The 66561-nt window shown below is 33.6% G+C and overlaps 4 protein-coding genes and 1 pseudogene across 5 annotated transcripts; 3 read left to right on the top strand and 2 right to left on the bottom strand.

The window, feature by feature from the left end:
- The first annotated feature begins 11527 nt into the window (after positions 1-11527).
- Positions 11528-13469, top strand: LOC141696543 (exonuclease 1-like; annotated as a pseudogene).
- Positions 13470-15896: 2427 nt separating this feature from the next.
- Positions 15897-18072, top strand: LOC141696544 (uncharacterized). The gene is made up of 4 exons (XM_074500670.1): positions 15897-15953; positions 16746-16851; positions 17306-17380; positions 17462-18072. Exons 1-4 carry the CDS (start codon positions 15897-15899, stop codon positions 18070-18072), a joined length of 849 nt encoding a protein of 282 aa, XP_074356771.1.
- A 2522-nt stretch (positions 18073-20594) lies between these two features.
- LOC141696545 (secreted RxLR effector protein 161-like) lies at positions 20595-21335 on the top strand. The gene has a single exon (XM_074500672.1). The coding sequence runs from the start codon at positions 20595-20597 to the stop codon at positions 21333-21335; it is 741 nt and encodes a 246-aa protein (XP_074356773.1).
- A 9320-nt stretch (positions 21336-30655) lies between these two features.
- LOC141697043 (uncharacterized) lies at positions 30656-40592 on the bottom strand. 2 transcript variants are annotated; one of them, XM_074501228.1, is made up of 10 exons: positions 40464-40592; positions 38574-39110; positions 37858-38457; positions 36582-37709; positions 36141-36503; positions 35024-35577; positions 33620-34397; positions 32821-33195; positions 31893-32503; positions 30656-31482 (listed from the first exon to the last, which is right to left on the bottom strand). In XM_074501228.1, exons 2-10 carry the CDS (start codon positions 39094-39096, stop codon positions 30817-30819), a joined length of 5598 nt encoding a protein of 1865 aa, XP_074357329.1. In that variant the 5' UTR covers positions 39097-39110; positions 40464-40592; the 3' UTR covers positions 30656-30816. The 2 variants fall into 2 exon arrangements, with proteins under 2 accessions (XP_074357329.1, XP_074357328.1); XM_074501227.1 differs by lacking the exon at positions 40464-40592 and having other exon boundaries at positions 38574-40006.
- Positions 40593-49295: 8703 nt separating this feature from the next.
- On the bottom strand, positions 49296-50459 carry LOC141698573 (uncharacterized). Its single transcript, XM_074503294.1, has one exon. It carries the CDS (start codon positions 50256-50258, stop codon positions 49680-49682), a length of 579 nt encoding a protein of 192 aa, XP_074359395.1. The 5' UTR covers positions 50259-50459; the 3' UTR covers positions 49296-49679.
- Between the last annotated feature and the right edge of the window lie 16102 nt (positions 50460-66561).

A 66561-nucleotide genomic window follows, 5' to 3' on the forward strand; every position in this document is an offset into this window, starting at 1 on the left:
GGGAGAATCAGGAATTGATCTGAATATCATATCCACATCCAGAGAGGGTAATGGAGAGTTTGATGATTGATGTATTTCTATTATGAGAGATTGGGGTTGTGACTCCACATTTGTTGGAGACACATCAAGCTGAATTTGAGAAGGCAAAGATACAGGTGGATGTATCTGTGTTGTGTGTGCCCCCTGTGTGGAAACTAGGATCTTGGCCTTCTTCTTCCTTGAAAAGGCTTTGATTGGTGAATGTGTGGCTCCAGTGTCCCTCCCTCTTTTGTTCTGTGTCCCTGGTTGGGGACTATTTTCAATAGCTGCATCCTTTTGGGAGGATGCAACTAGGGATGTGTTTGACTCCTTTTGAACCACCACAGTCTTTTGAGAGACTATGGCTTGGCTGGCTGGGGTAACACTCACCTCTTCCACCTTATCCTGGGGGGTTTCTTGATGTTCACCCCTCCCCTCACCACTCACACCCTGTTCACTCCCTTCAGGGTTTATGGTAGTTGTTACAACTGTTGTCTTTTGAGAAACAACAGAGGTGGTTTTCTTTGACTTGTGTTTTGAAATTTTAGTTTTGGTGGCTTTGGTAGGAACCTGTTTGGACAGAGACACAGATTCCATTACCACACTAGAAGGCAAAGAAATAGTGGGGTTGGAAACAGTAGGAGTTATTGAAGTGTTTACCTGACTTACCTGTGGTGCATTCATGATTGGCAAATATACCAATGGCACTTGGCTGTTGAGGTTGATTCTCAAAAGGTCTGCAAGGACCCTTTTCTCTTGTGCCCAACATTTTAGTTTATTGCTCTCATTAGATATAACCAGTCCTTCAGCAACATGGTTAGCCAATAACATAAAGAATCTAGCATAGTAAATGTTATGTGGTCTATTAGTTTTGTTACCTAACCTGGAACCTAATTCTAGCATGACATAGTTGCTAAAATTAAAGTACCTATCAAAAACTAGCATATAGAGCATATTAACAAGAGATGAAGTTATGGCATCAAAATTGCTAATCTTCCCAGAGAAAACCTTGATAAAGGCATCTCCAAGAAAACTCCATTATTTCCTAAGGCCCTTCCTTCTAATACTACCTAAGCTAGCAGAATCAAAAGCATAGCCTATGGAATCTAACATAGCAGATACATCTTTATCAGTGTGTGGTGTCATGGCATTATTCTCAGGCAACTTAAAGCAAGACTGTATATCATCACAGTTAATGCAATAATCCTTACCTTTGAGAGAGAAGGCAATAGTCATATATGTGGAGTTGAACTCTGCAGTTGTCCAAATCTCCTCAATTACCTCACAGTAAATGGTTGGGGCTTCCAGCATTACATAGCTTAGTTTGCAATTTTTGATGAAGTCCATCATCTTGTGATAGTCAGTATGGGCTTCATTCTTTTCAATCAAGGATACGAAATTGTTCTTTTCATAAACAAATCCAGACTGAGACATAATTTTGACTACTGGTGCCATTGTTGTGAGTAGAGGTTGCAGAGAAAAACTTGAGAGTTTTGGGAGAGAAGGAGAATAAAAATTGCAAAAAAGTGTAAAGTGAAAATAAGAATTCAATGGGCTTTTATACTTTCTTGAATTAAAACGTAAATAAAATGATTAATTGATACTTTTAAATAAATTACAGTCGTTTAAGAGTAAAGAAAACGGTAGAAATTCTGAAAACTGTCTTTAATACAAATACATACAACAGTGTATATCTGTATCAACGGTTAAGTAAAAGAATCAACGGCTGTGACTCACTTAAAGTAACTGATGTGACACTTCAACGGATAAGGTAAATAGTTATCCGTTGATGATCAACACTATTTTATCCGTTGAGGGATAAAATTACCAGAAATGTATTTGTCTTTCAACGGATAATAAACATCCGTTGATAGAACAATTTTGGCTTTCAGCGGATAGGAAATATCTATTGATAGAATAATTTTTACTTAAAGCCAACTTTGTTCTTGCAGCAAATTCATTTCAGGCTTCAAGGCAGATTATAAAGAGGACATAAATTTATGAATAATTAAGCATACCTAGCTCACTTACTAATCTTGTGAATGTTGATTCATAAATTGGCTTGGTAAATATGTCTGCAATCTGCTTTTCACTTGGAACAAAATGAAGTTCCACTGTACCTTTCGTCACATGTTCCCTAATGAAGTGGTTTTGATGTCAATGTGCTTGGTTCTTGAGTGCTGCACTGGATTTTCAGTAATGGCAATGGCACTTGTGTTGTCACAGAATATAGGAATTTTGTCAACAGTTAGTCCATAGTCAAATAGTTGATTCCTCATCCATAGTATATGTGCACAGCAACTACCTGCAGCAATGTACTCAGTTTCAATTGTTGATGTAGAAACAGAATTTTGCTTCTTGCTGAACCATGACACAAGCTTGTTCCCTAGAAATTGACAGGTGCCAGTTGTGCTTTTCCTGTCTATTTTGCAGCCTGCATAATCTGCATCTGAGTAGCCAATTAGATCAAAACCAGACTCTCTAGGGTACCAAATTCCTAGATTTGGAGTCCCTTTCAGATATCTGAAGATTCTTTTAATAGCCACTAAGTGAGATTCTTTAGGGTTAGCTTGAAATCTAGCACAGAGACATGTAGAAAACATTATATCAGGTCTACTAGCAGTTAAATATAAAAGTGAGCCAACCATGCCTCTATAACTTGAAATGTCCACCGACTTTTCAGCCTTATTTAATTCAAGCTTGGTGGCAGTGGCCATGGGAGTTTTTGCAGATGAACAGTCCATTAAGTCAAACTTCTTTAAAAGATCATAAATATATTTAGTTTGACTAATGAAAATTCCACCACTAACTTGTTTAACTTGTAAACCAAGAAAATAAGTTAGCTCTCCCATCATGCTCATTTCATATTTACTTTGCATTAACTTAGCAAACTTTTTACAAAGCTTATCATCTATAGATCCAAATATAATATAATCTACATAAATTTGAACAAGTATTGTAGAGCCATTAACATTTCTAAAGAAAAGAGTTTTGTCAACAGTACCTCTTGTGAAGTGACTATCTAGAAGAAATTTTGACAAAGACTCATACCAGGCTCTAGGTGCTTACTTTAGTCCATAGAGTGCTTTCAACAGATAATACACATAGTCTGGAAAGTTTGGATCTTCAAATCCTGGAGGTTGGCTTACATAAACTTCTTCCTCCAATTCCCCATTGAGAAATGCACTCTTGACATCCATTTGATAGACTTTGAAATTGGCATGGGCTGCATAGGCTAGAAAAATTCTGATGGCTTCAAGTCTGGCAACTGGAGCAAATGTTTTATCAAAATCTATTCCCTCTTGTTGAGAATAGCCTTTAGCAACCAATCTGGCTTTATTCCTTATGACAATGCCATTTTCATCCATCTTGTTTCTGAATACCCATTTTGTATCAATAGAACTCTTGTTCTTTGGCTTGGGTACCAGCTTCCATACTTTGTTCCTCTCAAATTGGTTTAGCTCCTCTTGCATTGCTAAAATCCAATCTGGATCCAATAGAGGTTCTTCTACTCTCTTAGGTTCCTCTTGTGATAGAAAGCTACTATACAGACATTCATCTTGAGTAGCCCTTCTAGTTTGCACTTTAGATGTAGCATCACCAATGATCAGTTCAAAAGGGTGATTCGTGGTCCATTTCCTTTGAGGTGGTAGATTAGCTCTAGATGAGGTTACCTCAGAATTGTCATGATGTGTGATAGAATGTTGATTGGTTGAAACTCCCCCTGAGTTGCTGATCCTTTGAAAGGAATTGGGAGCTCTATCAACTGATGAAGTGAATTGATTATCTGTTGACAGACTGTGATCAACGGATGCTTCATTATGAACTTCAACGGATGATGCACTTTGTCTTTCAACGGATGCTGCATTGCTTCTTTCAACAGAAGCTGAATTATGATTTTCAACGGATGCAGCATTCTGTGCATTATCCAAAGGCAGATTTTGACTTCTTCTTGAGATGCCTTCTTCATCATTCTCATCTTCACTATCATCACAATATATCTCAATATTGTCAAATTTGAGTCCTTCATGATGTCCCTCATCTGTTAGTCCATCAATCTTTTCATCATCAAACACAACATGCACAGATTCCATGACAATATTGGTTCTTAGATTGTAGACCCTATATGATTTTCCAGCAGAATAACCAACAAATATTCCTTCATCAGCCTTTGCATCAAACTTCCCTTTGTGATCAGATTGATTCCTTAAGATGTAACATTTGCAACCAAAGACATGCAGAAAGTTTAAAGTTGGTTTTCTTCTCTTGAATAATTGATAGGGAGTCATGCCTTTTGCCTGATTGATTAGAGAAATATTCTGAGTGTAACATGCACAGTTAACAGCCTCAGCCCAAAAGTAAGTTGGGAGTTTTGACTCTTCAAGCATTGTCCTTGCAGCTTCAATTAGTGATATGTTCTTCCTTTCCACCACACCATTTTGTTGTGGGGTCCTTGGAGCTGAGAACTCATGCATGATCTCATTTTCTTCACAGAACAACTTCATGGTTGAATTCTTGAACTCAGTTCCATTGTCACTCCTAATATTCCTTACTTTGAAATCAGGATGATTGTTGACTTGCTTGATATGATTGATAATGATTTCACTAGCTTCATCCTTTGATCCAAGAAAATAAACCCATGAAAACTTTGAGAAATCATCTACAATCACTAGGCAATATCTTTTCCTTGAAATTGACAATACATTGACTGGTCCAAAAAGATCCATGTGTAGCAGTTGTAATTGTTCATCAATTGCAGATTCAAGCTTCTTACTGAATGATACTTTCTTTTGCTTTCCTTTCTGACAAGCATCACACAGTCCATCCCTTGTGAATTCTACTAGAGGCAAGTCCTTTTTGACTAGATCATTCATTATCTTGAAATTCAAGTGGGACAGCTTCTTGTGCCATAGCCAACTTTCAACTGGACTTGCTTTGCTGAAAAGACAAGTGATAGATTCTGCATCTGTAGAGTTGAAGTCAGCTAAATACACATTCCCTTTTCTAACTCCAGTTAGAACCACTTTATTATCCTTCTTACTTGTGACAATACAGGCTTCAGAATTGAAGGAAACAGTATTCCCTATGTCACATAGTTGACTGATGCTCAATAAGTTGTGTTTGAGACCATCAACCAATGCGACTTCATCAATGATGACATTTTCTTTTGAAATCAAGCCATATCCCATAGTGAATCCTTTGTTGTCATCTCCAAAGGTTATGTTAGGGCCAGCTCTCTCCTTAAACTCTGTGAGCAGGGTGAAATCTCCTGTCATGTATCTTGAACAGCCACTGTCCAAGTACCATAGATTCCTTCTCTTTCCCTGCACACAACAAAAATCAATCAAGTTGATTTTGGTACCCAAGTTTCCTTGGGTCCAGCCTTGTTAGTCTTTTTCCTAGACTTCATTCCTCCTGCATCTTTTGACTTAGGTAACTTTGGGTCAACCTTGGTCTCAGATGTAGTTGGTTGAAGTGTAGGGTTAGTCACAGAATCATTTAGCACATTTGATTGAATTTAATAAAGCATAGATTGTGCAAACATGTTATTCCATATAGGCATATTGTATGGCATTTGAGGCATACTGAATGCAGTAAAATAAGGATTATTAATATATGGCATGTTTGTAAAATGTGCATGGGGATTCTGATGAGACATAACAGGCATGGCATGTAGAGGTGACATAGACATGTTAGGCATGGAGGGATTTGAAGGCATAGGAGCATTCTTAACAGATTTGCAGTTATCAGATAGATGATTAACACTTTTACAATGCACACAGCTTTTTCTAGGAGCATACCTATCAGGTGTGTAATTGTTATATTTATTAATCCTTACCTTCCCATTTCTTTTAGATTTTCCTTTAGTTTCCTTTTTATCCTCAACCAACTTAAGCCTATTTTTCAGCTGATCTAAAGTCATGTGTCCTATATTCACCTTACTGGCATCTTTGGATGTGCTAGCTCCTTCTTTGATAAAGTTCTTGAAAGTTGAATCATCCTTCTTATTGAGATTTTTATTTTTAAAATTACTTGCCTGTTTTAATTGATGAGCCTTTAACGGATGCTCTTTTTCTTCCTTCAACGGATAACTTTCATCATCCGTTGATTCCACATCCGTTGACAATCCATCAATTAATTCTAACTCATTTTTGTTTTTCTTCCAGGCATCCTCACAGAATGATTCAATTCCCTAAACCTTGGCAATCTGAACACTAACATCCCTAGATGTTTTCCAGGCCTTGATTACCTCTTACTCACTCTCTAACTGTTTAGAAAGAATTTCTACTTTCTTAACAGCTTCTTCTAGTTCACTCTCAACAGTCAAGCATTTAAGTTTAATCTTTTCAAGCTCAATTACCTGATCCTCTAAAATAGCATTCCTATCACTTAAAAACACATTATTCTCTTTGATCCTAGTGTTTTATTTGGCTAGTGATTTAAGGGAAACTCGCAAATGATATAATTCATTGGACATATCATTTATGGCTTCATTGCATTCATTTTTAGAAAGCTGAGAGAGATCAGTAGTAATTACCTGGTTGCTTGATGAACTAGTTTCATTTTCATCAGAATTAGCCATCAGGGCTAGGTTGACATATTCCATATCATCATCTTCATTGACTCCATCTGCTGCCCAATCATCTTGAGTGAGAAAAGCTCTTTACTTTTGTTTGAGCAAATCAAAATACTTCTTTTTGTAATCAACTCACTTGCAAAGTGTCCACTAATGCCACAGTTATAACATTTGAACTTGGATTTGTCCACCATGTTTTTGTTTGGCTTAGTGAATTTTGTATTTTTCCTGAACTTCATCTTTGCAAACCTCCTGGACAGAAAAGCCAGATGTTCATCAACATCATCAGAGTCATCCTGACTGGAATTGTCTTCATTCTCAGCTACTTGCTCTTTACCCTTGCTTGATTCTGATTTGCTTGTGCCAATTTTGAGACTTGGCATTGTCTTCTCCTCATTCCTGGCTTCAATTTTCTCACTGTCAGCTACAAGTGCAACTGTTCCTCCTTTTCTCTTTCCCTTTTCCAGCAGCTCATCCTGCTCCATTTCAAGTTCATAAGTCTTCAAAATTCCATATAATCTTTCAAGTGTGAAGTTCTTATAATCTTGAGAATTTCTTAGAGAGACAGTCATAGGTTTCCATTCCTTTGGTAGAGACCTCAGAAATTTTAAGTTAGAATCTTTGACTTGGTACACTCTACCATACAGCTTCAATCTATTTAACAGTTTCTGAAATCTGATGAAGGTATCATTTAATGATTATCCTTCTTCAAAGTGAAAATATTCATACTGTTGAATAAGAAGTTGCATCTTGTTCACTCTAACCTGCTCAGTACCTTCACAGATGATTTGTACAGTGTCCCAAACTTCCTTTGCAGTTTGACTAAAGTATATACCGTTTAAGTTATGAGAAATATACCGTTTGACCCTTAAGGTATGAGAAATGTACCTTTTAACCCTTATAACGGTACAACTCGGAGGTTGAATGTCTTTTTTGCCCCTCCGACTTTTTACTGTCACGGTAAAAAGGGCTAAAGGGTATGAAAATACATACCTCGGGGGTCAAAGGGTACGCTCGCAGATTTCAGGAGTTTATGGGTATAAACACATATACTTTAGGGGCCAAAAGGTTAATAAGCCTAAAAAAAAGAAAAAAAAAGAAGTAAGAAATTAAAGGCTCAAGAAAAAAAAGAAGTAAGAAATTAAAGGCTCAAGATATCAACTGTTTCCATAGCTTATAGGTTCTAGCAAGTAAAATATTTGTGTTTAGTAATAAAAAATTTTATTTACCAAAAAAATAAGAAGTTGGCCACAATTTACCATCAGTAATATTATCGTACAAGTAATAAATTAAACGTCTGATGAGGAAAGTAGTCATATGGTGTCCCCCCTCAGCTTGAGCAAACATATCGGTGTATGTTTATTTTTGAGAAGCTAGGAAGCACCGACACTAATACGGTGATACGGGACACGAGACACGAGGATCATTAATTATCAAAGTGTCCTGGATAAAGGACACGGCAAAAAAAGTATTAAAAATATAAAAAAAAATATAAGATTTATACATGTCAAATATTGAACAACTTCATTCATAATAATAATAGGGTTTCTTTCATAATAAGTGATAAACTACTGTAAGATCTATTCTACATTTTCATTCAATTGATCATCTTGTATTTTATCGGATGGAAAGATGAAGAGTGATGTTATAAAAAATAGAGAGACGTGAAATTAGGGTTAATATAAGATGGTTTTAGCTTTTTTAAGATAACTAGCATAATAACCGCACTGCTCATTTTCTAGATTTTTTTGTACACCATACAATTATATTAGAAAAAATTTTGAACATTTTCTTATTGATAAATATTGTATAACCTCTTAAACATATCAAATATAAGTTGAGTATCTATGTATGATTTTCATGTAAAACAATAATAACATTCATAACAATTTTAATATATCCCATTAATCATAATACATATTTTCTTATTAGTGTCGTGTAATTTGTATTTACTAAACGAATACAAGCACGTATAAAAGGAAAAAAATGAAGTTAATCCATCAAATATTGTCAATATATTAATATAAAAACTAAAAATTAACATATATGTATAATGCAGAGTCGAGTAAATTTTTAAGTTTTGGTCAAATAAACCCAGAGTAATGAGATATTTTATTACTAAAGTCATTACTGATTTACAACTATCTTACTTAATTTAAAAGGATTAGTAATGCGTAATTAAAGTGGTCAAGACCTGCAATCATAATATTGAACAAAGTAGAATTTATACTATAATTAATATAAGTTTATTTTTTAAGAAAAATGTTATTTTTTTAATTCAACGTTTATGTTGATTTAATATCATTGCTAATGTCTTAATTCATTAACTAAAGTTGATGTCGCCCGTGTACTTAGCTTTTTATCCTCTCTATTATACAAAGTTAATTATATAAATTGTGAGATAATTGTCAATTCATAAATTAAAATTGACATAATCTATTTAGTATTTAACAGATTAAAAAAACTTAAATTTAATTGATCATTCTTATTTTCAGAACATAAAAAACTTTTGTTATTTTCTTCTAGTATATATATCAATAACTCCGAAAATACACCACTAAAATTGAATCTTTTAATATTGGTAAAAATAAAGTCACATGTGTGTATGTATGTAAATTATTATTTATTATATTTTCGAGTGAATTATGTTGGCCTCGTTTATTTATCTGCTAGATATCTTGGTCGTGTATATATCTAATTTTATTCAGGTAAATTACTCAAAAAACATGCATTTATGATTATTCAAAAATTATAATTATCTAATAAATAAATTATAATTATTTATATATCGTAATCGTAATAGCATCAGTCATGTATGTGACATAAAAATAATTCATATATCGTAAAGACTAACTACTGATATTGAGAAGTTTTTTTTTCAAGAATATGAATATAAATTTGTACTAATATCAAATATTTAAATCATTTTGAAGTTTTTTTCACATATGATTCTAATATTTCTTTTTATAATAACTTGATAACATTGTATATTATTTTTTTAAATTTAAGTATTTTCAGTTTGATGAATTTTTTTAACTATTAGTTGAACTTTTTAATCCTTTCAAATATTGACTAATATTAATTTTTTTAAGTTAGATAGCATAACATGGATTAAATGAAATAGTACAATACATTAGGGTTTTAACCTTTTTCAAATAATTCAAAATAGTTGTACAATATTTTCCAATACTAAATATTTTTTTTATAAATTTATTATTGCTAATTTAAATATAATTTTTTTCAAAATATTGAATTCTATAATTTTTCAAGTTTCTTAAATATATATATATATATGAGTTAAGTTCTATTGAGTCCTTGTTTTTAGTTGGGTACGGGAGTTAATATATGTTCTGCAAGTAAAATAGTATACAAAATTTGTAAAACTTATTATAATGTGAATCATGTTCTACAAAAATCACTATTTTAATAAATATCTTGCAAATGTTATACATTTGACAAGTGAACATTGCAGAACATATGATTTTATAGAATATGATCAGTTTGAAGAACATATGTATTCACGTTGTATAATACCTAAATATTCAACTTGCTGAACATTAATGATATAACAACATAATACAAGTTTATATCTTATAGTTTATTATTTTAGTTTTTAAATTATTAGAAACATAAAACCTGAACCATTAGATTGGATTGTAATCTAAAGTTAAAATTTTGGACTTCACAACTCCACAAAAAATAGGGAATTTATGTATATGATTACTTATAATAACGATATCAAACTGAATAATATAAAATTTAGGATTTGTCTCACAAATATTTGAATATAAATATATCTTTAAATAAATAATACAATAAATAAAAAAATTGTGAAGAAGCATCAAATGTCTTACCATTTTTCAAATAACATGTTAATGAAAATTATTAATTTTACTTTATAGTTGTAGTTTAATATTTTCTAAAGAGAATGAAAAAAGTAGAACTTTAGGAGCACATTCACCGTCATTGAATAATATATTATAAACCTAATTTTTTTGAAGTGAAACAATAATAAATAAAACGATTTAGTATATCTTCGTAGTTTTAACGGAACTTGTGACATCTCATGTCAAATTTTGAATATATTTAAATATTGGGTCAAGTTCTAGATGTAATAATGTAAAACCAGTCGCATAGTAATATTGATACATAATATCAGTTAACTTGATCGTATAAAGAACTCAAAAATATTAATTTTTATTAATATAAGATATTATAAGATATTCTAGTCGAGTTCATAATTTAAATTTATTAAACCTAGATAGTGATGATATATTTTCGGCTGGGTCATGTAGTCAAATTTCGAGTATTTTTTCAAAATGGGTTAAATTCTGATTTTGAAGCTAGTAATTTTGATACAAATCATCAATTGACTTGATTCTATAAAGACCTCAAAGATATTAATTTTTACCAACATAAGATTTCCCCAAAACTTTTCTTTGTTGGTAAGATTTTCTATAAGTGGTTCTGTTTACAAGACGTGACAATAAAATATAATATGCACAAATTAGAAGGTCTACTAGCAAGAAATAGGCGAGTATTAGTACATGTATTCCATAATTCTTTGATCTAGAGCATATCAGATAACATGTCTTCTAAAGAAACGCATTGCATATCTTCCTACAATATTTGTAATAGGAAGTGGACCCCTTTATAGAGAACAAAACAATGTCAGAAAAAATTGTGGCTTACATAATTATTATTTAAGAATTTACACTCGAGGTAACTATTCATAAATTTTATGTACTCTGTGGCAAGCTTACTCTGAACTCTGAAGATAACATACATTAATGGGGAATCATGACAAGCTAAGCTGTCAATAGCATCATTGAAATCTACAAACCATAACTGACTTTTCTGGTGTAAGAGTGATTAGGTTGGAGATTAGTAGTTTCGTATTCCTGATAAAATTGATTGAATGTTACGTGATTTATGGTTGTGGTTTGTGTTGTAACTCGCAGGCATATTGGCTATTGTATGCATAGAGTGAATATGTCGCGGCATCATGGTGTTAAACCAATTCTTGTCTTCGACGGAGGTCATCTACCAATGAAGAGTGAGCAAGAGAACAAGTGAGCAAGGTATCCGAATTTGATTTTATCTGTTAGGAATTGGACAGATGTATATTTTTTTGTGTATTTTGTTTCATGAAGACAAGTGCTAGTTTGGGTCATACACATCTAATTTCATTTTGAACTGATAAGGTGGTTGTTTACTACATTTTACACATATGAATCATGGTAAGAGTGTTGGCATTGTTTGCAGATGGTACAAAGAATTTAAATTGTCAAGGAAGGATGCCCAAATGGTCAAAAGTTCACAGCCACACTTATTCTTTTGTTTTCTCAAATGATATGATTAGTTGTGTCGGTCCAAACATTCCCTAATAAAAATAGTTTAAAACTCTGAGATGCTCTGTGTACCTTTAGAAATACAGAAGATCTATCTCCATCACGTACTCCACCTGATCTGTCACTAATAATTATATTTGTCTTCGTACTCAGTATGCAATAATTTCTTGTATCTAGACATGTATGTTTGAGAATTTTTTGTCACGTTTTCACAGGCACTAGTTGAGTTAAGTATAAATCTTTTGTGATATATTTCAAATTAATATCTTTGATCAATTTCATTTGTGGTAGTTGTGAAAAGTTTTCTGGTCAATGATGTCAGGTATTTATTCATCACAGTTAATATTTTATTTAAAGAAAATCTAACTAGTTTTGCTTATCACAGGTCAAGAAAAGAAAATCTTGCACGCGCACTGGAGCATGAATCAGGTGGAAATCGGTCCGCTGCTTATGAGTGCTATTCAAAAGCTGTTGATATAAAACCCTCTATTGCATATGATCTGATTCAGGTATTGTTTGAGTTTTGCAATAAAAAATGTGTTCCACTGTTTTGCGCATAATGTTGCGTTAAGTTTATATCATGTGTTAAACTCACTGTCGTCTCAGTGATTTTTGTGTCATCCTTCTGACATGTGGAGATTCTTATATGCATCTTCGTTTGGAAGGTCTTAAAGCAGGAGAATGTTGCTTATGTTGTGGCTCCTTACGAGGCAGATGCGCAAATGACCTTCTTGGCTGTCAGCAAACTGGTTGACGCAGTTATAACTGAGGACTCAGACTTGATACCATTTGGTTGTCCAAGAGTATGTTGTTTTGTGGGCTATGTAATTTTTATTTTACTAAAACCCTTGAGCATCTCCTGTGATATTTTAATTTATGGATGATATGATATATACTTAGCAAAAAGGTTACTTTCTTTTTTATTACATTTGAGAAACTTTAATCATCTCATAAATCCAGATCATCTACAAGATGGACAAGTTTGGACAAGGTGTTGAATTTCAGTCATCTCGTCTACAACAGAACAAGGAGCTAAATCTTACTGATTTCACCAAGCAGATGTTTCTGGAGATGTGCATTTTAAGTGGTTGTGACTATTTGCAGTCTTTGCCTGGAATGGGCCTAAAAAAGGCCCACGCTCTTATTAAGAAATTCAAAAGCTATGACAAGGTAAGTGTTACCGATATTGTTATTTTTTTAAAAAAAAAATCATTCCCCAGCACCATCTTAAACTCCCGAATTTAGTCGTGACTTCGTCCTGTCTGTTGATTTTTAAAATGTACTAATTTATCCTAAATGATTCTATTTATGTTATAAAATTCAGGTAATAAAGCACTTGAAGTATAGTAATGTTGCAGTTCCACCTATGTATGAAGAATTTTTCAGGAAAGCACTACTAACATTCCAATATCAAAGAGTTTATGACCCAATCAAAGAAGATATTGTATATTTATCTGACATTTCTGACAGTGATGGGGATGATAAGGATTTCCTAGGCCCATATCCTTGAAAGACGTTATGTTACAAGCCTAAATCTTTAATTAAAAATGTATTTATATACCATCTAATTATACATATAATTTTGGGTTATGATGATATTATTTTTTAAGTCTTGACATTATTTCAGTCCTAGCTGAACTGATTAATAAACTATCATTGATTTTTCGCTGACATAAGCATTGCTCTGTTACGCTTTTTGTTTAACGCAGAAACTGGTGTTTCCATCAGACACTCGTAAAAAGAATTTAACCCACTGTGGTGTTGCGTTTTAAGATTAAAAGCAAGTTGGTATTGCATTATATGATGACGACGGTACTGTAGTAATTGGAGACATTTTTAATGGTGACAAGGAGCACACACTTTCATTGCTCTGGAATGTATTTGTTCATTAGCAGGTGAGCCTTAAATTTTCTGTTTACTCAACAACATATGTTTGATGTGGCAGGAGGCTATGCTAGTTGCATGATATTATATGCATTTGGAAATTGTTCTTTCACTTATGATTATCATTCTCTTATCTCCTTGTTTGGGGCTTGCAGGCACACTTTATCGACAAATTTCTTCTATCGAAGGTCCTAAAATACGTGGAGTTGGTGTTGTGTGAACTTAACTCTTGAGATACAAGATGAGAGAAGTCATTAAGCTTTGATTGTCTTTTCTGCTCTTTCGCTTTTAATGAATATATTGTAAATGAAGGTCTCTTGCTGAGACATTTATTTTGATGTAATAAATTATTGTGTAATATTTTTTTATTATTAAGATCGAATTGATGGTTCAATTTTTTTTAATGCAATTTAAGTATATTCTTGTCAAATTCTTACAATAAAATTGTCAAATGCTTAAAAGAAAACAAAAATGTTTTTTTTCAAAAAAATCACTTTAGGCATTGGTTATTTAGATACCCGTCGCTATTGGGCAGGACAGTAGCGTCGGCATTTCAGACAGCCGACGCTATTGAGTAAGGCTATAGCGTCGGCGTTTCAGGCAACCGATGTTGTTGGGCAGGCTTATAGCGTTGGCGTTTTAGACAACCGATGCTATATTTGGCAGGCCTATAGTTTTGCACTAGTACAAACTGAACTTTTAGCGTCGGTCAAATAACCCCTAAAGCGTCGGTTAAGTGGCGTAGCAAATGTGGGAGACGCTATAGGTATAGGCCTTTAGCGTCGGTTAAGTAGGCGACACTAAAGTCTTGACATTAGTGTCGGTTATTCAAACAGCCGACGCTAAAGGCAGGAGAATAGTCCTTCTTGTCTTTATCGACCATCTTTTATGTTTCTCCTGTAACAGAAACAACTACCTTCATTGGTTTATGAGAACCATCATAAATCCTGCTCAGATATTCAGGATCTGTGGCTTTCAAGCACATGGTCATCCTAACTTTCCAGATTGGATATTAATATATTTTTAGGATTGGCACCTTGATGGCTTCATACTTACTCATATTACTGTTAATCGGTGATGAGGCTGGAGGTGGTGGTGGTGGATTCTGTGGTGCTTCGTTATCTGCCATTAAAGATTGATTCCTAGATCTTAAACTGTTTGTATGTCAACAGCAAGCTCTGATACCAATTTTTAGGTCCGTAATCAGCTGTAGAGGGGGTGAATACAGTTTATGCAAATAATTCGATGAAGTTTTAACAGAATTAACAGTTTTTATATTATAGATAAAAACTGATTATAAAAGTACTCTCTCAAAGGATGAACAAGTATCCTTGAGAGCTATTAGGTTATGCGAATGATATATCAATGTACGCAATGCTTATAGCATAAACCTAATATGTGCTTTATATAGAGCACAGTTACACAATCAATAAGGAATCTTATTCTATTACAATAAGGAAACCTATTACATATCCATGTATGATTGTTTCTGAGATAAAGTCCTTCACCACCTTGAATTTTTGCTTTCCTTTTCCTCCTCGAATATCTACTGAAGTAACAAATCCTAATAACGTCAACTGCTGATCATCAAGTACTGATGACATCACTCTTCAGTAAATATTGATATTAAGTCCTGATAAGAACTTCTGATAGTTTCTGTCCTGTATCATCAGTTATATCTAACATTAACTTCTCTCTCAAAAATCGAAACCCTAGATCTAAGAGAGTTCAATCTGATTTTAACCTAACCCCAAATTTTTTTTATGTTGGAAATTGATTGAGATGGGTTAATTAATCGAAGCTGAAGCTTGAATCATTGTATTATCATTCATTATAGGCTTGTAATTTGTGCATGGTTGAGTGGTATTCAAGTGTATTTTTAAATTTGAGCTTTTAATTTTTAATTAACTTATCCCTACATATTGGGCTTGATTCTTGAGTTCATTTCATTAACAATTAAGTAAGTTACTGAGCTGTACATATGTTCTTGTATATCTTTTAATTTTCTACAAAGAACTGAACAATTTATTTTTGTAATTGTTTGTTTGTGTTTCTCGATAAGAAAGATGTGGGGCCAGTATTCGAAAGTTTCAGAGATGGAGGAAGACAAAGCCTCTTACTCGGTAGTGATTTTATCTATAGCAGTCCTCACACATTTTATTAGTAATCCTTTGTTTATCAACTGCATTTATTACTTATGTGTGTTTTTTATGGTTAATTACTTGATTTTCTAATTATGTAAATTTATTAATTACATTTTTAGAATCTAATAAATTTTTTGAATGTTTCTTTATACATGGTGAAATACATGCTTATCAAATTTATGTGTAACTCTTCACTTTCGCTCATATACATTTAAAATTATTGTAGAAGATGGACTGAAAGCTCATCACAAATTACAAGGAGAAATCATTTGAGGGTCTTTCTTCCATGTTCATAACCAATTGGATACGTGGGTAACGTCATTATCGTTTAAATTATATATTTTATAATTATACGTGAAATAGTTGTAAATTGACCCACATTCAGGGTATCTTATTTTGTACTCACCATTTGAGTGTATATACATGTTCCATTTTTCATTTTAATCATTACCTATTTTTTAGCTTCTAAACTTGGTATTTCTCCATACCTCTTCTGTATGGATTTACTTAATCTGATTGGCTGCAACTAGAACAAGCAGTAGTTAGTTGTTCCTGTCTTGCTGTGCTAAGAGAATATGTATCAAGTTATTTGACTTGTACAAGTTTTGATTGTTTGACTAAATTGAGTTAGGAAGAGAACAAGCAATATGTTTTTACTTAAATAGATGTTTAATGTTATGATAGTCAATCTCTCTCTCCCTCTCTCTCTCTCTCTCACATACACACATCCCATGAGAAATTAACTTATGATTATATATGATTGGTATGCAGATCATGGACACATTTTCAGATAGTGTAATGTTCCTTTACTTGACAAAAACTGAAATTATTGTTGGTAGTGTTGATGGAACAGTTCAGACATTTGACATTCGTATTGGTAGGTATGTAATGTTGGATTTATTTTAATATGAAACTTGTTTTTATTTATTTGTTTTCATTATTCAGTAACTTGCATGCTAGTTTGATTTAGTCGTGACTATGTGGAGAGTTTCCAGGAGAAGCAGGATAGACTTAGAGATCATGTAGGAGTAGTTTGTTTTAGTAGTCCTTGTTTATAGCCACTTTTCTTTATCTGCATATTCTATATAGTGTACTTCATGAAATAAGAAATAACAACACAGCTTCACGCAAGTCTCTTTTATTTTTCTCAGTTTACGTTCGAACAATTATATCTGCATAGTTTCAGCTTATTTATTTCCAATAATTGGTATCATTTCTTAGGTCTCATTGTATGCCCAAGTATATGCCAAAGATGACAACAGAGACAAATAAGCTCAAAGAGGGTGTGATTGGTTTAAACTATCCAATCCTGGCATGAAGTAACTACACAGCCTGGGCACTTAAGATGAAGGTGTTCATGAAGGCACAGGGGGTGTGGAATGCAGTGGAGAAGAAAGAGAAAGGAGGTGTGCTTGATAATAGATAAGACAAGATCGCCCTGGCCACAATATACGAGGGAATTCCTGAAGATGTCTTGTTATCTCTAGCTGATAAGGAAACAGCAAAGGAAGCCTGGGAGGCCATTCAGACTATGTGTCAAGGTGCGGAGCGTGTGAAAAAAGCCAAGGTTCAGACGTTAAAGAGTGAATTTGAGTCGATGTGTATGAAAGACAATGAAATGCTAGATGACTTCTATTTGAAACTGAACAGAATGGTGACAAACATACGTGCACTAGGGGAAGAAATCGAGGAGAGTTATGTGGTAAAAAAGCTGCTCCGTGCGGTACCATCAAAGTTTCTGCAAATTGTTTCCACCATAGAACAATTTGCTGATCTGGAAACGATGTCTGTGGAGGAGGCCATAGGATCGTTAAAGGCTCATGAGGAGCGAGTGAAAGGGCAAGCAAGTGAGAGTGAAGGACAACTCCTACTCACAGAAGAAGAGTGGTCTAAGAGGGAAAATGCCGAAGGAAAACTATTACTAACTAGAGAGGAATGGATTAAAAGAAATGGCAATAAACGGGCAGCTGAGGGATCTTCAAACCAGAGGTTTCGAGGAAAGGAAAGCACTCGTTGGGGGCGTGATAAGAGCAGAATACGGTGTTACAATTGTAGTGCATATGGGCACTATACCGCTGAATGCAAAAAACCACGATGAGAACGGGATCAAAAATAGGAAGTGGGCATGGCCCAGATCAATGAAGATGAACCTGTACTATTACTGACAGAACACAGCGGGAAGAGGGACGATATGATGCTGTTGAATGAAGAAAAGGTGGTCCCAAAATTGGGACAAGGTGATGATCGTGTGGAATTAAATCTGTGGTACTTGGATAATGGGGTGAGCAATCATATGACCGGACTTCGTTCAAAATTCAGGGAGTTGGATGAAAATATAACTGGACAGGTGAAGTTTGGTGACGGGTCAACAGTAGATATCAAAGGGAAAGGCTCTATTAGCTTCGTGTGTAAAAATGGAGAAAGACTTACATTGCATGAGGTATATTATATTCCTTTACTTCGTAGTAATATAATTAGTCTCGGGCAACTGTCTGAGGATGGAAATAGGGTTGTTTTCAGTGGAGAGTTTTTGTGGGTACATGATGTTCAAGGCAAACTCCTCATGAAAGTAAAGAGGTCACCAAACAGGTTGTATAAAATGAATATTGAAACAGAGAAGGCAGTGTGCTTGAAGCTGTAAGCTGAGGAATTGCCGTGGTTGTGGTACTCTCGGCTGGGTCATGTAAACTTTCCATCCTTGTCTCTAATGCACTCGAACCAAATGGTATATGGCATGCCAAAATTTTCTCCACCGAAGGGCGTGTGCACAGGGTGCTTAATGTCAAAACAAGCAAGAAAGTCTTTCCCACCAAAAGCCAACTATCGTGCAAAAACGGGATTGGAAATGGTGCATGGTGATTTATGCGGTCCTATATCCCCAACCACGTTCGGAGGTAACAAATATTTCTTACTTCTTGTCGATGATTTCAGTCGTTGGATGTGGGTTTATATGCTTAAGAGTAAAGATGAGGCATTGGTTATGTTTAAGAAATTCAAGGTGCATGTGGAAAATGGAACAATAAAAAGAATAAAAGTGTTAAGAATAGACTGTGGGGGAGAGTTTTGTTCTCAAGTTTTTAAAGTGTTCTGCGAGGAAAGTGGTATAACACGGCATTATACGGCTTTGTACTACCCCCAACAGAATGGAGTAGTGGAGCGCAGGAACCGCATTGTTGTCGCCATGGCACGAAGTCTGTTGAAACAAATGGGGTTACCATTAATTTTGTGGGGAGAGGCTATAAGGCACTCGGTTTATCTACTCAACAGTTTACCTACTCGCTCAATGATTGAACGAACCCCATATGAGGCATGGAAGGGAACAAAACCAGGCATTGGGCATGTGAGGTTGTTTGGTTGTTTAGCTCACATGAAAGTTCCTGGGAATCACTTAAAAAAATTTGATGACAGAAGTAAAGTGGTTGTGCATTTAGGTAATGAACCTGGAACCAAAGCATATCGCTTATACGATCCCAAGAATAACAACATACTGGTGAGCAGACACGTGGTTTTTGAGGAGGAAAAAACGTGGACATGGAATCAAGGCCAGCAAACTGAATTGATGGAACATCAACACACTTTCACTGTTGTTGATGGTTTTACACAGGATGAAATGGTTGAGACAGATGCACATCAGACGGACGCAGACTCTGATGGTGATGCAGCAACACCCCAATCACAAATATTCACACATGGATTCGAAAATGAAGATGCAGAAAATAGCAGTGAGCCCAGGAGGTTCAAGTCCATTGTTGACATATACAATGAAATAGAAGAAATCGGATTGGATGATGAATTGCTTCTCATGGGCATTGATGAGCCGAGAAATTATAATCAGGCTACTAAAGAATGTAACTAGAGGCAGGCAATGCAACAAGAGATGGACTCGATCGAACAAAATAATACTTGGAAGCTGACAGAACTACCAGTTGATCGCAATGTGATAGGGCTCAAGTGGATTTACAAAATAAAGAGAGGTACGGATGGGGAAATTATAAAGTATAAAGCACGACTCGTGGCCAAGGGGTATGTGCAGGAACAAGGGGTAGACATCGATGAAGTTTTTGCCCCAATTACCAGACTTGAAATCGTTCGCTTGTTGTTAGCACTAGCAGCAAAGTGTGGCTGGCAGGTACATCATCTAGATGTGAAGACTGCTTTTTGGAATGGGGAAATACTTGAGGAAGTCTATGTAACACAGCCAGAAGGGTTTGTCAAAAGTGGGCAGGAGCATCTGGTATATAAATTGATAAAAGCCATTGATGGTTTGCGTCAGGCACCACGTGCTTGGTAAGCTAAACTGAACAAAAGTCTCAAATGTATGGGTTTCACAAGGTGTCCACACAAGCATGCAGTTTATACAAAATGCAAAGGGGGAGAAGTTCTTGTCGTTGGTGTATACGTAGATGATCTTTTGATCACAGGGATGAGTGTTACTGCTATCAATGAGTTTAAACAGCAAATGAACAGCAAATTCGAAATGAACAACCTGGGTAAACTGTCTTACTACCTGGGATTAGAGGTATAACAAGGAAAGGATATATTGAGTTGAAGAAGACAGGGTATGCGAAAAAGGTGTTGAAAAGAGCAGGAATAGGAGAGTGTAATCCTACAAAATTTCCAATGGATCCAAATGAACGTATTACTAAGGATGAAGGAGGTATTCAGGTAGACTCAACGGAGTACAAGAGCATGGTTGGGGGGCTTCGTTATCTTGTTCACACACGTCCAGACATAGCATATGCGGTGGGAATGGTAAGTCGATTCATAGAGAAACCGAAGGTGCTGCACAAATATGTTATGAAATGTATACTAAGGTATGTGAAAGGAACCTTGGATTTTGGTCGGGTATATTCGAAAAACAGCGGCAACAATATGCTCGTGGGCTATTCACATAGTGATTTAGTTGGGCAAACGGACGACAGGAAAAGTACAGGGGGCATGGCCTTTTATCTGAATAATAGCTTGATCACCTGTGTGTCACAAAAGCAAAGATGTGTGGCTTTGTCCTCATGTGAGGCTGAATTTATGGCAGCCACTGCTGCTGCTTGTCAGGCCATTTGGCTGAGAAATTTGTTGAGCAAAATAACAGGAAAAAATGTTGGTTCAGTCATTCTGTATATCGATAACAAGTCTGCTATTGATCTAGCTAACAACCCGGTCTTCCATGGAAGAAGCAAGCATATAGATATACGCTATCACTTCATCCGTGAATGCGTTGAGCGTAGGGAAATTATTATCAGGCACGTGAGCTCAAATTTGCAGTGTGCAGACATTCGAACAAAGGCACTCAGTACTGTTAAGTTTGAAAGAATGAGAAAGTTGTTGGGTGTCAAAGAGCTGGAGAAACAATTTTCAAATTAAGGGAGAGATTGTTGGATTTATTTTAATATGAAACTTGTTTTTATTTATTTGTTTTCATTATTCAGTAACTTGCATGCTAGTTTGATTTAGTCATGACTGTGTGGAGAGTTTCCGGGAGAAGCAGGATAGACTTAGAGATCATGTAGGAGTAGTTTGTTTTAGTAGTCCTTGTTTGTAGCCACTTTTCTTTATCTGCATATTCTATATAGTGTACTTCATGAAATAAGAAATAACAACACAGCTGCACGCAAGTCTCTTTTGTTTTCTCAGTTTACGTTCGAACAATTATATCTGCATAGTTTCAGCCTATTTGTTTCCAATATGTAAAAGCATACTGCCTACTTGCAACTTTATTTATTGGTGGTATTCTTATTCCTTTAAGTTGTAAACGATATTAATGAGGTATTTTGACGATTCTGATTAGAGAAATCTCTGATGACCTGAAATAACCGGTCAACTGTATCCCACTTTCTAATGATGGTAACTATGTCCTGGCCAGTTGCTTACATTCAACTTTACATCTTATGGACCGGTAATCTTTGTGATAAAATTATTTTATATATCAAATTATCATTAAAGGACTATTTTATAAGTTTTTGCATTTTGACCCATCAGATCGACGGATGAATTGCTACAAGAATACAAAAGCCACACTTGCAAGGTTAGAAAATTAGTTCTATTTGTGATTTTTCAGTGGTTCCTTATTGCATTTGTCACAGCACTCCAGCACCTTTGTGTAGTTCATTAGACCCTTGACTGTTCTTTAATGTTAAATCTCCACTAATTTGTGGTATGTCCATTACACAAGGAATTGTGACCAGCTCATTTTCTCAGCCACTTCCTGATATGTAGTGTATAGTGTCATGTTGTTTATTAAAGTGAGCCTCTGAAAAATATTTTCCAATTTTTAATAGTCATTTAAAATGGATTGTTGCCTTACGAACACGGATGCAGATGCAACTGGTGGTTCCGAGGATGACTCAGCTTTCTTAAGGGATTTGGTAGATGCCTCAGTTGTGTCCAAATTCTGAGCTCATTCCTCAGTGGTAAACTTTCTTTTAGTAGTTAGTCATCGTGTCATAGTTATATTAAGGTACCACCTAATTTTTCCTTGGAATTGGAACTCAAGATTGTGGGATGTATTCCTTGTTCGTTGGTAACTATAATTGACCATTTTTAGATTAAATAAATGTTTAATATTCTGTGTTTAATATTCTAATAGTTAAGTTCCAATATGTTTTTTAATTTTGAAGTTAGTTATATCAAAACCCCCACCTCATTTTATGGTTTATGTGTGTTTCCCGATCTCTTGCCCTACAGATTTAGCTGACTCGTGATTTTGTGTTGAAAATTTTGGATTTTAAATCGATGTTTCCGGTTGTTATAGTTTTCAGCACCGAGAAGCAATCTTAAAAAAATTATTCGAATACCTATCTGACTGAGCCATGGATCTCTAGGAAAAAAAATTATTTCTTAATTACAAACCGATAGACACTAAAGAACCTTTTTCCTTAACACACTTGTTACCTAGCACTACTGCTACCACCTAGTCCACTGACTACCTTGGCTAATCATTTGAAATTAAAACCTTGCTACAACCCGGTACAATTTCATATTAATACATATACAACAAATAAATATGAAATTATAACTCAAACTATGTTCTTGTTCGACTGGATATACAAGGTATAAAACAAGAATGACTTTCAGAATGTATAAGGATAAAACATGTAAGCATTTTTGTTTGAATCTGAAAAACAAGATGTGTATTTATACACACAAGTCTAACGGGTTTGATTTTCAAAACATAGAAGAGATAAGATTGGATAATCTATTTGTTTGAAAATATTTGGATAACTATGCAAAACAACTTGTTAATTGGTTGTAAAGGATAAACCTTAAAAAGATAACATTTGAATAATTTTTATAGGTTTATCAAGATAGAGTTTGTTTTGTACGTAAACTTGTTTACCTGATCAAATAGAATTACAACAAAATCTATCACTTACAACAACTAAATCCCATAATGTTATGTATATCTTCATTAAATTAGGTCATCATCCTAAATCTGTAAGTCAACAAAAGTATTTTTGTTATTGAGAAGTGTGCATTAGAAGTTGGGAACGCTTATTCACTTTGCCCTCAAAGTTATGTAATTACTAGTTCATTACCAGAAGTTTGTCCCAGAAATTCTTGGGTCTGACCAATTTACAATAAACTTAAACAAGTTCATTTAATTCAAATATGTCTCTGCTGTCAGAATAATAAAGTTAATAGTAATTTATACCACCAAGCAACTGAACTGCAACATTGTCTTTAACTAGTTAACAAGAAGCAACATTGTAATTTAAAATTAATTAATAAACAAGTGTTTGAGAAAGCTGCTACAATTTCCTGCTAAACAATCAAATAATTGAAAATAGCAAAACAGACTCTCAAGCATCTTTCTTGAAATCTTCATTCTTCCGTACTCGGCGATCATATGCAACCTTCAGCAGTTGAACAACAGCAAAAACAAAGAAGAGTGAACCGATGACGCAAATGGTAATGGTCAGGGCTAGTGACTGTTGTTGCATGAAGTCTGGTCACTTCCCGGAGATCTAGTGACATATTTTCAAGAAAGTATATGAACAAAGAACAGATTGACAACAACAAAGCTAATGCATCTGATATCATAAATACTTTAAAAGCGGCTTTTTTTGAAAGAACCGCCAATCCTTCTTCAATAGTTTCTCCAGTATGATGTAAACCTCCAGGCACTAACTACTATCCGGCTGTTGGTCCCCTCTTTGTATCTTTGTGGATCATCTTCCAACTTTGCATTCTTTATATCCAACTTTTTCTCTTCATTAAAAAGGATATCTTTTTTTCTCCTATCTACTAGGGAGCACTAAAATTGAAAAAGAATGTTTCTTTCTACTGCTAGACCAGAGTTTCCTAGACTACTCAGTGTTGATATCATCCAGTGCCATTTTTATTAGAACCTAAAAAAAAGGACAAGTAGTTAATATTTATTTTTAGCTAGAGTCATCCTTTTAATATGACTCATACCAAAACTTGGTAAATCCCATAAAACTCATATCATTATCTGAAGCAATAGAAGATTGAAGAGAAGTAACTGGAATGGAATCAGTATTTTCATTATCTGGAGCGGAAGGCAAACTTCTAGCTGCATCAATTAGGACCTTAACCACTTCAATACTATTGTTGTCATTTCTAACAGCAGCATGCAAAGCAGTACAACCGCCAGGTCCATCCAGAGAAGGAGCTGTGCAAATTGTAGATATTATCTCTACTATTTCATTGTACCCTTGTTCCACAGTTATGTACATCGGTGTTTTCCCTTCATCGTCAGGGGCGAACCTAGTGTAAGGCCATGGGTGGCCATGCCCCCCCCCCCTTTTCCCAGCAGCTTTGCAGGAGTAGTATATATTTTATGTATAAATGACTTGTAAAACATAAGAATGGCCCCTTCTGTCTCTAAGTTGTATATGTGATATATCAAAATTGAACTCTTTTTCTTTGCTTCTGGTCTTCCAACTCCGAGCACTAAAGCCAAGTTCTCAACTTTTTCAAGAATTATTTTCTAATATTGTATCCTGAAAAGAAATTAATCGTACTATTGTCGTAGATTAAATTGTAGAAGATTTTCGTGACTTAAAAGAGCGAATATCTCTATTCAGTAGTACTAATGATAATATAATTTTTTACTTTTTTCTGTAAAAAAAATTTGGCCCCCCTCATGTCTTTGGTCTGCGTCCGCCCCTGTTCATCGTCATTTTGTATATGTATATCATGAGGGTCAGCCTCCAGTAATAGCTTAACAATTGCAACGTTTCTTTCCATGACTGCTGCATGTAAGGCGGTGTCATTATCTTTGTCACCTTGCCTCAGAAAATCTTGAAAGGAAGTTTCCGGCAAATTTTGTCTAGCTGCTTCAATGATAACCTTAGCCACATCAGTATGTCCGTTACATACAGCCAAATGACGTGCAGTTTGTTCGAATCTATTCAGCTTGCCCAGAAGATTTTAGTTGACGAACTCCCTCAAAATAAATTGCACATGTTCTGTATTTCTAGACTCCGATTCAATGTGAAGGATTGTTTCTCCATACTCGTTAAGTATATCAGTTTTCATCTCTAATATTGTAATGACATCAGCATCTTCTGAAATAGTAGCATCATACAATGCATCTCTATCCATAATTTTATAAAGTGTTCCACCACGGCTCTCTCCTTTAATAACAATAAAGGAAATGGATTAAGCAATAAAAGCAAAATGAAATACATCGTAGTATCAATATTATACATCATTTGTTTAAAAGGACCATTTATTAAGGCCATATCTTGGTCGAGATTTTTAACACGTACAACAGTACTACCATCAGGGTTAGTAATGAATTTGGGGCTTTTGTGATTATTATTGTTTTATAAAAATTGATGGAATAAAATTGTATTCGGAATTATATTATTTACGTGTTGCACTTAAATCACTCACTAAAGAAAAAAATACAAGAATTAAAGATAACAATCTGTTTTTTTTTTTTTGCCAAAATATTATGCATTTCATAAAAAGACTTAATCCAGCTTGGACAAACCCAAAACTGATGATACGAACAGGTTGACAAACAAATAAACGAGCTAAATGAATAGCCGTTTTGTTTCCAGATCGCTTAACATACAGAATATAAATATTCTTTAAACTGAAAAATATTACAATAGTTTCCCAAAAAATCCATTCTACACCATCTCCAAAATCAGTAGCATCACAATTGACCTTCACAATTAATTCCAGTTGTAATCCAATGTTCAGAAGTGATTGGAGGTGCAGATGTACTCGTAATATATGAACTCGAGTTATTTAATTTAAATATACAACCTCTCACCACTACACCATATTGTCTCCTGTACTTTTTATTATACACATAATATATAAGTGTGCTAAATGAATATTTTATTTAACTTTAAAGATACTTACTTGAATTCCGCAAAAAAGGATAGTTAGTTGATTATTTGTACAATTAATTTTAAAGAATTGAATTCCTTATATAAAATTAAACATAATACATAAATGAATTATTATATTATTTATTAATCATTTTTTAGTTTGAAAATATATCTCATTTATTTTAAGATATTTTTTATTATAAAAAGTAATTAAAATGTACATATATAATTTTTTTTTAAAATATTGATTATAGAATCGCTTATATATAAATAATCTATATTGGTATTACATATTTAGATAAGTTCGAATTATAATGAGTCAATGCATTTTAGATATTGGCCCATTGTTCAAAAAATACTCGAATTTTGACTACATGACCCGGCCGAAAAACATCCTCACATTCTACGTTTAGTAAATTTAAATTACAAGTTCGGCGAGAATATCTTACCAATAATGTGAAATTTTTTAATATCTTATGTTAATATAAATTAATGTGTTTGAGGTCTTTATAGGATCAAGTCAATTGATTATTTATATTAAAATTACTAACTTCACTGGTAACACATTATTATTTTTGGGATTTGTCCCAATTTTAAGAATATTTGAAATTTGAAATGAGATCTCACTAGATTTGTTAAAACTATGATTATATATTAAATCGATTTATTTTTCATTTTTCACTTTAAAAAAACCAACTTTTTAAAAAGAATTCTTTTAGATCAACAATATTCATTGATCAAGATAATATTATACAGATATTTTGAATTATTTTAATATTTTGAATTATTCAAATAAAAGTGATATCTATACTAAATTGTAGCATTTGATTCAATGCATTTTATATTATTTAAGGAAAAAAACATATATTGTTCAATCATCTGAGGGAATTAACCACTTCAACTGATATTTATAAAACTTTATCGAACTGAAAATTTTTAATTTTAGAAGAATAGTATAAAATGTTATCAAATTATTATATGAAGAAATATTAGAGTCGTAATGAATAAACTTAACAACGGTTTAAAATACGATATAAATACAATTTTTCTTTCGAATTCTTGAAAAAAATCATGAATATCAATAATAAGTCCTAAAAATATATAATTCATTTTTATGTTACAACCATGATTGATACCCGGTTGCGTAAAAAATAGATATGGATTGTTTGTCAGTGATAATGTGAATACAATATATAAATTATAGCAATTTATATATAATTACATAGCACATAAGGTTCACATAACCGTGATCGGGTAAGCGTAAAACTCGCAGGAGGATGGTACACTATGATAGTTGATTGCATCACTGATGTATCGAGGATGGAAAAATGATCGGTTAATCTTAAACTCAAGTTGTGCAGTGCCAGACAAGACCTTCTTTACTAAATTGTGATATGATGTTGATTATTCACTGTTGAACATGAATTTCTATTAGTCTTGGAATTTTTTTATTACTATCTTGTGAATTTTGAGTTTTTCATCTATACTTGCGGAGTACTCAGTTGCTCACTCTTTCCATTTTTACATTTCCAAACTATTAAGAATGAAGCAGATGATTCGTATCATCAGGCTAGGCATTGTAAGGGAAAGGAGCACATTCGCGGTGGCAGCGTTTAGATATATGTCTACATAAGATCATATGAAATAATGTACTATAACTTTCCCCGAATTTGTGCCTTAGCTTACAGACTTGTAGTAAGATGTCTATTATGTATGTGATAAACAGGTGTGTGTGGAGACTCGATCCTCAGATCTGTGGAATGGTGTCCACAGGGAACGATATATTTTATTATGGTTTGTAACATTAATACATGTGTGCGAAATTTGGTACGGTGACGGCCTGAATTCATGGAAGGATAGGTTTTGGGGCGTCACATTTTATGTCGTTGTTTGATGGTTTATAAGACAACATTTTTGAATAACAGTTGTTTATATTACATAACGTAACGTCTAGAACCATTATTTGCATTAACTATAATTTAGCATAGAAACAACGATTTTAAGAATTTTATTAAAGATTCAAAACAACAATGCCCTTTAAAAATTGTTGTCTGACTCGATCAGAGGATATAAGGAACAGTTTGAAAAAAGATGGATAACAATTGTCTATTTTTAGTTGAACCGGTAATTTTTTGTGCAAAATCAATTCATCGGTGTATATTTTTTAACCGTTATGTATCGACTATTATATGATTGCGAATTTCTTGTAGTGTTAGAAGTATTAAATTTAATCAATAGTATAATCAAAGTAGTTAGTTGTATGTAACATTTTTTTAGTTGTCTCTATATTGAGTATATTTCTAGAGAAATGATAAATAAACTCCAAAAATTGATATTTTAGCTTCAATTGACTTGCAAATGACACAATTATTCATGATAAAGACAAACTCAATGAATTCCACAATCGAGAATCATGGTCAAATATGTAATAAAGATATCCAAAAATCAAATTTGGAACTTAAATAGTAAAACCACAAGCTTATTTATCAATTCTTTATTTTTACCATATTTATTAACCATTTGTGTTTGGAAAATTCGAGGTTGATCACAATTTACCATAAGTCCTATCATCTTCTTAGAAATATTAAATTCAATATTTGATAATAATTATACTCCAGTTGTTCCCCCGACATCATTATAAAAACTTACAAGCTGGTTGGCTCCTCGCGCTAAAGAAGTCCAAATTTACACATCGGCCGAGTACATGTTTGTCTAGATGCTTATGTCTTTCTATACTCTAATTTACAGTAAACTTAACAAGTTCATCAAGTCAAATATGCATCTGCTGGTGGAATAGAGGTTATGGTAATTTGTAAGCAAATTGTTGTGCGAGAATCATAGCTTTGAGAGGGTTCTAGAACGAAGTCTATAGACAATGGTTTGTATTAAAAAATGTTGTATGAGATCAACTATAACAATAAATTTTTTTAACAAAAACCGTTGTGTAAGAATATTAGCTATTTTGCAGCTCTTATTTCCCCACCTCAGCAATCGAGGTGAAAGTTTTACCACTTATCACGTGATGGTACCTATTTAGTGGTGCCCATTGAAATATTAAAAAAAACTATTTATACAACTATTTTCATGTCGTTGTTTGATGGTTTATAAGACAACATTTTCGAGTAACAGTTGTATGTATTACATAATGTAACGTCTAGAACCGTTGTTCGAAGTCACTATTATATACCATATAGTAACAACAGTTTTAAGCATTGTGTGAAATATTCAAAATAACAACGTGTTTTAAAAATTATTGTCCGACTCGATGAGTGTATCATATAGGCAATAGTTTGAAAAAAGATGAATAACAATTCTCCGTTTTTTGGTCACCCATTAATTTTTTGTGCTAAATCAATTCATGGGTGTATGTTTTTTACCCAACTGTTGCATGATTTCAAATTTCTTGTAGTGTTAGAAGTATTAAATTTAATAAGTGATACAATCAGAGTAGTCAAGTATGTTACATTTTTTTAGTTGCCACTATATAAAGTATATTTTTAGAGAAATGATAAACAAATTCAAAAAAATAATATTTTAGCTCCAATTAACTTGCGAATGACACAGTTATACATGATAAAGATGGACTCGATGAATTCCCCAACTGAGAATTAAGGTCAGATATGCAATGAAGATATTCAAAAATCAAATTTGGAAGTTAAATAGTAAAATCACAAACTTATTTATCAATTCCCGTATTTATTAGCAGTTAGTGTTTGGAGAAGTCGAGGTTGATCACAATTAACCATAAGTCCTATCTTCTTATAAACATGAAATTCAATATTTGATAATTATAGACAAGTGGTGCCCCAGCATCATCGTCAAAACTTACAAGTTGTTGGGCTCCTCACGCTGAAGAAGTCTAGTACTCCCTCCATCTCATATTATGTGTTAACAGATAAATGTCAAAAGTTAAATTATTTAAATTTTGATTATAAATTACGCATAAAATATAATTAAATAATTTTTAAAACTAGTATCATTTGGATATATCCTAATTCTCTTTCAAATATATTTTTTTATTTTTTAAAAATAATACATAAAATTGTCGTAATTATCAGTCAAAACTAAGTAAATTTGATCATTTATTTGTCAAAACAAAACACATAATATGAGACGGACGGGAGTATGTTTATTATTGAGAAGTGTGCATTCGAAGTTGAGAATGCTTGTTCACTTTGTCTCAAAGTTGCGTAATTATTAGTTTATTATCAACAGTTATGTGATTATTAGTTTATTCAAGTCAATTATGTCTCTGCTGCCGGAATAGAGTTCTTGGTTATTTGTAGCACCAAGCAATGAACCGTCATATTTTTCAAATAAACAAAAACCAAAGTGAACCTATGACCGTGACAACATTTTCTTTCACTAGTTAGCAAGAAACAACATTGTAATTTACTATTAATTGATAAAAACAAGTGACTCGTACAGCTTCTACAATTTCCTGCTAAATAGCGTAAGTCCTCTTTAATGGAATCATGGTTCCATATATCATAACTTGGAGTACATAAAATAACTGAAAATAGCAAAACAGATCCTTAAGCTTCTTTCTTGTATTCTTCATTCTTCCGTGCTCGGCGATCATATGCAAGCTTCAGCAGTTGAACAATAGCAAAAACAAAGAAGAGGGAACCGATGACGCAAATGCTAATGGTCAGGGTTAGTGACTGGGATAACACAACATACGTTCCTGTCATAAAAACAAACATGGTCAACATAACAGAAGCAATGTTCAGCCCAACTGTTGTTGCATGAAGTTTGGTTACTTCCCGTAGATCTTGTGACATATTTTCAAGAAAGTAGATGAACAAAGAACAGATTGACAACAGCAAAGCTAATGCATCTGATATCATAAATATATTAAAAGCGGCTTTTTTAGAAAGAACGGCCAATCCTTCATTAGTTTCTCCACTTTGATGAAGACCTCCAGGCATGGTGAATCCAACTGTAAAAGTTATTGTAGTTATTAATGCACTAACTACTATCTGGCTGTTGGTCCCCTCTCTGTATCTTTGCAGATCTTCTTCCATCTTTGCATTCTTTACATCCATCAACAACTTTTGCTCTTCATTAAAAAGGATATCTTTTTTCTCCCGTCTACTAGGGAGCACTAAACTTGAAAAAGAATGTTTCTTTCTACTGCTGGACCAGAGTTTCCTAGACTGCTCAGTGTTGATATCATCCAGTGCCATTTTTATTTGAACCTAAAAAGAAAGGACAAGTAGTTAATATTTATTTTTAGCTGGAGTCATCCTTTTAATATGACTCATACCAAAACTTAGTAAATCCCATAGAAACTATATTAACTTGTACTAAATTGTTGACGATTCAAATATATTTTTAAATCTTAATTTACTAGTAACATATATATGTTCTAAATTGTTAACTTGTAACTAATTCAGTAAATAACTAATTCAGTAAATATTATTTTAAAAATATATTATCGAGAAAATGAAAATTTTTATACAATTATGATCAAATTTAAACAAACCCACCTTTTAGGTAACATATATTTACCGTATGTTTATATATAAGATTATGATATCATTACTTGTTAAAGGTAACAAGTAATTTGTTCCTAAAAATATTTTAAAGATTAGATTTTTTTACTTACCTGATCACCAACAATTTCATGTTCAGAATATAACATGTCTCTGGGAGTCAAATTTTCTCTATTCAGGGTCGTATCGGGTGCTATATATTTGATAAGTTCCTCAATGAAGCATCCCCGAGAGACAAGTAAATGGAGAGGAGTATTTCCGTCAATATCTTTTTTGAATAAAAGCAGGTCCTTGTGCTCCCGTGGACAATATCTTAAAATACCATTTACCATCTCCTTCTTATTCTGAACAGCAGCCAAGTGCAGTATGTTTTTACCATTTTCGTCGACTGTTGTGTACGGAGAGGGTGAAGTTGGCCCTACCTGCATAATGTGTTGACCTCTTTTGTCCACTGCTGTGTACGGAGGGGGAGAAGAAGCTGGCCACAATTGCAGAAGTCGTTTAACTGTAGAAGTAAATCCACATTTTGCTGCTACATGAAATGGTGTTGCCAACCCATCTCCAAATGCAAACTGATATCCAACTTTTTCTTGAGCCTCTATGAGGACACTCAGTATAGAATCAAATTCGTGATATGCAGCATGGTGAAGCAGGGTCCATCCTTCAGAGTCGACAAAACTTAAAAAATGTTTATCATCTGCTTCCAAGAGTGCTGGTATAGGATCTGAAGATACAAAGTTTCACCAAACACAATTGAGATAAAATATATAAACATATATTTTAGTACATAGCATACACATTACCTCTGCAGAGAATTTTTGTTCAAATTTTGATTATCCACTACTATATATAATAATGCGTACAAAATGTTTTTTTTTTATTTCAATTTTTCTAATTTTATCGAGTACACTATATAAAGGAAATTACTTTTTTGATAAAATACAATAATATTAAATTACCAAATTTTGGTTAGCACATCATTCCTCTTTGATCAATTCCCTAAAATTACATAATTCAATAAAATTAATACATATTACTCACCTGCATCGCGTCTTTGAATGGCAATAATCAAATCTAGCACGCCTTTAAGATTAGGGTTGATCCCAGCTTCGAAAGTTCGAGACAGTAATTCGAGAATTCTTTCACTGTATTTATTCTCGATGGCTTGGTAGATTAAACGCAAAAGACCATGATTTTTACTTCCACGGCCATCCTGATAGGCCGGATCTTCAAGTAATATCATTTCCACGGCGTTGACGTGATTGTGGTACATCGCCAATTCTAAGGGAGTGCGTCCGGACTTGTCACTTCTATGAAATATTGCTTTGAAACTTGCATGTAGTTCGTCCTCCGACAAACTCCAACGTTTGGCTGCTTTAACGGTCATCATAATCAGCTCTCTATCTTCTTCATTCCCTGAAAGTGAAGGGAAATTTTAAACAAGTATTAAGATAATGGTTCAAAAATTTTAAACTTTTGTATGTAACAAACTAGAATAAAGGTTTTCTCGTCACACTATTGTCGTTAAGTATTGAGCCAATGGTTCATATTTTAAAACTATTGTCTCTTTTATCTTTAAACAAGTGCTTATGAACCATTGTGTTAAGCTGCTTCTAGTAACGGTTTAAGAAACCATTGTCTGAACTCAATCACACAGCGCCTCGATAAACGACGGAAAAACTCAGACAACGGTGCAAAATAATTATGTGAGGCTGTTTTTCTTGTAGTGAAAGCAGTACTACTACCATAGGACCGTCCAAATTTGGAGCTGTGCAGGTTTTACAGATTTACTTTGTAACTAATTTTACGGATATCTTACCCATACATATACATTACATACCTTTTTTGAGATTCTGAATAAGAGCATGCAAAGCAGTGGTACAACCACCAGGACCATCGAAAGACAAGGCTGTGCAAGTCTTGCAGAGCTCCTTAACAACATCTTTAAACCCATTTTCCGCAGCTATGTAGATTGGAGTTTTCCCTTCAGTATTTTGAACATGGCTATCATTTGGATCAGCCTCCACCAAGAGCTTAACAATAGCCACATTACCACCAAGGACTGCTGCGTGTAATGCAGTGTTCTGGTCTGGCACATTAGCTTGCCGAACATAAGCTTGAAAAGGAGTAAATAGATTATGGGTATCATCATTTGCTAAGGAAGAAGGCAAATTACGTCTGGCTTCATCAAGGAGTGCCTCAACAACTTGAGTGTGTCCATGATGTGCTGCAAGGTAAAGTGCAGTTTGTTTGCGATTATCCAGCCTGACTAAAAGGTTTTTGTTTGCAAAAGCACTCAAAATGAACCGAATATTTCCTCTAACTCCCTTCTTTGATTCAAGGTGAAGGATAGTTTCTCCCGCTTCGTTCAGTGTATCGGCTTCCATCTCCAATACAACTCTACAAATAGGATCTCCGGCAATAGCATCGCTAAAACAATTAGCAACAGCTCGAGTGTCTTCTTTCATCCGTGCAAGCTTTTCATCTATCATCTGTTGTGCTTTTTCCCTAAAATTCACATCTTTTTTCTCTCGTTCACTAGTTGTGAACACTGAACTTGAAAAAGTATCTTTTTTACTACCAATCTGAATATGATCCAGAGCAACTTTGATTTTCACCTGTAAAAAGAGAGGAGGATATACACACATATAAATGAAATCATCAATTCATTTATTGAGTTGCGCATGGTATGTATCTTAATTTTGACATGTATTTTTTTCTTTATATTTATTTTCTATACTGTATCATGATCACGCAATTTGAGACTGTGTACAAGTTGGTCCAGTACTAGTTGATATCGGTAAAAGAAATTCAATCTTTCCTATTCCGCCATTCATCAAAATTTCGACCACGTGAGTAAGATTTCAGGCCAACGGTAAAGTTACTTAAACTAGACCGCAGGTTAATATTTACCGCATCATATGTTCGTTATAAAAATTAAAGGTTCTAAATTTTGACGTTAAATATTATATTTTTTTCTTGTTTTCTGCCCAATAAAGCTAACCCTAGTTAAGAAATAGATAGAGTTCTATAAGATTAATATAATATAAAAGCAAAAAAATAGTTTGGCTAGTTTGGCTAAATGCAGCATAGAGAAACAAATCTAGAACAAAACAATTAAATATTATATATTTTTTCTTGTTTTCGGTCCAATTAAGCTAACCCTGGTTAAGAAATAAATATAGTTCTAGAAGATTAATGTAATATAAAAGGAAAAAAAAAGTTTGACTAGTTTATATCTTACCTGGTCATTAATAATTTGCTCCTGTGTATACAACATGTCTGAAGGAGTGAAATTCTCTTTATTTTTCACACCTGTATCAAGTCCTTCGCATTTTAAGAGGTCTGGAACTAAACAACCACGTTGAATAAGCAGATGAAGAGCTGTATAGCCGTCGTTGTTCTGCTTGTTCACGAACTCTTTCTTGTATTCTTCTGGACAGTGTTTTAAAATGCCTTCTATCATATCTTTCTTGCTTTGCAATGCCGCTAAATGCAGTATACTTTGTCCATTTCTATTAACAAGAGTATATGTCGGCGAGGAAGACGGCCATAATTGCATAAGAAGTATCACAATCGAAGTACGTCCTCTCTGGGCAGCTACATGAAAGGGTGTAAGTACCTTATCTTGGTACCCAGATTTAGGTTTGATCCCTCTTTGAGCTTCTGCTATGTGTTTAATTATTGGATTAGATTCATGATATACTGCATGATGAAGGGCTGTCCAACCTAACTTGTCAACAAAAGTCACAAGGCGCTGGGCACGACGGCCATCCAATAATAGGCTGAAAACGGTTTCTGAAAAAGATTGTTATAATTATTATATAACTAGATGATTTCACATGGAAAGTAGAATATTTATTTTAAATTAATTAGTAATAAGACAATCGGTATATTCTATTTACTTGTTGCACCAAAATACCCACTATTCTACTTAGAGAATTCAAAATACCCACGAGCGCCCGAGTCCGCCCAAAATTCCCAACAAATTCACATTTTCGATATGCATATTTCATATACGCATCTTCAATACGTGTATTCTTTATTTTTGTACTTTATGCTAACTCTACACGTCTTTTAGAGTAGTATTACATGTACAAAATTAGTTACAAAATATTACAAAATTATGTATATATGAGGTGATATGATTTAATTGGTTCTTATTTATGTGAGGTGAGTACAAGACTCATTTCAATCAAAACTTATCACACCTCATTTTGTAATAAATTTGCAATAAATTTTCTAACTCTAGCAATTTCATTTTTTAACGTATATGTATAGCTTTATATTTGATATAGCTTTATCTATAAATAAATGCATATAATATACTTGATTAATTTAAGTGAAATTAAGTTACATACCTGTTTTGCCACTTCTAATAGCAGAAATCAAACTGACTTGATCTTTGAAGTCTTTAGATAATTTAGATCCATCGTTGTACCATTGCGTGAGTAAGTCGACAATATTCTTGTAATCCTTCCCCTCGGCTTTATATATTAAAGGCATGAGACTAATAAAAGCACCATCCTCTCTCTTTGAGGCCGAATTTTGTAGGTCTAATATCAATTCAACCACCGCCACTTTATTTAGCCCCACCGCCACTTCTAAGGTAGTACATCCATCCTCGTCAGTTTTATAAAATATTTCATCAAGAGCAACATTAATCTTGTGCTTTTTTATTTGATCAATGATCATTTCAATCACCTCTTTAGCTTCATTATTGGCTGCAAGAGTAGAAGTACCATGAAAATGTTGTGATAAAATTACAATACGAGTCCAATTAATATGTACGTTTTGCATACCTTCGTCAAGATTCTTGATAACAGCATGCAAAGCAGTCATCTTACCTCCGGGACCATCCAAAAAATGAGGAGTTGCGCACGTTGTACAGATTATCTTTGCTGTATGGGCATGCCCTCTTTCCACAGCTATGTAAAACGGTGTTTGACCTTTGTTGTTTGGAGTACCCTCATAACTTGGATCAGACTCTACTAATAGTTTAGCCGAAGCCAAGTTATGTTGCATGACTGCTATGTGCAAGGCAGTGTTCCCATCTTCATCAACTCGCCTGAGGAAAGCTTGAAAAGAACTAAGTGGATGATCATCAGTGCTATCATTATAGGAAGACGAAGCTTGAAAAGAAGTAACTCGATTGGGATCAGTATTATCTCCAGTGCTATCATCATCATCGTCATCTTCATCAGTTCTCAGAATAGAAGATTGAAGAGAAGTAACTGGAATGGAATCAGAATTTTCATGATCTGGAGCAGAATAAGGCAAACGTCTAGCTGCATCAATTAGGACCTTAACCACTTCAATACTATCGTTGTCATTTCTAACAGCAGCATGCAAAGCAGTACTACCACCAGGTCCGTTCAGAGAAGGAGCTGTGCAAATTGTAGATATTATGTGTACTATTTCATTGTACCCTTGTTCCACGGCTATGTACATCGGTGTTTTACCTTCATCGTCATTTTGTATATGTGTATCATGAGGGTCGGCCTCCACTAATAGCTTAACAATTGCAACGTTTCCTTCCATGACTGCTGCATGTAAGGCGGTGTCATTATCTTTATCACCTTGCCTCAGAAAATCTTGAAAGGAAGTTTCCGACAAATTTTGTCTAGCTGCTTCAATGATGACTTCAGCGACTTCAGTATGTCCCCGGTATATAGCCTGGTGAAGTGCAGTATGCTTATATATAGTAATTTTGGCTAAAAGATTTTTGGATGCAAACTCCCTCAAAATAAATCGCACATGTTCTGTATTTCCAGACTGCGATTCAATGTGAAGGATAGTTTCGCCATATTTGCTGACTGTATCTGTTTTAATCTCCAACCTAGCTATGGCATCAGCATCTCCGGCAATAGCAGCGTCAAACAAATCATCTCTATCCATAATTTTATAAAGTGCTTCACCAGGGCTCTTAACTATATATATAAAACGTATCAATTTTGGATTTAACGCATTTATCAAATAGAAGTACTCTTGGTAGTTGGTACCATTAAGGGGTCAAATTAAAATTACAATATAATCTATGCGTTTTACATAAAAAAAAAATTAAAAGTTAAGGCATACCTTGGTCCGGAGTGTTAATACGCACAACAATATTACCATCAGGTCCGTCCAGAGAAGGAGCTGTGCAAGTTGTAGAGATTATCTCCACTATATCATTCAACCCTTGTTCCACAGCCATGTACATTGGTGTTTCACCTATGTCGTTTTGTGAATGGGTATCAGTAGGGTCGGCCTGTACTAACAGCTTCACAATTTCTATGTTTCCTTCCATGACTGCTACATGTAAGGCAGTGTCATTGTCCTGATCGCCTTGCCTCAGAAAATCTTGAAAGGAAGTTCCCGGAAAATTGTGTCTAGCTGCTTCAATGATGACCTTAGCCACTTCAGTATGTCTGTTAGATACAGCCAAATGAAGTGCAGTTTGTTGGAATCTATTCAGCTTGCCCAGAAGATTTTTCTTTACGAACTCCCTCAAAATAAATCGCACATGTTCTGTATTTCCAGACTCCGATTCAATGTGAAGGATTGTTTCTCCATACTCGTTGAGTATTTCAGTTTTCATCTCCAATATTGCAATGACATCAGCATCTCCGGAAATAGCAGCATCATACAAAGCATCTCTATCCATAATTTTATAGAGTGTTCCACCACGGCTCTCACCTTTAATAACAACAAAGGAAATGCATTTAGCATTAAAAGCAAAACGAAATACATTGTAGTATCAATATTTTACATTATTTATTAAAAAGGACCATTTATGAAGTTGAAGGCCATACCTTGGTCGAGATTTTTAACACGCACGACAGCACTACCATCAGGACCGTCCAAAGAAGGAGCTGTGCAGGTTGTAGAGATTATCTCGACTATCTCGTTGTACTCTTTTTCCACGGCTATGAACATTGGGGTTTTACCATCATCATTTTGTGTATGCCGATCAGTAGGGTCAGCCTCTACCAATAGCTTAACAATATCAACGTTACCTTGAAAAACTGCTCCATGTAAGGCAGTGTCCGAATCTTTATCACCTTGCCTAAGAAAAGCTTGAAACGAACTAACTCCATTATCATGAGGTGACAAAGAAGGCAAATGTCTAGCTGCATCAATCAGGACCGCAACCACTTCCGTGTGTCCTAAATATGCAGCCCATGTAAGTGCAGTCTCTTGTTGATTATCCAGCTTCACCAAAAGGTTTTTGCTTGCAAACTCCCTCACAATGAATCGCACCCGTTCTGTATTTCCATTTTTGGATTCCACGTGCAGGATAGTTTGTTCATCATAGTTGAGGATATCAGCTTCCATCTCCAATTTAGCAACTGCATCAACATCTCCAGCAATGGCAGCATCATACAAAGCATCTAATCGATCCATAGTTATGTACGTGTATACAATATTGTTATTGAATCCCCCGTTTAAATTGGAAGTATTTGTAGTTGCTACTTATTCAGCATTACTTATCTTCATATACAGAGGCTTCTTGTTTTTCAAAATTATACACGCAACACTAAATTACACTAAAACTAACCAGGCCCGATGACATTTATTTATTTAATCTAAAATCCACATGCTACATGTGGCCAGCTATGCAGAGAAGGACGTCTGAATAAACAAAGCCAGATAGTAAATTTCTAACAACCATTTTGTTGACCCAATCCCAAACAGAGAGTTAAACCCAGTCATTTCAAAACCATTTATTATCTTTATAATTCCTCATTTCAAAATGATTATCTCCTATCTCTATTTGATAAATTTAACTATTATTTAGATAATATCGAACACAAATATATATCGACAGCAGCCACACTACTTAATACGGTTTTTCTGTGTTGTGCCAATGGGCACACACTAAACACAAACTTCTATAATTTTAACTTGTTTTGATTGGCCAACACTTTTTAATAATGGTCGACTCCCCTGCATTTACAACAAATACACCACTCAAAATACTCCAAACTTTATAAGTTTTAGTGCTTAACATGTGTCATGTGCACAGCAGGGGCGGATCTAAAGGAGAGCGGTCCCAGCTTCCGCTGGGTAAAAAATGGAAGATCAAGAGGACAAATATGTTTCCGCTGGGTGAAAACAAGCAATCATGTGATGAACCAGTAGCAAGAAAAATACTTAAATATGCTCATTTGCATCCGTCATACAGCTGGAGTCACCATTTCACCTAGTTCTAGTTGCAATCATATATATATATATATATATATATACACACATGTAAGTAATTATTGCTGTTTTTTGCTTACCTTTTTGAGTGATTTACAATATCTCGTGATAAATGCACTCTAACTATTTGATGGAATGCCCCAAAGAAAGTTTAAAATTTTGAGACCATAGAATGTATATGAAAATTTTGTTTTTTGATTTATTTTTTTAAGTACTTTAAGTGTAATGATAATGTTTTTTTAAAAAAAGCCGCTGGGAAATTTTTCTCAGCTAGAGACAAACCCTACTTAATATAGTGTGAACATATTACTCAAATTTTCCATGGACGACATAATTTTAACTAACAAACAAAATGAAACTCACAATCACATAAAAAAACACAACATGATAACCAAACACAATCGAGCAATTATTACTGTAAAAATTATAAAACTAAAAAACATCTAAAATTATTGACAATTAAAAAAATCTATTAAAAGAAAAAAAATCCGAAATGGAACCTTAAAAACAGGGGAATTAGGGCGAACAAAGGAGAAAGAGGACTGAACGCCGCCATAAGTGGAGGGAGCAGAAGCTTCTAGATCTCCTTCCTTGTGTTGCTTTCCGGTCCATTCTCCACCGGAGCTCCTGCACACAAATGTATAAACTCCCATCTTTTTTAGGCGGCTTTGTGATCGGAATTCGGAAGTAATGATGTAATGGGGGGTTTTGTATGTAATAATTTCTTTTAATTAATTGATTTTTTTTTAATTGTTGATATTTGTAGATGTTCGTTAATTTTATAATTTTTACAGTAATAATTAGGGGTTGTTCACGGATTCGTTTGTTCCGGATTCTTGTTTTTTTCGAACCGAACTAGTAAGAACGGTTTTTTGAAATTCAAAACTTAACCAGATTAATTAAATGTCGAGATCAAATCAAATCAGACCATAAAATAACGGATTGGTTCAGTTCTGAACCACGAGCTTAATCATTTACTTTGTTTCGTTTATATTAAACTTACAACCAAACGATTATTTAATTTAATATAATATAAAATTTATTATATATTACATATAAATGTGTGATATATATTTACAAATATTTAGTTTACATATGACTTTCATATACTTTAATTTAATTTAAATAATATTTACTATATGAAGTAGAGTATAACTACGACATATTAACAATTAACTAAGTTTTTATTTAAAAAGTAATTTGATGTTTTTAATATAATATACACTCACACACATAAAATCATAATTTATAATCATAACTCATATCTATATATTAGAATTTTTATAAATTATTATATAACGGTACGGTTTGGTTTAAACGTTTTAAATTTATTGGAAACCATAACCAAACCATTTATCGCAGGCACTGTGGCAAGGCATCTTTAACGAGTTAGTGTCAAAACACAAACCGGTATCAAGTTATAAAAAAAGTATATAGTGCTCCAAAAAATCAACGCCTTTATATCTTTTGTTTACACATTTAACGCATCACATACTTGCGTTACGCCTTTGACGCATTAATAGCAATCGTCGACTGGTAGCTAGATGCTACTCCCTCCATCCCGGTTAACCCTGTCAATGAAGCGAAAATCAGATCCGACCCGATCCGATCCGAGGCCATTTTAGCGGATTTGGATAGACCTATTAAAAATCCGATTCGGGATCCGATCCGATAACAAATATTCGATTATAAATGGAACGGATATGGATTTAGGTCGATCTGATCCGTTAATAATCCGATCCGGTTATATATATATAATTATAATAAAAATATTTTTTAATAATTCTATTTTTAAACATATTATCCTCGAGTCAAGTTCCATAATCTATATTTCATTCGGTTCGGTCTCAAGCGTATAGTCCATTTCTATAACCTCATTTCTATAATCCTAGTTCTTTTATCTTTTAAAGCCGTATAACCCAAATTATCCATTCATATAACACTTCCATTTCGTAACATCAATTTTTTCATAATTAGCATTAAAATATTGTACAGCTCAGTATGTTTATTTCAAAAGGGAATTTTACTTTGTTAATTTTTTGAATTCCGTTGTATTTTACTTGTATTTTAATATTTTTCGGAATTGTAAATTTTAAATAAATTTTGTAATAAGTTAAGTTAAAAAAATAAATATACATAAATGGAGCGGATATCCGATCCGAAATTCGTTATCCGAACGGATCTGAATATGGATCGGCCTATAAAAATTCGGCGCCGATCCGATCTGAATCCAAATCCGAAAAAATAAATGGATATGGATATGGATTTAGGTCGATCCGATCCAAGCTCGATCCATTGACATGCATAATCCCGGTCAATAATTTACATTTGATTTGGGTATAGAGGTTAAAAAATATATATATATATTAGTGAAAAATAGAAAGAGAAAAAAAGTATGAGGCGATGAGACTCATTAATTTTTAATATATAAAAAAATAATGGAGTAAAATTAGTATGAAAAGAAAGAAAAAATGAGAAATTAATAAAATATATTTACTATTTTTGATAAATTTTAAAATATAAATAATTAAATATAAATAATTGGATGAAACATTTAAAAAAAATCGTAAAAAAGTGGTTGGGAACAATTTCTGATCGGCATCAATTAGGGGATGTGTAATGGGTGGGGGCCGCCCATGTGCTGCTTCCCTGCTCTATAATTTATGTCATTTGGGCCCTTTTCTCGATAATTGCTCGATGGTGTTTAGTTATCATATTGTGTTTTTGTGTGATTGTGACTTTAATTTTATTTGTTAGTTTATATTATGTCGTTTATGGAAAAATTGCGTAATATATTCACACTATATTAAGTACTGTGGCTGCTGTCGATATATTTGCTCGCTTTCTATTTTCGAATTTTTTTTATGTATTTTTTTTATTACCTCACCGGCTATACTGCTCACTCTCTGCTCAATACAGTGTTTGGACTTAAGTTGGTGTGGGGGCCCAATAGCGCAATAGTTTTGAGGTTGAATTAAAGCAAACACTACACCTGACAAATATGGGCCGAGGTTCGTTTATTTTCTATTTGAATGAAAATTTTATTTTTTGGTATATTTATTCAATTTTGAACAAAAATAGTATATAAATTTATTTTTTATGGGAACTTGTCACAGACACCCATAAAAAATGGCGTTCTGGTACTATTTTTTTTTCCTCTCCTCCTTCAATTTGCCTTAGTTTTTACAAATTTTGTAGGGATAAAATTTAGTACTAAGGTCTCAATTTTTGAACTCTCATGTGAAATTTAAACACGTTTATCGTTTCTAGGTATAGCGCAATTTAGACTTCATTTACAAGGGGTGCATTCCTTTACAATTTGTATGCTACAATCGGTGGCGGATACAAGATTTAGACTGTGGTGTGTCACACATTTAACATAATCTTCTGGTTGGTAAGGGTCTTTTATATGTACGTTCTCCTCACTAAATCTCTCTTATCGGGATGAAAATCACTCAACTTTTTTCTTTTGCCCGGATCTTGTGGAAGATTAACAATGTCAAAATCAGGTTAAACTATAGTGACTGACGGAGAAGAATCTTGGTGGCTTGATATCACGAGTACTCGACCTTTTCATTTCGTCAACAACAAAGCAAGCCCAGGTAGGAATTAATAACGCAACAAAATATTCACTGTGACATTTTATCGAACACCTTGCGGTCTCTGTTTTTTCTTTTTCAAATTGCAATTTCTAAAAAATCTGAAAATATGAGTATAATAGAGGAGAATTTTGGAGATGAATCATATCAAGAACTTGAAAATTTAGGGTGAAAAAAATTAATCGATGGAGAAGTTTGATATTAGAGAAGAAAAATGTGGGCAATATGTTTGTGTTAATATAATATGTGAAGATGTATTATGTATTAGTTTAGTACACATGTGAGATGTGACGTATGAAAAAAAATTGAAAAAAAATTAAAAATAAAAATGGTAGGCCACGTGACCTGCCTTTAGCAATGGTCTATCCGCGACTGGCCAGAATGCTTACTTATGTTTATGGTTTTTCAATTATGTGAATGTTAATTATCATCGGACCTTACAACGTTCCGTGTCATGTACAAATATTTCGTGTATTTTTATATTTTTGTGTACTAAATTTTAAACCCGAATCCGACCCGAATTTATATTCGTTTACCAATTTGATGACACTAATTCGGAACTAATATATCTGTGTTTACTCGCTTTAGTACACTAAATTACACGATTTATATACGAAAAATATTAATTATTAAACAAGGGCAGATAGTAAATTTCTAACAACCATTTAGCTAACCCAATCCCAAACAGAGAGTTGAAAAGGGTGTACGCGATTCAGATCGGATCGGTTTTGGGGTAAAAGTCGAACCAAACCGCGAATGGCGGTTTTAGAAAATTGTCACGGTTGCGGTTAACCGCGTCAATTGCGGTTGCGAATTTGCGGTTATTGCGGATCGGTTTGCGGTTCAACCACTTATTTTAAAATAATTAATAATTTGTAAAAAAAATCGGAATATTAATAAATTCAAGTTTAAGTTACATGATAAATTTACATTCAAAAATAAAATACGAACTAATGTTACGTATGAAGCAAGAATATTAAAAACATACAAAAATATGGAGGCGAGAGAAAAGAAAAAAGAAAAACATAAACAAAATTACACGTTGATTACATTTTCCATTTATTTGGTTATATATCTTATAATGATTGTGAATCATATAAACGAAGTCCTAATATTAACCTAAGATTAGTTAATAAATATGTATACTTATTAATTCATATGATATCAACTATATTTTTGAAAATATATTTTATTATAAATATATGTTACGATTTGCAGTTGCAGTTTCGATTTACGATTTTCAAGAATTTAAAACCGCATCCAAACTGCGAATTAGCGATTTCGCGATTATCCGCAAAAATGCGGTCGGTTGCGAGCGGTTGATCTGTACACCCCTCTTAAACCCAGTCATTTCAAAACCATTTATTATCTTTATAATTCCTCATTTCAAATTGGTTATGGTAAACCGAATAACTTCAGCATATATAGATTCATTAATCCATGTCATTGCAATGAACTTTTACGTTTGTACCTATTTTAAAAATAATATTAATTGTAACTCCATATTAGAACTGTTGTTGTATTTCATTTTAACTTTTTACGTATAATTTTATATTCTACTATTCATCCGATAATTTTTTAAAACAAATACTTATTTGTAAAAACATAAACATTTTACTTGATGGTCCATAAAATATACAGCTTAAATATAGTTGACGGCCACTACCTTCCACGTCATAATTTACAAAATAAAAATATTTATTCCTATTTTTTACCTCAATTTTTTTCCAAAAAAATTGTTAATAAAGTCTCTTTTTTTACTAACTTTATTTAATAAAGTCTTCGTTTAGAATCATTTTAACAGGAGTTTACAATTATTTAACCATGCATATATTTCACGTGTAAATAAGCATGTATGATGTGAGCTCAAATTATGTCAATTCTAAATCTATTTAATGATATGCTTCCTCTGTCCCAACCATTTTTTTACATTTTCTTTTTTGGGATGTTCCATCCAATTCTTTACATTTCAAAACTTACCAAAAATAGTTAATGGATCCCACCACTTTCTCACTTTTTCTTCTTTTCCACACTACTTTTACTTCACTATCTCCCTTTTATACATTAAAAATCAATGGGTTCCACCACTTCACCCATTTTTCTTTCTCTTTTTCACTATTTTATACATATTTATTAACCTCCGTACCTAAACCAACATAAAGAATTGGTCGGTAACGAGGAGTAACATTCTGAAAAAGTCTCCTCAATTAGGTAGTAATCTCCAACAATCATCTTCCACGTGTGCAGAATTGCAATTCTAGAATTTACAACCAATTTGGGGTGACTTTTTTTTACAACCAATTTGTCATGGATATAGACTAATGATTTCCCACGTTTATTTTTAATATATTGGATGCTACCATCTTGGCCCCTCTTCATGTAAACTGGTTACCATTTACTTGTACTTAATGTATGGGAAAAAATATCTATATACAAAACTTTTTAATCTTAATTGCAATTTGATGAATTCAATTGTTATTGTTTCCCTTCATTTTCGTTTATATTTTCGGTTCGGATAATTTTCGGATCAATTTAAATTAATTTTTGAATGATTATAAGATTATTTGATTAAGGTCTTGAATCATATGCCAATTTCATGAATTTTGTCTCTATTATTCGGATCGAAACCCATTTTGTTAATACTACTCAAGTAGATGAAATAGAAATGGACCAAAAGGGTTCGCCAAAAAAAAGAGCAAAATTAATTGATGTATATGAGAGTTTAGTTATCAAGCAAAAAATTGGGAGTTCAATTATTTATTAAAAAATTGTTATATTTCTCGTTCGAATTTATTGTATTATTTTTATTTTTTTTAATTAATAATATTAATTAAATAATTCATACAAAATTAATTTTTTGAACTACACGATCAAAATAGTTTCGAAACTGTGGGCATTTTTAAGTGAACCAGAATATCGGCCCAAAACACAATTCCAGTTTATTATGGGCCCAATTGTCTTGATGCTTTGTATTTTAAGCTTTTAGAACTTACTCCTACAAATGTCCCACTTTGCCAGATTCTTAAGGATTCCAGCTAAAAGTATATTTTATGTTCGACATTACAAAATTACCTGTATTGACCCGTGTTCTAAAAATCGGTTGGTTTGGTCAAAATTGCGGATAAAACTCGCCGATAAACCTTCCAAGCATTTGATCAATTCAATTTTTGAAATTCCATTTATAACTATAAATTACTTTCAAATTTTCTGAATTATGCGTTCTTTCAAACTTTAAACATATTGCAAAAAATTACTCCCTTCCTCCTTTTCATTTCTTTACACTTTCATTTTTGGGATGTCTCATCCATTTCTTTATATTTCAAAACATACCAAAAATAGTCAATGGGTCCCCCATTTTACCCACTTTTCCTCCCTTTTCATTAGGGATGGGCGTCGGGTCACTTCGGGGTCGTGTAGTACTATCCCCGCGCCCGGCCCGCGAATTCAAACCTAATCCCCGTCCCCGACCCATTCCCCGTCGGGGACTATATATCATTCACCGTCCTCGGCCCAAACGGGGGACGGGGATCTTCGCTGGTAATCGGAGATATTTTATAAAAATCAAAATTTTTATTAAATAATTTTTTTCATGTAAGATGTAGAAAAAAATAGCAAAAACTAAATATTATACTGCATATTTTAGTAATTTTGTCTTTTGATACATGAAATATTTATGTAAAATCAAAGTGCATTTGTAGGACATCACTCTCACCTTATATTTTAAAAAATATAGTATCTAAAAATATTTATAACAACATAGAAAATGCATATTATCCCTATCACTTACATATTTTTTGAAGATAAATAAGAATATATAAATATATTGTAGAGCGGGAAAAAATCGGGATGGGTAGACATAAAAAACCGTCCCCGACCCGTTCCCCGGTTTTTTTTTTCTGAAATCGTCTCCATTTCATGGCCCGTCCCCGCAAAAGTTCTTGAATCCCCGCCACTTTCGGTGGGGGATCGGGGCGGGATCGGTCGCGACGAGTCAATGCCCATCCCTACTTTTCACACTACTTTTATCTGCGTGTCCAATTCTTTTGATAACAAATCAAAATGAAGGAGGGAGTGATAAATTAATAATATTGCTCAAACACATCGATTAGTTGCAAGAAATGTTCCAACATTCTTGATCCTCAGATTTGATGATCACTAGAACCTTGCCTTCTCTCTTAAGCTTGATGCTGTCCGAGAATCGAGGAGGATTCGGATGCTTTCTTCATGTAGAAGCAAAGTTTAATCAAGTTAATGGAGTGTGTTCTTGAATTCTCCCTGCTTTTTCTTGAGCTGTTCAGCAAAACCTGAATCATATAACTAGGTAGCTCTGCCTCTTAAGTACATTCTATATGCACATAACTCTCGCTTAAGAAATCTTTTATTCTAGTGTTACTCAGTAACACTTTTCTTATCAATTTATTTTAGTTTTCCAGTTCAGAAAAACCTATTGACCATAAGAAATGTAGAAATTCTTCACTGCAGCTACCAATCCGGGATTCGGGGTGTTCAGGGGAGGATCTAGTAAGGGACACGTGTTGGGTAAATACGACATAGATGGTTAAGATTTCAGCTTGATCGTCTCTTTCAACTGTAAAAAAATTTAACTTAAAGGTTTCTGACTAACTTTTGAATTGGCTACATTTTGGTAATCAACCTTTTAACCTGCATCTGCTTCATAAGGTAACTTTAGAAGTTTCATAGACAATTGCAAATGACAAAAGTTACTATCTACTTGTAAGAAGTGTCAAAATACCAATTTAGATATTAAGAAGAAACCTAGAAAACAAGTTGTGCATGTATGACATTGACCATTGAACAACCGAGTAAAGCTAAACCACTAAAAACCAGAAAAAAAGAAGATCACACACTAAAAAAGTCTCCAAATTTTTAATAACTCCAAGCTTCCAACTCACCATCTTTGAAAGTGAAGCCCAACGCTCCTAATTTATCTCCCTTATGCCCACAACACCTTTCATGATTAGTACTTAAAAGAGATATTAACTTTGCCTAATCAACGTTAATATAATCATTAATCTTCCTGCATTATCGATTTAGTTAAGTATCGTCTAGAGAGCATGAGTGCGGGTGCGGGTGCGTGTGCGGGGTTGCGGGAATTCGAAAAATCTAAAAATATGGGGATTCGGGTGCGGGGGTTCGCCAAACATTAATACATTAAAAATATATTATTTATATATTTTTCAAGAGTTTCAATCAAATTAAACTAAATAATGAGTTACATAAGTTCATTATGAGTACATTATCGTTAAGAATATATATTATTATTACTTGATAATCCATCTGATGCATTTTAGCATAGTTAATTGATTAAATGTTCAAGTATCTATATTATCTTCTCTCACTCGTGGATGAGAGAAGAATCCCCAAGAATCCCCGTGCACCAAACAATCCTCAAGAATCGGGTGTGCGGTGCGTCAAGTGAGTGAAGAATCTCTACTTTCCAGAGTATCGTAAATTAAGAAAGAAGCAAAATGTGGATTAAACAGAGGTTTTCTGATAAAATTCTGCAGAGTAATGTAAGGCGATTAGTCGAGAGTTCATCCTGGCAATGGCGGAACCAAGGCTAACTACGAATCCTGGGGCTGATTTCGATAAGCAGTGAAAACTCGGATGCCAGGTTTAGGTGATACAGAGATTCTAGGACCGACATATCTATGTAGGAGTACTGGTATCATATAAATACACAAGCCAAAATTAAAAGGCTTTACAAAAATATAGCAAAATTAAAATTATGCATTTTGCTTTTCCACAAGTAGCATAAAAATTAAATACACACCAGAAAACACGGTATGAGCTGCTCATATTTATTTCTATAAAGCGAAAAGCCCTCAAATTGTGTTGTCTTGCTACTACTCTTAGACAACATATCAAAAAATTACAGTAATTCTTGATTCGAGTTCAGAAAAAATTCCGGTTTTCGTTTAAGTACGTCGTCTGTTAATTTTCTGAAAATCAGAAGCTTTTGCGAGAAAGAACACTTGATCAAAACAGTAGTACTTCACCTCGTAATAAGCTGTAACACAATCATGTATGCAAGTGATTAACACGAATTATATCCTAATGATCATCGCAATGTAAGTCGAAATTATATCAAAAATGTTATCGAGACCAGATATTGTAAGGTGATGGTGTTCCTTTTTGCTGCTTCAAGTCTTTGTAGAACTTCTTGATAAAGTCTTCAGCTGCCTTGTCCACTTGAGGATCATCTTCTTCTTTAAGAGGATACGGAGAATCGGTGATCCTCAGCTGCCTCACCATCGGTGTTTGTCCGAATCCAGGCAATGCGACTAATGGTGAGGCCTCAGGCCTTTCATGATTGTTGAGCATTTCGAATACTTTTCGAGCTAGGTTAATATCATCAATGCTGTTGTGGTGGTGGTGAGATTTGCGTTTAGCGAAATACGAGGCGTAGAATGGAGTGTTGCTACAACTGAATTCGTATTCTTGAGGAGAAATGAAGGAGAGGTCGGTGTTGGATCGACAAGTGAAGGCGGCGTAGTGGTTGTAGAGCATGAGATTGCCTATTGCTTTACTAGCAAGTTTGCCTCTTTTCATCATCATTTGGAGATCAACCAGTAGTTTGCTCTTTGTTATGCTTTTCTTCAACATGTACAATACTATTTTCACTATTTTCCACACTCTCTTTGCAATCACATTTGAACTTTGTTCCACCTCCATCTCTTTGGGAGAGGGAGAGAGGGAGAGAGAGAGAGAGAGAGAGAGAGAGAGAGAGAAGGAGAGGGAGAGGGAGAGAGGGAGAGGGAGAGCGGGAGAGAGAGAGAGAGAGAGAGAGAGAGAGAGAGAGAGAGAGAGAGAGAGAGATGGTTACTTGGTGTGAATCATAGGAAGCAAAGGAGGGAGACCTATATATAGGTCCGTATGAAGAAGATTTTTCACCACATGAATAATTGTGGTGTACATATATAATTGATACTTTTGCAAAAACACTGGCTCATACGGCAGTTTACACATTGATTCAACTTTTATAATTGGTGGATATTTTGCAAACACCACTTTATGTGCATGCAGGATGGCACTCAATCATTTGATTCACTTATTTTATGAATCTATTTTCTATTTTTATTATTAAAGCAACACATCAACTTGAAAACGATAGACTAATTTTGTATTTATATTTTACTTTAGTGTTCCTTTCTTCCTCAGTTGCTCCTGATTACTTCTCTCTGTCGTCTTTGTATTCTGATGACAATGAAAGTTTGGACAGTATATTCATTATTGCACAAATCGAAATGTACAATTTTTTAAAATTAATTACATTCACCTCCAAAATATCTTAATCTTCTTGTATATAGGGTCTATTTTAAATGTTATTCTTTAAAAAAAATGAATCAAATTTTAATACATTCTTTAGGATCGTTAGTGGAGAAAGCAACTCGGGAAATCACGAGAAAACTTATTATGCCTCCTGAGTCACAGTATGGCGCTTAAACGCGATTTATCTTGGTTCACGTGGTTTCTAGGCTATTACGTGAGTTCGCAGGGTTTACCTAGTGCTCACTCAAAAAGTAGCGGTTGCGGGTTCCATACGATAAAAAAAATCCCGAAAAAACTTAATTCGGTTTGATTTATCTGATATATGAGCTGAATCGGGTATATGGGTATATACTTAATTCGTTATGATTAATTAAATATGTACGTGGTGGGATGAGTAGAGTATATACTTAGTTTGATTCAATTTATTTGATATACAAGCTGAGTCGAGTATACTTATTTCAAATATTGATTCGAATTAAATAAAATTATAGTTCTGAAAAGATAATTTGTACAAAAATATATAAGAAGGTGCTCAAATTATGGTCCAACTTGTTAAATATATGATCATATTGGAGTCTTGCTCTAACACCTTAACGTTTTAGATGAGTTGGTTACTCAACATGGTATCAAAGTTTAGGTTGGCGGAAGGACTAAGATTCGATTCCCAGCCACCCCCAATATTCTCACAATTTATTGTGAATACTAAAGACAATTAATGCTCCAAAAAATGGACGTCGGTGTTCCACTCTTCGACCCATAAATAGGCTTTCGAGTGTAGAACATACGTCTGGTAATTCCACTCTTCGACCAATAAATAGGTTTTGGAATGTAGAACATACGTATGGTATCAAGCAAGGGATGCACAATAATAGAACTGTACTTTTTGGCAGAGATACGCAACTGCTACTTAAATTGTTGCAGAGACAAAAGTGTCGTTTTTATAACAGATACTTATAATTTGTTGCCAACTGTGAATAATATTATTTCTGGGCAGATGACATACAGAAATCATGAGAGTATATTAACTTTTGACTTGGTCTTTGTTCCTTAGCCTAGGCAACTTCAATTTTTGTGAGCAACAAGAGTAGTCTCTGGGCACACAGAGAAAGTAAAAACGAGATTTTCAACATTTTGCCACTAAAACGCCATGCTGGTAAAAAGTTGTTTGTGCAATGTCTGGATTTTAGGATGGGTGTGTAGAACAAATGGTTGTGGTGATCAATCAGATTTCTATCTAGAAACCTAATTTTGCGAGATGCAAGACATTTTTAGAGTAAAAGTAATTATATGAAATATATAAAGATTATGTACCAAATATATCAATAAATTTGGTCCAAAATTTATTTCTAGATTACATGAAGGTGATAATTTGACAATTTACAATATCTATTTATGATATTTATGTGAATGCGAAACGATCCGTAGTAATTAATAAGTTGATAATCTTGTTAATTAGTTATCTATTTTGTTTGTTATACAAATTATGAACTATTATAATAGAATAATAGAATAAATAAAATAAATATATTATACCTACACTTTAAGTGCGATACACGGGATGATTCTAATTTTTTTATAAAAACTTTGAAGTCGATAATTATTCTTTACTTTACTAAATTTTAATACAAAAAATTTACTCCTTAAATTTTTATATTTGTTAAGTATTTTGTACTTATATATTTAGTTATTATTACATTTTTATATTTTATCATGACAACCTTTGTATAATATATCATTATTATTAAAAAATATTACGCCTTTTCAAATTTTACTAATCTGTATAATGTTATTTCACAATTATACATAATTATTCTTTTATTTTATTTTAAATATTTTAACATTCTAATAACAGGGTATATATATTTGTACATATTTATTTTTAAATGACTTATTTTTCAAAAAAAATATTTTTCAAACTTGTTCATTTAGTTGGTATTACATTTTTATATCTCATTGTGACACAAAATTAAAGGAGTTTGATCAAAAATTGAAAAGTTGGTTGCTTGTATCTTACTACTTTTTATACACATCTGAAATCTCATTATATTATAAAAAATTAAGAATTATCATGTTCCAGATCAAAATCTCGAAAAAAAATTCAAATTATTTTTATGATATCTAACATCTCACTTAGGATTTTTTTTTTTTTAACTAAAGTATGACAAAAGACGAATATACTCGATATTAATGTGTACAAAGAAAATTCGAACTATGATGCAGAAGAAATAGTCAATTACTTAACAAGGATGTGTTAGAAATAAAGGAGATATTTTTACATGCAATTATGTTCTTCGAGTGGTGAAACTGAAACATATATAATTCAAAAGGTAGGCTACCTAGCTAGACTGCTCTCCTCTCTTTAAACTAAAGATGCAAAAAGATGCAGCTTCCAATTCCATGCATTTTAATACATAAACTTATGTCAATCTTGATATTTTGACCACATTGTTAATGTTTCGTTTGCTTTCTTATTAAAACTCACAGTCAATGTGAAGAAGACATGCTGTTCCAGTGTTCCTGCCAAATTTACCCGAGTCAACACGAAAACCCTATGTACATATGTATTCTGTACTCGACCTGTGCTCATATATAGGTACAAGTGTTACAGATTTCGGAAATCGGAACTATTCGATTGAGGTACTGATTTATGATTTATCGGACGATTTTTTAAAAATCGGATGATTAATCGGCGATTGATCGGAAATCGGTCAAATCGGAAAAATATTTTTGACCGATTTTTGAGCAATTTATCGGCGATTTTTGAAAAATCGGCCGATTTCTATGACAGAGGGTACAAGACTAGAAATGCAAAACAACTGCTGTGTAGTTAAGAAAAAACATAGGATAATTATTTTACTTCCGGAATACAATTGTGAAAATTTCCATTTTGATATGTCTTCAATCTACTCGAAATGAACGCACCGTTTCTCAATTTCTGTACGAGAAATGTTATTTTCAGACATCCTTTTTTATTTCAAAGCAAAAATATGAAAAAAAAGTTCAAATTATCCTTGTATTCATATTTTGTAGGGCTTTTATTGTAAATGCATGAGGGTGAATTTTGTCATTTTAGTCTTTTTTTTGCTCTGAAAATAAAAATTCTGCTCTGGAAATAACATTTTTCTTTCTTTCTAATATATTTGGTAAATATTAACAAATCAGACAATTTACTCATTTTTTTGCTTAATTATTTTATTTTCATTTCTTACCCCGTTTTCGATCCAAATTGTAAATAATTAAAAGAAATGGAAAAAATATCAAAAATCGAGAGTTCAATAGCTAGTAGGATTCATCTGACTTAAATCATAAATCATAAATAATTTATAAATTCGCCATTGTACACAATTTTCAACTCAAGCGGTTTGCGGGGAATTCAAACATATTCCTAAAGTTTTTTCAAATTTTATGTTAATTAGAAATATAGTATACATACACCAAGAGAAGAAAAGAAAGAGAGAAGAAGTGAGAATATATTATTTCCAAGTATGTTTACAAGCTCTGTTTAGATGGCTATTTATAGGTGTATGATATACAAAATACATGAACTTGATACATGAACCTGATACATGAACTTGAGAAGTCAACAGACTCATATTTATGAAAGATCAAAAGATTAAATCTAGAAATTTCTAGGGACATCCATTCACAACACTCCCCATTGGATGTCCATTTTTCGATACTCGTGCCTCGTTAAAACCTTTCTAGGTAAAAACCTATTGGTAAAAAATCCTAGTAAAGGAAAAAGAGTACATCGATTATGAAAATTTAGTTCAAGTCCTTAAGTCGACGCATGCCAATCTTATGTACCAACTTCTCAAAAATTGATGGAGGTAGTGATTTCGTGAATAGATCTGAAGGTTGTCATTTGAGCGAATCTGTTGGACTTCAATTTCTCCATTCACTTGAAGATCATGTGTGAAGAAAAACTTGGGGGATATATGTTTAGTATTATCGCCTTAGATATATCCTTTCTTCAACTACTCGATGCATGCTGTATTGTCTTAGAACATTATTGTCGAAACTTTCCTGTCATGATTCATGCCACATGACTCCCTAATATGCTGATATATTGATCTCAACCAAACACATTCTCGACTAGCTTCATGGATTGCAAGAATTTCTGCATGATTAGAAGATGTAGCAACCAAATATTGTTTCACTGATCGCCATGTCTCCATAAGTGAACAAATAACCTGTCTGTGATCGAGCTTTATCGGGATCAGATAAATATCCTGCATCTGCATAACCAGTTAGCACTGCTTTGAATTTATTAGAATAAAATAATTCCATATCAGTTGTGCCTCAAAGGTATCGAAAAATATGTTTAACTTCATACCAATGCCTCCGAGTTAGAGCACAACTATGTCTTGCTAATAGATTTACAGAAAATGCAATATCTGGTCGTGTATTATTAGCAAGATACATAAGTGTACCGATAGCACTAAGGTAAGGTACTTCAGGACCGAGTGCCTCTTCATTTTTCTCCTTTGGCCGGAACACATCCTTTTTCTTATCAAGTGATCGAACAACCATGGGGGAACTGAATGGATGTGATTTATCCATGTAAAATCATTTAAGTAATTTTTCAGTATATGTTGATTGGTGAACAAAAATTCCATCTCTCAAATGTTCAATTTGAAGTCCAAGACAAAATTTTGTTTTTCCAAGATCTTTTATTTCAAATTCTGCCTTAATATAATTAACTAGGGATGCACATGGGCTGGGCTGAGCTGGTTTTACCAATTTAACGACCCATCCCGTTTTTTGCGGGTTACAAAAATATTAAACCATTAATCTCAAAAAAATTATAAAACCCAACCCTATTAACTATGTGATGGGTTGGACCGGGTTGGGTTGGGTTAATCGGGTTGATTAATAAATAAACTTGTCAAAACTACATATAAGTATATAACTAATCTTGATTGTAAAATACAAAAATTAAAAAATTAAAAGCAGGAAATTAAGTACGGAATCCAGAATATTACATCATCCATAAATAGTTTAAGTAATCCCAAATATTACATCATCCATCAATAATTAAATCCTTAAGCATACCACAAAATAGTCTTAAACAATAATTTTTTTTTTCTCCGAATAAAAACAATACTGAATAGTGACAATCAGATTGAATCAATGGTCACTAAGATTAATAACATTGGCCCTGTTCCTGCACTATCCAACATTGCCTTTCTTTTTTCCAATAGTATCTGCAAAATATACAATTTTTGAAATATCGAAAACATGTTAAATCATCGCAGGTCATTCATTACTGAGAATATTGACTGAGGAGTAATATTGGTACAAACTACTATGCTAGGATACTTAACGAAACTAAACAAAAAAGTAATATGCTAGCAGAGAACAATTAAAAGAAAAAAGCTCAATAATAAGCAGTTGTCACTATATCTCAGAAACTAAATACACTGAGATGTAAACACGGGGAGTTTATGTTTTCATTAAAGCATAAAGCATGAGATCACAAGTTGTATGCTGCTTGTTCTTAAGAAAGCATCAACAACTCTTATATACTTATTACATGGATTTTTAACTAACAGAGCTAGTTGATGATTTGATTCCCATATTTAATAACTTGAGTCAATTAATTAAGAGAAGCATACACCAACAGTATATATATTCCCTGGAACGCAATCAGCATGTTTGTATACATACCAAAGATTAAGAAGGATACTAATTGAGGATTATCAAAGATTGAGCAAAGATTTGACAAATGATACAAAATAAAATATTTGAAGAGATTAAAATAATCAGCTTACAAATTGATCGAAGATTTGGAAAATATAGAGATAGTGACGAGCGGCTGCTGTCTGAAGTGAACTCCGAGAGTGAGGTGAGCGGTGAGGACTGAGGAGCGGCTGTATAATATCACTAGGGTTTAGTTGGAGATGTAATATGATAAATGGGTCGGGTCGTCGGGGTCAGGGACCAGGGGTGTAAAATATTTAAAATGGGCTGGGCCTAGTAATATAACCGGGTTGGGTTGGTTTAGGTTTTTAAAACGATAAAATCTGACCCAACCCATTATAAACGGCCCAATTAAAAAATAACCCAATTAACCCACGGTTTTAAACAGTTCGGTTTAAACGAATCATTTCAGGGTTGGGTTGGTTCGGGTTATGCGGGTTACGTAACCCATGAGCAGCCCTATAATTAATTGTTTTCTGGAGCTCTTCAGGAGTTTCAATTATATTTAAATCATCAACATATACAACAACTATAGCGAATGAAGACTCAATCTTCTTTATAAATACACATGGATAAATGGGATTATTTATATATCGTTCCCTTAACAAGTACTCGCTTAACCTTTGGTACCACATTCGACCAGACTGTTTTAATCCATATATTGACCTTTGCAACTTGATCGAGTAAAGGTCGCGGGAATGTGGTCTAGATGCTTCTGGTATTCGGAATCCTTCAGGGATCCTCATATATACATCTTTTTCAAGAGAACCATACAAATATGCTGTCACAACATTCATCAGTCGCATTTCTAATTTTTCAATCACCAAAAGGCTGATAAGATAACGAAAGGTCGTTCCATCCATTACAGGAGAATATGTTTCCTCATAATCAGTGCCTAGTTTTTGCGAAAAACCTTGAGCAACTAGACATGCTTTGTATCTTACAATTTCATTTTTAGCATTTCTCTTTCGCACAAATACCCATTTGAGACCAACAGGTTTTGTCCCTTCAGGGGTTCGGACCATAGGTCCAAACACTTTATGTTTATTAAGTGAGCTCAATTCATTTTCAATTGCTTTTTTCCACTTTGGCCAATCATTTCTACGTCGACATTCATCGACGGATTTTGGTTCAAGATCCTCATTTTCTGTCATTATATCGAGCACTACATTATATGCAAAATTTTCATCGACGACAGTGTCATATCGGTTCCATCTCTTTCCTGTGACAACATAATTAATTGAGATCTCTTCACTTTCAACATTTTCAGGTACCTGGTCCTCTTTTGAGGTTTCATCTATCGTGTCACAGGTCTCTTGAGGAGTCTCTTCTGGACATTTTATTTCCTCTATTTGGGCATCTCCACTTTTTACCCCTTTTTTCGAGGGTTTTTGTCTTTGGAACCGATCGGCCTACCTCGCTTCATGCGAGGTCCTGATTCACTTGCTTTGATTATTTGTCCTTCTGGGACTTCTATCTTTGCAGGAGTATTTTCAGCTGGTATGTGTGACTTAGTCACTCTATTTATATCAGTGAATGCATCAGGTAATTGATTTGCAATGCTTTGTAACTGAATTATTTTCTGAACTTCTAGTTCACACTGATTTATACGAGGATCATAAATATCTAATGTTGATGCATTCCATTTAATTTCTTTTTCCAGCAGTTTATTTTCTCCCCCTGATTTTAAGATAATCTTGTTTTCTTCCCCTAATCTTGGAAAACCGTTTCATCAAAATGACAGTCAGCGTACCTTGCTGTAAACATATCACTGGTCAAAGGTTCAAGATACTTTATTATAGAGGAAGATTCATAACCGATGTATATTTCTAATCTTCTTTGGGGAACCATCTTTGTACATTATGGTGGAGCAATAGGGACATATACCGCACACCCGAAAGTCCTAAGATGGGAAATATTAGGCTCTCTTCTAGAGACCAATTGTAAGGGAGAAAATTTATGATAACTTGTGGGTCTGATGCGTATAATTGCTGCTGCATGTAAAATAGCATGCCCCAAACTGAAATATTCTCAACATTCTTTTGTCATTTCTTGTCATTCTCCACCTTTTCATCTTTTTTCACAAACTTCGGGTTGTAATTTGATTTTCCTTGTTTACAAGGATAGTTGTTTCTTACTTGATTTCCTTGACCGCGTCCACGTCCATGGCCACACCCAAAATTATAAGTTGCCGCATTCACTTCAGGGAAAGGGCTAGAGCCAGGTGGGCGAGACTCATGATTCTTCATCAAAAGCTTGTTGTTTTGTTCAGTAATAAGAAGACAAAAAATTAAATCTGAATATTTTATAAAACCTTTTTCACGATATTATTGCCGGAGGAGTACATTCGAGGCATGAAAAGTTGAATAAGTTTTTTCTAACATGTCCGCGTCAGTAATATTTTCTCCACATAATTTTAGTTGAGAACTGATTTTAAAAAGCGCGGAGTTATATTCACTGGCGGTTTTAAAATCTTGAAGCCTTAAATGCATCCAATCATATCGAGCTTTTGGAAGAATCACAGTCTTTTGATGATCATATCTATCTTTCAAATTTTTCCAAAGTTAAAGTGGATCTTTCAGAGTAAGATATTCAGTTTTAAGTCCTTCGTGGAGATGACGACGGAGAAAATTCATCGCTTTTGCACGGTTTGATTCAGATTCTTTGTTTCCCTCTTTAATGGTGTCTCCAAGACCTTGTGCGTCCAAATGAATTTCAATGTCTAGTATGTTGGAATAATCTTAAATCTAGTTATTAATTATTTGGGTTATTTATTTAAGTTATGTTTTAAATAAGATGTGTTTTGTTTTATCTGTACCAAGACTAGGTCAGCTGGGAGTTACGCAGTATTAGGAGTATTTGAATAAGTCTGAAGTGATGGAGATAATGTGGTAGTGGATCCTATTTACTAGCCCATCAGCTCTGTTAGTTAGTTTAATCAGTTCTATATATTTTGTAAGGCGTAGCATGAAAAAACTATGCACGTATTAATTATGATTTTTCTCAGTTTCAATATATTAACAAAATGAGCATTTGCTCACAGAAGCTGTCTCATACTTATATATTTATATAGTTTCTGAACTAATTTTCTACATTTGGTATCTGAGCCTCATGATCTAGGGCTTATGAGTTATTTTTATACATACACCTATATATATATATATTATCCTTCATATTCCATGGCATTAAAAAATTTCTCCATCTATATTTAGTGAAGTATCAAGATGAAATTGTACGTGAGAGAGAAGTATGGAAAAAAGAAAGCGAAGCATGATGAAAAATTCAAGGAGGAACATAGATAGTGAAAATAATGAGAAAGATATCATGACATAAGTGGCCCTGAAAGAAATTTTATTTTAGAAGTGTGGGTGATTATGTGCACCCTCGAGAGAAGTACTCCAAAATTGTTTTTGATGAGAAGTGCATCAAACTTGATAGTGGTGAGAAGTGCATCACAAAATGAAGAGATGGTGGTGAGAAGTGCATCACAAAAAATGAAGAGAGGTGCTTCATAAATTTAAGATTAAGGGGGTGATTGTTGGAATAATCTTAAATTTAGTTATTAATTATTTGGGTTATTTATTTAAGTTATGTTTTAAATAAGATGTGTTTTGTTTTATTTGTACCAAGACTAGGCCAGCTGGGAGTTACGCAGTATTAGGAGTATTTGAATAAGTCTGGAGTGATGGAGATAATGTGGGAGTGGATCCTATTTACTAGCCCATCAGCTCTGTTAGTTAGTTTAATCAGTTCTATATATTTTGTAAGGCGTAGCATAAAAAAACTCTGCACGTATTAACAAAATGAGCATTTGCTCACAGAAGCTGTCTCATACTTATATATTTATATAAATATATAAGTATGAGACAACTTCTGTGAGCAAATGCTCATTTTGTTAATATATTAAAACTGAGAGAAAATATAATTAATACGTGCAGAGTTTTTTCATGCTACGCCTTACAAAATATATAGAACTGATTAAACTAACTAACAGAGCTGATGAGCTAGTAAATAGGATCCACTCCTACATTATCTCCATCACTCCAGACTTATTCAAATACTCCTAATACTGCGTAACGTAGATTCTTATAAATAAATGATAACTGATAAAAGTATTCTAAAAGGGTAAACTAAAAATAAAACTAAATTTTATTATCAGATGCCATACATTAAAATACTATGTAAGCCTTCTTAATATATGCTACACATTTAACAAAAATACCTAACAAATAGCTAACCCTATCCCACTAACATCTCCCACTAAAATCTAATCTAGAATTTCAAATAATACATTATCTAATAATTATTCAAACACTATTTCTAAAAATCTCATCAAAATTAATCCAAAAAACAATTCAAATAAATTTGAATTATTATTTCCAACACTCCCTCTTAATTCAAATTTTTTCTTCCCTGTGATGTACTTGTCATCACCACCACCATTGTTGTTGATTACTTCTCTTTACAATTTCTTCAAGGAGCACTTGTTTTCCCTAATTTTCTTCAAGGAGCACTTCTTTCCTATTGACCAGTGATGTACTTCCCATCACCATTGGAGCCCTTCTCTCCACTTTTCTTCAAGGAGCAATTGTCTTCTATTGACCAGTGATGTACTTCCCATCACCATTGGAGCCCTTCTCTCCACTTTTCTTCAAGGAGCACTTCTCTCCTATTGACCAATGATGTACTTTCCATCACCATTGGAGCCCTTCTCTCCACTTCTCATCATGGTGCATATAATCACCAATAATTCAAAACAAATATATATTTTTTTTACGCCTTAAAACACATTCTTCATGGATATCTAGAAGCACTACCATCTGTTGTCTTCCATTTCTTCATTTATTCGCATCAATTTTTGACGCACAGTTACTCAATCGAACATAGCTCAGATACCATGTAGAAAATTAGTTCTGAAACTACATAAATATATAACTATGAGACAGCTTCTGAGAGCAAATGCTCATTTTGTTAATATATTGAAACTGAGAGAAAACATAATTAATACGTGCAGAGTTTTTTCATGCTACGCCTTACAAAATATATAGAACTGATAAAACTAACTAACAGAGCTGATGGGCTAGTAAATAGGATTCACTCCCACATTTTCTCTCAGTTTCAATATATTAACAAAATGAGCATTTGCTCACAGAAGCTGTCTCATACTTATATATTTATATAGTTTAAGAACTAATTTTCTACATAGTATTCATGATAAATAATTCTTTCCGGTGATATCAAGAGTCTCAAATTCAAGTTTGGTGAAGTTTTCCATTCTTAGAAAAATAATCACAAAAATATATTATTATTATTATTATTTCAAACATGTATGTATATCTAGTTTTACAAAAATAAAATTGTGATGTCTAAATGCATGCATGTGAAGCTAAACAAATTATATATGCTAGAAGACTTATAATTATCATTGATGTGGGTAGAATAAAATATTTTCAGAGATTACCATATAATCTTTTGATGCCTATTATATCACATGCATCATATAATCCATAAACAACTTTCATCACTTGCATTCATGATTTAAAATAAAACTATACATTTACATAAATGCTTATAAATTAATAATTTTGTATATTTTGGGCACATTAAAACAACTTGTTTTGGTAATTAACTAGTCTAACATATGATAAATCTTCTAGTATTATATGTCTAGTGAAAAGAAGTATAGTACCAAAAATGGACATATTCTGAATCACTACTAGAAATAGTAGATACGACATCGGTGCTTAGACATCGGCATGTAATGCACCCGATGTTAAAATCCTGTTTAACATCGGTTTAGAAAAAAACGATGTTGAATACGAATATTGACATCGGTTTCACATAGTAGGCGTTGTCTATGTTCAGAAATTAAAAAGGTCAATTATATGCTTTTAACTTTGACATCGGCTGATTTTGTTAACCGGTGTCTATGGCCATTTTTAAAAAAAATAAAAATTTACTTGTCATTTTCCCCCCGGTTTCAATACACTTTCCCCCTTTAATTTTAACAAATTATTCACTTTATCCTTATTCCCCCTTTTCCAAAATTTCTCTCCCGCGACCCTAATCTCTCCCCACAGGCCACAACCCTCATCTCTATCGTCTCTCTCACCTCTCATTTCTCTCTCATCTCTCCCCTCTTTCTCTCTTACCGTCTTCTCACCTCTCATCTCATCTCTCATCTTCTCACGGTCTCTTTCTCTCCTTTCGTCTAAACCCTAATTTCAGCCCCAATTCAAATTCAAGCTTTGGAGCTCCAAATTAGAGCAAATTAAGCTTCAAATTAAGTAGAGGTAAACGCTTTAGAGCATCTGGAGGTTGGAGCAAATTAAACATTGAGGTTTTGGAGCATCTCGAATTTTGGAACATTGAAGAGCATCTGGAGGTATATTCTTCTTATGGTTTATCTCCCTCTTTTTACAGTTTATATCTTGTTTATATTCTTTGTGCATGTATATAAGAAACGTTTTTTGGGGGGTTTTATATTTTTTTTGGGGGGTTTATTTTGTTCTTATTTATTTCTTTTGGGGGGTTTCTTATTGGAGGTTTTTATCATAATGTGTTCCTAATCATGTGTTTGTAATAAGTAAGTGTTTTTGGGGGGGTTTTAGTATGTGTTTTTTGGGAGTTGTTCATACATACTAGTGTGTTTTGGGGGTTTCTTTTGCTTCTAATGCCTTTGACAAAACTTAGATGCTGTTTGATTTACTATCTTGGTTTATCAATTATGTTGGTATATAAACTTGTTACTTTTTAGAAGGAGGGTGTAATGATTTGTACCGTTTTTTTCGGAACTGAATTATTATTTTGATAATTTTCTGTACGAATTGTTGAAACTTGTTGTTTTGTTGAAGGGGTTGTAAAAAATTTGTACCTTGTTTTAGGAACTGAATTATTATTTTGAAAGTTTTCTGTATGAGTTATTGTTATGATAGATGATTGGTGCCATCGTGTATGTTAAATATTTGAAGGTATTTAGGAGGGATAAAGATCTGATTTTGTATTGAGCAATATATGTATGTCTAATCGTTTATTCCTTGGTGCAGGCTCAGCTTGAATTGTTTTATGCGCAAGAAGTTGCAAATTTCACAAGCTTTTCCTCAGGAATACCTACAGAGAATACAAATTCATTGTCTTTGAAGGAAGTGGCTTGGAATGACTCTCCCCCATGGCGAGAAGATGACAAAGATGGGCATTATGTGTTTGCTGTTGGAGATAATCTAACATCTCGCTGTAACTACCTTCTCCACCATATATATATATTATATTCCTTGTTTCGATTCATCAATATTTATTTCTGAATTTGTTCTTGTGTTCCTTTTTAAATTGGACTTTTATAGATAAGATTCACAGCAAGATGGGTGAAGGTACCTTTGGTCAAGTTTTAAAATGCTGGGACAAAGAGGGGGACGAAATGGTAGCCACTAAAGTTGTCCGAGGTGTTGAAAAATATTGGGAAGCAACAATGATTGAAGTTGATGTGCTGCAACAGCTTGGTAAAAATGAAAAAGGGGGTAACTGGTAAGTTCAATCTTATTTGTTCTGACAAACTGTAGAACCTACATAGGCAGCAATAAATTAGGCATATTTGACTTTATTTAGAAGAACTTCATGTGTCTTATTTTGGAGGATTTGTCAAACTTGTCGCAAGAAGTCATATGCTGGGCTTAGTTTCAATGCTTAATGATACAGATTAGAGTGCTATTTTACTTGTGTTATGCTGAGCTCCAAACTTGCTTTGTTTTTTATGCAGTATGCTTAGTGCTAAAATGACTACTCTTTTCTATATATTTTCATAGTATTGTAGCTAAAACAACGAAAAATGTACTTTTTATAGAATTTAACACTCACATCAATTGTGTAATACACAAATCCCACATTTCTCTGAATTGAATTTTGATGCATGATAAATCATATCTCTAAAATTTGAAGTAATTTAACAATACACAGTCCCTCCCTAAACATAATTTCAATAGGTAACCCATTTCTCTAACATTTATACTTGTGTTAGAGTAAGCCCTAGGAAGATTTTATCTTATCTTAGTAACTATAAAAATTACCACAATTGTGGGATTATCAGTGATGAATAAATGTACTAATATTGTACTAATATTTATGTTTCATTCTTGGGTGGCCTGTTTAAATTAGAACATATTGATAATAAACATGACACTTTACCTAGGATTCAAACTACATCAGCAAGTCATTGTTTTCCACATGAATTTAAAAAAATAGTGAGTGCCTCAAATCAAATGATATTAAAATTAGCAACTACTGTTAGGAATGTATGTGCATTAGTTTGATGATATGTTTAACAAAATCCTTAAGTAGAAATTTAGTGTCTGTAGCCTCAACGGATAAGACCACTTTGGCTATCCGTTGATGGTGTAGCTTTACTTAGAAATAAGTCTAGTGTTGTAGCATATTTCAGTCTCTGTATTTAAAATGTAATTCTTGGAAGTTGAGAGAAACTATGAGTCATGTTGACTACTAGATGATATGCAGATAGGAAGGCCAATTGTAAATATTTCATGCCTTGTAATTTTGTATAAGTGAAGTGGTATCAACGGATGACTTAAAGACCTTCAACGGATGAGAAGCTAAGCTTCAACGGATGTCTCTAAAGCTTCAACGGATAAAGTCATCAACGGATAACATCCTTCAACGGATGAGTGCATCAACGGATGAAAGCTTCAACGGATAACATCCTTCAACGGATGAGTGCATCAACGGATGAAAGCTTCAACGGATGTTCTGATGATTAGCCGTTGATAAGGGGTAGTTGTACCTACAAACAGAGGCACATGGGTTGATAGAGACAACTGAGATGTGGTAGCCGAATTTCAGGAACAACAGAAAAAGCAGCCGTTCTTCTCTAGTACAAAGATGCAATAGTCAACAAAGTACTGGAGTGAACAGGAAAAGAAGCAAGTGAAGATCTTATTTTATTACTGTATTTTATATTGTTCTTCACTTGTACACTTGGTAATATAAAAACCAAGTAGAAGCTAGTAATTAGATGAGAGATTTTCCAGAGCTGTTTAGAAAAATATTGAGAGAAAATTCATCTAGTTTGTACTAGGATGCAGCTGTGATCAACATTGTTTAATCACAGATTTTCTAAAATACCATCTCTGGTGGAACAACAAATCCACCAGAAAAGTTTTTAAGGTCTGTTGTGTTCTTTACATTTGTGCTTGAATATATATCTGTCTGTATTAGCTTAAAGCAATTCACACACTTGTTCTTCTTGAACACACAACTTTCATAAACTGCTCAAAACTTGAAAAAGTTTTGAGATTTACATTCAACCCCCCTTCTGTAAATCTCATTGTTAGTCCACTAGGAATAACAATTGGTATCAGAGCAGGCTCTTGACATACAAAGAGTTTAAAGATCTTGGAATCTAACAAAGATGAGTAAGAAGGATATTGGAGTAAAGATCCCAGTTCTTGACAAAGACTGTTATCACCATTGGAAGGTGAAAATGCACCTTCATCTACTCTCCCAAGATGAAGGTTATGTAAACTGCATTGAGAATGGTCCTCACATTCCCCACAAAGTAGCAACAGTTGCTACAGCCACAGTTGCTGTTGGTCAATCCATTCCAAAACCTAGAGCAGAATGGACAATGGAAGACACAGAAGAAGTCCACAAGGATAAGAAGGCTATGAACATTTTGTTTAATGGTCTTAACATGGATATGTTTGATAATGTGATAAATTGCACAACTGCCAAAGAGGTTTGGGACACAGTTCAACTACTGTGTGAAGGTACAGAACAAGTGAAAGAAAACAAAATGCAGCTTCTCATTCAACAGTATGAATACTTTCATTTTGAAGAAAATGAATCTTTAAATGAAACATTCAATAGGTTCCAAAAGCTGTTGAATGGACTGAAGCTGTATGGAAGAGTGTACCAGGTGAAGGATTCAAATCTTAAATTTTTAAGATCCTTGCCAAAGGAATGGAAACCCATGACTGTCTCCTTAAGAAACTCTCAA

Source organism: Apium graveolens, chromosome 11 (assembly GCF_009905375.1).
Source record: "Apium graveolens cultivar Ventura chromosome 11, ASM990537v1, whole genome shotgun sequence".
Classification (NCBI taxonomy): domain Eukaryota; kingdom Viridiplantae; phylum Streptophyta; class Magnoliopsida; order Apiales; family Apiaceae; genus Apium; species Apium graveolens.

Bases quoted from the DNA above. Each gene is read 5' to 3' on its own strand.
- LOC141698573 (XM_074503294.1), bottom strand. From the start codon at position 50,258: ATGGAGGTGGAACAAAGTTCAAATGTGATTGCAAAGAGAGTGTGGAAA.
- LOC141697043 (XM_074501227.1), bottom strand. From the start codon at position 39,165: ATGGATCGATTAGATGCTTTGTATGATGCTGCCATTGCTGGAGATGTT. The intron at 38,458-38,573 runs GTATGGCCTTCA...TTGTTATTAAAG, and splicing joins TGTTAAAAATCTCGACCAAG to GTGAGAGCCGTGGTGGAACA. The intron at 34,398-35,023 runs GTAAGATATAAA...CTCTTTTTACAG, and splicing joins AGCAAATTATTAATGACCAG to GTGAAAATCAAAGTTGCTCT.
- LOC141696544 (XM_074500670.1), top strand. From the start codon at position 15,897: ATGTGGGGCCAGTATTCGAAAGTTTCAGAGATGGAGGAAGACAAAGCC. The intron at 15,954-16,745 runs GTAGTGATTTTA...ATTGGTATGCAG, and splicing joins AAGACAAAGCCTCTTACTCG to ATCATGGACACATTTTCAGA. The intron at 16,852-17,305 runs GTAGGTATGTAA...GTAACTACACAG, and splicing joins GACATTTGACATTCGTATTG to CCTGGGCACTTAAGATGAAG.
- LOC141696545 (XM_074500672.1), top strand. From the start codon at position 20,595: ATGGATCCAAATGAACGTATTACTAAGGATGAAGGAGGTATTCAGGTA.